At 43.8% G+C, this 71405-nt stretch overlaps 4 protein-coding genes across 6 annotated transcripts in view; 2 read left to right on the top strand and 2 right to left on the bottom strand.

Moving 5' to 3' along the window:
• ide (insulin-degrading enzyme) overlaps nucleotides 1-19620 on the bottom strand; it is a 27993-nt gene extending 8373 nt beyond the window's left edge. The window contains exons 1-16 of one of the 3 annotated variants that reach the window (XM_062519001.1): nucleotides 19494-19620; nucleotides 18060-18244; nucleotides 15951-16158; nucleotides 13916-14085; nucleotides 12897-13019; nucleotides 10587-10699; nucleotides 10284-10446; nucleotides 9910-10002; nucleotides 9600-9691; nucleotides 9209-9289; nucleotides 8383-8486; nucleotides 6021-6123; nucleotides 5036-5158; nucleotides 4513-4595; nucleotides 3563-3707; nucleotides 216-326 (exon numbers count right to left, since the gene is read on the bottom strand). In XM_062519001.1, coding sequence (XP_062374985.1) covers nucleotides 216-326; nucleotides 3563-3707; nucleotides 4513-4595; nucleotides 5036-5158; nucleotides 6021-6123; nucleotides 8383-8486; nucleotides 9209-9289; nucleotides 9600-9691; nucleotides 9910-10002; nucleotides 10284-10446; nucleotides 10587-10699; nucleotides 12897-13019; nucleotides 13916-14085; nucleotides 15951-16158; nucleotides 18060-18244; nucleotides 19494-19579 — 1983 coding nt within the window. In that variant the 5' untranslated portion in view covers nucleotides 19580-19620. Of the gene's footprint in view, nucleotides 1-215; nucleotides 327-2694; nucleotides 2840-3562; nucleotides 3708-4512; nucleotides 4596-5035; nucleotides 5159-6020; nucleotides 6124-8382; nucleotides 8487-9208; nucleotides 9290-9599; nucleotides 9692-9909; nucleotides 10003-10283; nucleotides 10447-10586; nucleotides 10700-12896; nucleotides 13020-13915; nucleotides 14086-15950; nucleotides 16159-18059; nucleotides 18245-19493 lie in introns of all 3 variants that reach the window. The other 2 variants (XM_062519003.1, XM_062519004.1) reach the window with 2 other exon arrangements.
• A 12177-nt stretch (nucleotides 19621-31797) lies between these two features.
• Nucleotides 31798-44835, top strand: LOC134063518 (kynurenine 3-monooxygenase). The gene is made up of 15 exons (XM_062519043.1): nucleotides 31798-31997; nucleotides 32305-32374; nucleotides 32483-32580; nucleotides 33230-33319; nucleotides 35291-35339; nucleotides 35808-35895; nucleotides 36552-36717; nucleotides 37020-37091; nucleotides 38683-38804; nucleotides 39713-39860; nucleotides 40459-40516; nucleotides 40673-40755; nucleotides 42149-42250; nucleotides 42424-42483; nucleotides 44148-44835. The coding sequence occupies exons 1-15, from the start codon at nucleotides 31926-31928 to the stop codon at nucleotides 44286-44288; spliced, it is 1419 nt and encodes a 472-aa protein (XP_062375027.1). The 5' UTR covers nucleotides 31798-31925; the 3' UTR covers nucleotides 44289-44835.
• Nucleotides 44836-46083: 1248 nt separating this feature from the next.
• opn3 (opsin 3) lies at nucleotides 46084-55468 on the bottom strand. The gene is made up of 4 exons (XM_062519042.1): nucleotides 55003-55468; nucleotides 52063-52382; nucleotides 47578-47829; nucleotides 46084-46933 (listed from the first exon to the last, which is right to left on the bottom strand). The coding sequence occupies exons 1-4, from the start codon at nucleotides 55319-55321 to the stop codon at nucleotides 46667-46669; spliced, it is 1158 nt and encodes a 385-aa protein (XP_062375026.1). The 5' UTR covers nucleotides 55322-55468; the 3' UTR covers nucleotides 46084-46666.
• An 11834-nt stretch (nucleotides 55469-67302) lies between these two features.
• Nucleotides 67303-69190, top strand: LOC134063451 (uncharacterized). Its single transcript, XM_062518932.1, has 4 exons — nucleotides 67303-67687; nucleotides 68093-68191; nucleotides 68763-68831; nucleotides 69028-69190. The coding sequence occupies exons 1-4, from the start codon at nucleotides 67342-67344 to the stop codon at nucleotides 69126-69128; spliced, it is 615 nt and encodes a 204-aa protein (XP_062374916.1). The 5' UTR covers nucleotides 67303-67341; the 3' UTR covers nucleotides 69129-69190.
• The last annotated feature ends 2215 nt before the right edge of the window (nucleotides 69191-71405 follow it).

Below are 71405 nucleotides of genomic sequence, written 5' to 3'. Positions count from 1 at the left end.
ACACCAAGTGCAACAGAAATCAATAGAGAAAGATGAGAAACTATTGTCTGAGCACAGCATGAATACAGCTGGGGAATGGATTGGACAGAACAATGAAGGAAACAACTGTTGAGTATTGATTGTAAAACTGAAGAGGGTTCTTGTTGCTAAGCTACTGGACAAAAAAAGCCTTCTGAGGAGGTTTCCGTGGCAGCGTAGGGTAGGGCGTCACTCACCGCTTCCTTGATGATGTCAAAGCGCTTCTCGTCAATTTCGAAGGTGGCCATTTTCTCCACAATCTTCTTCAGCAGGATGTGCTGCTTGTCGTTGTAGCCCTTCACAGAGAGCTGGGCGAAAGGACAAGGAGAGACAGGGGTGAGACTGGTCCGTACAGGAAGGTTATCGGTGTGTGTGTGTGTGTGTGTGTGTGTGTGTGTGTGTGTGTGTGTGTGTGTGTGTTGTTGTGGTGAATAAAGTGGTTAGGGACACTTTCCAAGTGATTTCAGACAAATGGGTAAATGAGTACTCACAGTCACACCAAGCACACACAAACACATTTGCAAAACAGAGTCCACTCAAGCACATCTGGACATTCTGGGTGTATTAAAAAACGAACCCACTCATCGTCAGAAAGGGTCTTGAGTTGGCGCCGAGCTGTTGCATCTAGCAGAGTAAAGAGATGTGACGTGCCGACTACAGCTGTCCTGAATCTGCTCCGACAGACACGCCAACAAGCTAAGAACGAGAGAGTCTAGAACCGGTCTAGGTCGGGGTCTGGTTCCGTTGGGAAGTAGTGTGGACCTCATTCGCCTCCTAACCTCACCTCCTCCGCCCCCTTCACTCTACCAGGACTTTGTCCTGTCATCTATGTCCTACCTGTGGATGGACTGCCTCATCCATCGCCAGAGAGGGAGTGAGCGTGAATGTGAATGTGTGAGAGAGTGAGAGTGTGTGTGTGCGTGAGAGTGTGAGTGTGTGTGTAGTTTGAGGAGATAACAGTAAAGGTTATCTGAAGGCCTGTTCCTTTCCACCATGTCAAACAGCTTGTCTCCATGAATCAGCAAAGCCCTGGGCTGTGCTACACTCAACTGCACTCCACCCCGCCCCCCCACACACAGACACACACACAGCCTCCTTTTCAACTCACACACCCACACAGTGCCCTCTTCCAATGAGGATCAGTACTGCAACCAAACTCCCCACTCAATCACACAGTCAACAAAGTACACTTCAGAAATGCAATTATGCCAAAATGCAAAAAAAAAAGTTGATAGCCGAGTAATTACTGCCGACAGGCTAGCAGGAACACTGATTGTTAGATATATCTTTCTCTCTCACTCACTCACTCACACACACAGGAAAAGTAATTTATGGAAGGCAGAGGGGTCACTTTGCACGCAAATCTACCAGCTCACATCAGAGCTGGAGAGTTGAAAAGAAGCACACGCAGGAGTGTTGCCAGCGGTGCCAAGCGAGGAGAGCCTGCTCCACCATAGATGCCACGTTGCCCTCCCATCTCACCATCCTCGCCCCACGGAGCGTTCTCACAGCCCTGTGAGGCACGGCAGAACCCCTCTCACACACACACACACGCACGGCGCCTCTGAACGAGGCTCGTGGGGGACACGCATGCTTCGACGAAAGCCCCCGCCGATTAGGGCTGCTCCTGCTCCTGCTCCTGTAGCTGCTGCTGCAGCGGCTCAGGTTGACGGGCCCCTGTTGGTGGCAGCGCTGGCATTTCTGCTGACTCACGGGGACAATAGCTGGATTCAAAGGCGTAAATATGACAGACTGGGGGAGTGCGGGGGCCACGGCGAGATCCTCCCGCTCGCCGGCTGACATTGACTAGACGTGGCAGACAAAATAGTGTCGCACCAAATTAAGCACTACTCTCCAGGCAGACAGGAGGGGAAAGGGAAAAAATAGGCACACACTCACACACTCGCTCCCTCACTCACTCTCTCGCACACACACACACACACACACACAGACACACTCAATACAACTTCCCGTCCTCTTTGTCCCCTGCTGGGAGCGCCCCTTTGTGCCTACTCTGGCTCTCTGAGATCCTGTCAGGTTGCGGTTAATATATATATATAAAAAGCATAAAAGTCCCCATCACAGCAGTCATATGCAGACATCCGTGACAACTACTGATCCCGCAGTTTTTCCATACAGATTTGCGAAAGGAATTTGATGAAAAGTATGTATAAAAAGCTTAAAATGCAGAGCAGTAATCCACACAGAGTAAAGCAGTTAGAGGATACACACATCATGCAATTAGGCCCCCAGACATACAGTCACAGTCTCTCACACACACACACACACACACACACACCACAACACACCACACCACACCACACCACACCACACCACACCACACCACACCACACACACACGTGTGAAATGCACAGATGGGCAAGCCTCCACTGCCAGCATTGTGCTTCTTTTTTGGCAGATTAAGGGGGAGGAGAGGGGGACAATGACAACAAAACCCAACTCACATCAAACGAACACAGACAGAGAGCTGGACAAACAGAGGAAGACCCAAAGCCAAGAGAAAGTGTGCTCCAATAAGCCAGAACAAGAAAAACCCAAAAATCACAAGCCAATCCGGTGCACTCGCAAGCTTCAAACTCCACCCCCTTTGGACACTGGGACCCGCCCCTGGCGAGAGAGCGGGATGTGGCCGGTCCGTCGGCCCTCTGTACTTACGAGGATGGCGTTCATGCCTGAGGCTATGCCATAGACAAGCCCGGCCAGCCGGGCTGCATATGTATACTCTTTTAAATCGTCCTTCAACAGTCTGAGAAACAGGTAGGTCATGTTGCAGTGCACGGGGTCTGTGTAAAGGTAACGACTAACAGGGGAAAGAAACATAAACAAACAATAAAACAAAACCAAAAACAACAAACAAACAAACAAACAAACAAACAAAACAAAAAAATAGGACAACATTGGTTGGGGTGTAAAAGCAAAAGGGGCGGGACAAACAGAAAAGGAGAGTGGGACGTGACGGAGGAGAACAGAAGCGAGCGAGCGATCAGAAGAGTATGGATATGCAGCCCGTCGACCAGCTTTTCTGCCCGCCAATCAACAAACAATAATAATAAAAAATAAAAAAGAATCGAGTGGATTGGTGGATGTCGCTTCTGCTACAACACCTATGCGTAGCAACGCCTTTAACTGGTCCATTTCCACACGCCTTTTGTGGAGCTCGTCCACTAAGGAGTATTTCCCCTTGGGGATCAATAAAGTATCTATCTATCTATCTATCTATAATATACTGTATATATCTATATGCCTTCAGCTCTTCCACTGACACAGCCTGCCCAGAGGGTCGTGTCTGACCATCAACAGATAGGTGATAAAACTGGACCACTGGCAGGGACTGACAGGCCCTCTGCTCAGGTGATGAGAGGGGGAGAGAGGTGGAAGAGTGAGAGAATGGAGGGAGATTCTAGGCTCTTGGCATTCCTACAGGGGGAGTGGCCTGAGAGGTGGGAGGGTGCTATTGGAGCACATAGGCTGGAGATTGGCTAGAGGGGTTAAGAGTGACGGGCGGCCGTTGTTGGATACTTACATACATCCCATAGATGGTATTTTGCAGGTCATAGTTCAAGCCAGCGAGCTCGGCTGCATATGCATACTCGTTGAGGGAGTCCTTCAGGAGCTCCAGGTACAAATAGGCCATGTTACAATGCAAGGGGTCCACATATGCAAACGGGCTGTGGGAAAGAACAGTAGCTGTGAACCCGCAAACACACACACACACACACACACACGAAAACAAACGAATACACACACAGAGGATTTCAAACGGGAACAGGGGCGCTGCTGACGTGTGTGCAACGCAATTGGAGACACGAGGAGAAAGTCGATTAATGCAGAGAAGGGAGGGGGACAAACGGATAAAGTTTTGGTGTAAACAAGATAGCTGAACAAAAACAAGACAGTTTCACAAACAATTTCAACAGATTCACACACAATTGACTATTTTGATTATTTGTTGTTTGTCTTGGCTTCAGTCATGCTCATGCATCTATTGGGCGTGCTGCTGCTACAGCCCCAAAACGATAACAAACCCGGCACAAAGGACTAACCGAGATCCAACAGAGAAAGGCTCCGTAGAGTGGAGATTAGGCAACAGATTGAGCATGCTCAGTTAAGCAGAAAAGCAGGAGCCCAACAAGGCAGAAAAACCCTCATCACATTAAGCCATTAGTAAACAAGGTGCCTTCCATGCAGACAAAAAAGAAACATTTTGAGCCAAGGTAAACAATTGCGACACATTTACTGTGTCGCCACTGAGAAAGGGTGAGCAGGAATTTTAAGCACTTTTGGAATCACAGTCCCAAGATTTAAGCTTTGAATGCAGCATTTTTAATACATTTACCATTCCTCTACAAACTCTGTGTTAGACACTGGATGACAGTTGACTGGGTTGGGTCTAACATGACTGACATGAGGTAAAAGAAGGGGCTGTTTCGTCTCCTAAGAGACCAGAATACTTAAAGCTGCTTGGTGACCTACCTGAAGAACTCAAAGTTCAGACAGGCCTTGGGCAGGAAGAACTTATCGTCCTGCTTGAACCATACTTTACTCATCGCCGTGTCCTAGTGGAGGGAGAGAAAGAGAGAACAAATCATGATTCACACACACACACACAGGTGAGGAGACAGCTGTAAAACAACAGGTGTGATCACTTTTTTTTTTTGTTGCCATTCTGCATCAACATGGCTCGCTTACTTCACACAATACATTCCCTTTCATTCTGGCATCCCTTTCAATTCTTTACCAGAACTACAAAGTCCCTGGGCTTTGGAGAACGAGCTTGTCAGCAAACCGCTTCAACGGCACCGCAACGAGCAAAAATGCTTGAGACACCACATGGCCGTTCGTTTTTTTTATCAATACGCCAACTAAAAGCAGGCGCACTTCAAGAGAAGAACGGCGCTTAGCTGCCTCGAAGATTTGGGTCACGGATCTGACGGAGCCGTCATCAAACGGCCGGCGCGGAGGAAGAGGAGGAAGAGGAGGCGAGGCGGCGGTGTACCTTTATTAATGTGGGCGTGGAGGGCGCGTCTTTCTCCAGGGGGTAGATCTCAAAGTTGGTGGGGATGAACTCGTTCTTCATGGGGAGCTTGAACTTGCCGTTGAAGTCGGCGCCCAGCCATTTCTTTAAGGACACGGCAGGAGGGATAGAGAGAGAGAAAGAGAAAGAAGGAAAAGAAAGAAAAACAGAAAGGGAAAAAAAGGGAAAGAAAGAGAGAGAGGGAGGATCAGAGACTGCACATAAGGTCACCTAGCTCTCTCTTCTCTTGTATGACTCATCCACACACACACACACACACACACACACACACACACACACACACACACACACACACACACACACACACACACACACACACACACACACACACACACACACACACACACACACACACACACACACACACACACACACACACACACACACACACACACACACACACACACACACACACACACACACACACACACACACACACACACACACACACACACACACACACACACACACCCCATCAAATAAACTCAGGAGGGGAGTTAGTCACCTCAGGGGCGTCAGCATAGCCCCTGCTCCCCTCTCTCACTGCTTACTTCACCCGCCTCAAAGTCACCTTGGCTTAGGAGACGATGAGGGAGTGATCACGTTGCATTTCCTCTCACACAAAATTGAAATGGGGAGAGAATGAGATGCACTCTCTTTAAAGAATGGCTGGCTTTGTGCCTAGATAAAAAAAAAAGGCATAACCATAGAAAATTGCTTGGCACGTGAAACACGGTAGCCGTGTGTGGCCGTGTCAAGAAGAAGCACAGGTATATCCCCCCTCTCTCACGTGGTCAAGCTGTTTCGTTCAGCCAACATTAAGCTCAAGTAACACTAATGAAGGTTTGGACTTGGCAGTAATCACCGCACAGTCGTATTTGGAAGGGGAAAAAAAATGGTTCAGGACCAAGAAGCTAATTAAGGTTTCGCTCCGAGCATCTCTTACCTTAATGACCTCTTCAGAGATGGCCTCCTGCTTGTACTGGGTACCGTACCATGTCTCAGTCTTATCGGTCTGTCCTTCAAATGACTTTGAGACCACCGCAACTCTGCAGGGAGGAAAAGGATGACGTGATTACTGACTCGGCCCATATTTTGAGGTCTCACACACACACACACACACACACACACGCACACCCATACTCACACACACACACATCTAATTGCAGTGCTTTAACTGGTTCTGTCGTGCCTTCCCCTGCCTGGGACCCGGTGCATTATGGGAGTTGCTCTGAGGTTCCGGGGCTGGTGGTGGGGAGGGGCACAGGCCGATCGATGCGCTATGATTAGAGGCAAACCTTGGCCATCGTGCTCCCGTGATCGATGGACAACTCCCAGAACAACTCGGCTTGCTATTCTGGGCGCACGCCATCAGTGACCATGAAGGAGTCAATGTCACGGGGCAAATTAAGCCCACAAGGCCATAGAGGAAACCCGACAGCGTGTCTGAGCTGCTACAGACAAAGGCATACGTCTGATATCCAGGAAGAAGATCTCTAAAGTACACATCTATGCTTCATGGCACGTTGTTTCAATAGAAATGTCTGTTGAATGAATGCAAATGCAAAGGGCAATCATTTCAAATGCTAGATAAAAAAAAACTAAACTGATACTGGAACATACAGAGGTACATTTCTTTGTCGGCCGCTAACGTTTTTAGATATAGCCCGAGTCAACAAATAAATTCAAAAGAGCTGTGTGCAAAGTCCATCACATCCTTATAATGAGCCATATGATTTGCACATCCAACTCCATCCTGTTGCACTACAGATCTACTGCATTGGAACAAAAAGGAGCAGGAACAGGTGACAGCTATTAAGTCATTGTGTCAAGGAACACTCTACCCCAGCAGATGACATTTTACTGTGTTATTTTCATGGCCACTGTATGCAGGCCAAGGCAATAAAGCCGATCCAATTTCACTGCAAAGGGCTGCTAAAGCCATCGGAGTGTCCCAACTCCCCCTCGCGTTTTGGATTGGCTCTGCTGGGCTTCCGATGGGGATTATGTGCCGAGCGGAGCTGCCTTTGTATCTGCCGTCAGACGCTGCTGGGGCCCGGCGAGCGCCCGCAGAGACCCTGCTGTGGTTCTCCGACGCTGACCCGGCCTCGTTTCTCCAGCGAGGACCGCACAGAGCCAGACGATGCCGTAAAACTGGCCAATAGAGAGAGTCGCTCCTTCTCCCCGTTTCTACTTGTTTTTACTGTCCTGCACCTGCATAAAGCTGCACGCTGGTATATCATTTCAATCACATGACTTATGAGCGATTAAGTCCAGTCCTGGATTATTTTCATGGGCACGCACAAGCAAATACACACACACACACACACACACACACCCATCTCCTAGAAAAGCATCTGCACATCTGTGCAATGAGGCTGAAGGCCAAGTCTGCGGTACAGGCGTGAGCTCACAGCCAGTCCTCACTGGACCAGGCAGCTTTTTCATGAGCCTGGACCCCACCACACAATGTTGGCAGCCAGGACAACAGTCAGGCAAGAAGCCTGCTAGGATAGCAAGACTGCTTCTTTTTTTTTTTGGAAAAGCACACTATTATAACAAAATGGCAAGAAGCCTGTTAGGATGTTGGTAGATTCCACTACATTTTGTGGACGATATGAAAAGCTGGCGAGGGCAATGAACCAAACAACATGATAGTGAAAAAAATACAAAGCATCAAATAAAAATAAGTACACATCTCCTTTGATGTTGCAAAGGAAATTGATCCTGCCCACCCCTCCCCTTTATCATTCCTGAAAGGCTGAAGTGAATAAAGTATGTTCAAAAAAAAGAAGGAAAAAAAAATCAAATATAGTTGGCTCTCTCTAAAACAATTCGTACTGGGCCACTGGGTTTCCAATTCCCAACTCAGGCCTATTTCAAGACACCAACTAACAACATCGTGCAAAATGGCCCAGAATAAAAAGGACACCTTGTGTGTACAAGACAGACTTCTCCAAGAGAGAGAGGACAACCTCGAGTTTTGGGGTCAGTGCAAAGCTGATCTAATCTGAGTTTTCCGGCCGACAACGATGGAGAGAAAAGGGTCAAAAAAAAGCATTTTAAAATCTCAGGCCTGACACCTAGAGCCCATGCAGCTGAGAAATATGCCTCTAAATGTTACACAAGGAAAGAGGGCAGTTGAAAGGGGGAAAAAACCCTTCTACAGAGATCAAGTACATCAGATGTGTGCAAAAAAAACAGGTCTAGGTACATTCAGCAGAAAAAAACTCTACTATCTTGAAAAAATGTATTGACTGATCATACTATTCTCATCTGTGATGGATGACCTACAGTTCTGCACTCACCTGACATTCTCTGGCAGGAGTTTATCCAACACCATCTGGATCAGGTCAGGCCTGAAGTCCTCCAGCAGGTACTCCGCCGCCAGGATCTCCTCCAGTGGGTAGTACTGCAGACGAGAGAGAAAGAAAGAAAGAAAGAAAGAAAGAAAGAAAGAAAGAAAGACTCAGTATCAGCACCTCATCATGCCCTCTACACTGACGTGGTGGCAGTATTTACAGCCAAGGTTCATCAAGTCGGCATGATCTAACACTATAATTAAAATGGTAAAAGCAGAAAGTATAAGCACACGTAAGAACAGCATGAATCCTGAATCATTTTCCATATGTAATCAACTCAACATTTATGCTACTACAAAATGCAACATACTTCAAGTCCTTTGTTGAGAGCTCACCTTGTTATTCTAATCAATGGGAGGTCACTACTATAAATCTACTCAAATCCAGAAACATCCATCCAACACAACAACAATGCTTTTGCACCATATGGCATCAAGCAATTAGGGTCACTAGGGTGGACCAGACGTGAAGTACCATTGCCACACTAATGAGGCACTTCAGTGTCCAGCCTCCGAGTGTCCATGTCACTAGCCACTCCGTTGCCATGATAGCCTCACGTCTCGTGTGGTGAAAGTCTCATCTCAAGAGGGAGCACGACCCGTCACACGCCCCCACACCACTCCCAACCCCCCCCCCCCCCCCACCTCGCTCCCGCAAAGCTTCAATTACAGAGGCCGGATGACATCAACGATCGGATGATCTGAGCCTTGCTTGTAACCATGGCTACAACCTTTCCGGGTCGCCTCGGAGACCGTGACGGTTGTGTACTTACGTGCAACAAGCCGGCCACTTTAGATGTGTAGCCACGAGGACGCTCCTTGTCCTTGAATCGAAAGGCAACATTGTTTAGATCCTGCAGGGAGGAGAAGGAGAAAAAAACATGAGCAAAGAGGACAAAGTATAAAAAGCCAAAAAAAAAAAATGCTTCCTTACAACTCTGAGACTCTAGATCACCTGACTACAGACACTATTGGCCTGTTTCCCATACATGCATTAAGCCTACCCGTAGTCCAAGACTAAAACCATTTATCTCACTGGACGTTTCCACTGCAGTTCTCCCTCTAGTCTAGGTTTAAACCATGGTCGGGAAACCGACCCCATAAATTCCTAGCGGCAACAGGAGGCTGCAGCAGTATGATCCAGATGCAGACTGCACCACTCACCTTACATTCCTGGAACACCCACTCCTGGGGTCCCTCAGTGCGAAGCTTCTGAATGTACTGGAACATGTGGAAGATGATGTCCTCTACATGTACTGCAACAAGGCACAGGAACACACCAAGATCAATGGCGGTGTGATCAAACCATTTTTGCCCACAAGCAGCCAGAAATGAACGGTTCTGCTAACTCTGGCACATTTACATTTTATATGTAAACAAAGAAGGTCAATTGATGTGCATTGTCCCTTTTAAATAAACAAATGAATAAGTAAAAAGTTAAAAAAATAAACAAAGATCTGGGGGGAACACTCACAAAGTCCTTCTTCTGTAAGGTCCACATTTATAATGAAAAACATGAAGCCTTTCGCGCCTTCCTTCTGGCCTCCAACTAACGTGTTGACCCAGCCTGCAGGCACAGAAGACATTAGGAACAGTGCTCATCGTTACGCAAAATCCAGTTTCTAAGACAGACTCATAATATGGCTTGAAGCAAGAGCAGGAGCTCTTTGAATCAGAACTAAACAGTTGTGTTATTAAGAGTGAAAAAGCCCCTTGTTCTGAATCAATCTCAATTCACCATTTCTATGCTAATCCATCAAACAACCTGGTTGAGTAAATTGTACATATTATATCTGAATGCACAAACACTTTCATTTACACGCACACGTTTGAACAACCATTACTCACCTTTAGCCTTGAGCTCAGACAGCAAGCTGCCAGGACCTTCATGGCCGATGAGGTGACCGAGATAGTGGCCAGGGTTGGACTTGTAATACTTTTGCAAGTCGGGGATGGGGAAAGTGACGTAGAGGTTCCTAATATCCTTTATGGGGACAACTTTATAAAATTGCTGGAGAGAGAGAGACACACACACACAGAGGAAAAGGAGTTGTCACTTTCATTACTGCTGCACTGTTAACACAACCTAAAAGAATGTGTGTGTGTGTGTGTGTGTGTGTGTGTGTGTGTGTGTTGTGGCAGTGGGCTCACCCTAAGGTGCTCCTGTTGGAAAGGGTGCTCAGGGAACTCTGGGATAGGCACAGACTTATTCTCCACCTCTGCAAACAGCTTGACTACCATGGTTGTGAGCTCGTCCAGAGATTCTACAGGGCAAAAAGGAAAAGGCCTTAAGAACACAGCAGGAAATGAGTCATTTTCTGTTTCTGACATGATAAACACCAGCAGTGCTGAAAATAATCCTTCCTAATGCTAATACTCCTGAGTTTTGTGTGCAATACATAATGTAATTTGTCCTTTGCCATAAGCCCTTTCCTACACTGTTAATAGGAATTAAAAGTGGCAACAAACTTTTTCTGATCCTTAAGGCCCAGCTAGTGAACTTGTGAACGAGTGAGCTGTTGCCTATGACGTTATATAACTCACTCGACACTCGACTAACAACTGACCTTACAATTGGTTAAATGCAACCAATCAGCCTCCTCCCCATCGTTTCTCCACTATCCGCTCTCTAGGTCTCTCTTGAAATGAAGATTTGATCTCAGTAGGTCTTCTCTGATTAAATAAAGAATTATTCCAGCTGCTGAGGCCCAGAGGCATACCAACCACACAATGAGACAAAAGCCCTTTTCAATATTAGATTTTCAAGCAATTAACTCATAATTTGATACAATTTTGATTTGAACCAAAATTGTGTGTTAAAGGTGGGGTAGGAGATGTTTGGAGCATGCTCTCTGGAGCAGATGTAACATATTGTTTGAAATACTCTTCACACACCCATTACAACCAATTAATTAAACGTTTTGACACAAAAATGAAAAGTTTTAGTGGCCTCTAGAACGAACAATGCAGGAAAAACACTATCCAATCATACTGAACAGACTACGATGATTGGATTCTGATGCATCTATCAAACTGAAATCTGCTCCTCCCTCCTGCTTGTGAACAAGCATCTTCAGGGAAAGTCTGAAGAAAGGGGTTGGGACTTTTGACCTGTGTATTTTCAAAATGCAGCTTTGCTGGAATCGTTTTCCAGGAACATCCACCCTACCTTTAAAGTCCCTATTACTGCACATTTTTCTTAGCCTGGGTATACCCATGCAGCCTTGCGTGCGATTTCATTCACACTGCTAGACAATTGAACAATTTTCGCCTCAGCTAGGGAATCAACAGGAGAAGTGGATGATGACGTCTAAGCCACACACCAAAGCCTGCATTTTGGTTAAGAACCAAACCAGCTTTTGTTCACATCTACACACCCATCACTACTGAAAAATGTAAGGTTAATTTATCAAATTATATTTTGAAGTATTAAAACGCTCTAGTGCTTGTCATCTGGTACAGTATAGGCTAATTGATACAACTGGCTAGCCTATAACCTATCAGATGCATCTGATAAGACATCCGTAGCACCCTCTGGGCATTCGTAAACCATGTCTCAAATACAAGAAAATTAATGTTTGGTTCCAGACCACATCTAAACATCTAATCTAATCAAAATGCCCTCCTCCGCTTTTGGTGCTACCCTGACCTCTGGCTGCAGTGTAGCTGCAATACATGCAACATATTGTGTACTGAAATATTCACAAGAATCCATAGAAATTTAATCTTCATGTTGTTTTATCCCATCTTAGTTGTGCAGATGTATAGTCTATCTTATACTGTACACAACCATTGAACCAAAAAAGTGAATGCAAAAATGGAGACCTTTGTGGAATTATTCCATATGTTGTGTAGTCATTCTATTTCAGAACATCCAATACAAATAGTCTACAAGAAACCTGTTGCCTTTCATTTGAGACCAAGATTATGCTTCTACACAAAGAGGTCCATGTGCAGTAAGCATTTGACTGCCAGTATGCATTTTGGATAGCCAAAGGTCCTATGGCGAGTTTCCATAGGGCATTTTAAAAATGTATGAGCATACCTTGGCAAATAATGGTCTACAGTACTCATATTTCATGCGATATTGATTTACTTTTGCACCCAGCTTCACAAGACCTGATGCTAAGGCTCAGTTGTGTTTCTAGGTCACTTGAAATTACTTGGAGGGCTGATATGTGGTCAGTTCAGAGATGCTTGCAATCCGCCAGGAAGAAAAAAACCTACATTCTAGTCTATGTAGCCCTATTGTGTCTTAGCTTTCCAAAGAGGTCAGGTATTTGATTATAGGTAAAAGTATACTGTAGGAGCAATGCCCTCAACATAGATTACGCGAAATGTTGGGCAGCTCACCTCTGCCTAGCACACACACAAATTGCTCGCCTCAGCCAAACCTGAGCACACATACAGCCACAGACGGTGCTCACCTGAGCCTAACACACACACAAGCACACAGCTCACCTCTGCCTAGCACACACAGCCCCATGAGGTTGGAGGAGTAGTAGGTGGAGTGGAATTTCAGCAGCTCTTCGCGGACATCGATTCCATCTTTAGAGGGTCTTGTCTCCAGGGTCAGCTTATTCCCTAAAAATAATTTGAAAAGTGTTAGCCCGCTACTGTCAGGTCACATATTACCTCGCAGGCCTTCAAGGATAAAATAAACATGTCTAATTGGTTTATCGTCGTTCTTCAGGGCCACAAACTCAGAATGCTTTTTTCTCAACTGTATAATAATCTAATGTACAGTATATACTTCTCTGATTAGAAGAGTAAGAAAGGTACAGTATTGGTAAAGGTCTGAAAGCCCACTCAACCATTGCTGAACAACACTTGACCTGCGGACGTCTGACATCTGTATGGTTTTCTGTTCAAGCTTTGTAAGCTTCACATGACTCGATTCTGCCCCCCAGTGGCTATTCGGCTCCAAGATAAAGCAGATCCAGTTGAGACACATTGACTACACCCAAATTCAATTATTGGCATTAAAAGGCTTGAGAATGACGTCAATGCAAATATATTGGGGGAGATTTACATCTGGATGAGATTCAAATACTCACTGGTTAACCTCATGCAAAAAAACAAACCCTAAACGATCACCTTGAGAAGCCTGAAAAAGCAGCAGCTATTATATCATATTATATTATATTATATTTATTTAATTAAAATGTAGCTTTAAAAAGCACTACTCACAAATGTGCATGAGGTTCTGCACAAATATCTCTCAATTTAACATGGCCAATGTATTACTATTTTTGGAAGTAAATATTGGGTCTTCTTGCCTTTAATAAGACAGGATAGTGAAGATGGCCAGAAATTGAGAGATATAATGGAGTGGGATCAGGAATGACCTGGGTCTTAGTAAGTACTCAGACCCACACACGGTATTGACGCTGTAGCCACTGGTGCCACAGTGTCCTCAGGCTATGTGTTACTCTTACTAGCAGATCCGAAGTTGCCCTCCGGCAATGTGTTGCTCTTACCGGTTCCGAACTTGCTGAAGGGGTGACTGGGGTTCCCTGTGGCTTTCTCCAGCTGGAAAAGCCTCCAGGCATCGTTCATCAGGTTCTTCTCATGCTCGGAGTCCACGGCGTTCACCTCCCGGTCCTTGCAGCTCTCGTCGAACAGAGGGCACAGGAAGAACTGTGCAAACCTGCACAGACAGACACACACACACCAAGGCACACGCACACATAAACACATACCACGTCAACTTAATCAAGAAACTGATGGAGGGAGGGGGGTAGACAAACATACAAACACACACACAGCAGCTGACCAAATTTGAGAGCCAGACACAACACAGACAAACATGGCAGAATTGAGACAACACAGAAACAAGCACATAAAAGAAGACCATGCATTAGCATCTACAATGGAACGTTGAGGATGCCTTGCACTACTCACTACTCACTACTGCTAACCTTGACAGAGAACAAACACTGTTATACAAAGAACACTAAAGCTCCATTTCTGTTTCATGTTTATGTTTTATGTTTTTGATGTAAGAAAAAAGCTCTGCACTCTGTTTTCCTTTTGTGAAGTTCCTTTTGTGAGTTAGTCATGCTCTGCAAGATACAAACTGTAACGTCTGCATTCAGAAAGCTATTTGCATATTTCAACTGCCATGTAAATTATAAAGTATAGAAATTAAACAACATGGTGGGAATCACAAACAAAACCTGCATTTCAGTTTAATCAATCACCTAAACCTCATTTTGTACGGAAATCAGGCTAGCTATATATACACACACACACAGGTTATCTGGGTATAAAAAGAAAACAATACACATTTATTTGTTCATTTGATTACTTTTGAGTGAAATTTACAATGTTTACTGTCTATAATCAGGAATGCTGATTCAGACTACTTCAGAAAGCGAGTGCCAGGGAACCAGTCTGACATAATCCAGTCATGTGAGTCCTATTGTTTGTGTGTGTGTGTGTGTGTGTGTGTGTGTGTGTGTGTGTGTGTGTCCTGAGATTAGTCAAATAAATGCCCACCAAATGTTTTGCAGCCTACACTGTCCCTGCAAAAACTTTATTACAGGCAACAGGTGCATCTATTTCATTATACTTCATATTGCCGCACTGTAGATATTCTGAAAACTACAGCCTACATTTCATTTGCATTCCTGTACCGTTAGGGGGGTTGGGTTTGTATGTCCCTGTAAAGAAACCCTTCCTCTTGTTACTGACAGCTGGTCACCAACTACCCACTACATAATGCAGTGGCATCAGAGACCCAACCTACCCAACCTGATACTAATCATATTCAGGGGCTTTTCATGGAATAAATGTATCTGCAGCAGAAAAACACCAGAATTAGCACCGAACATTACAACATTACTACTACTACTACTATTCTGTAAAACAAATCTTTTAGAGAATATGTTCAGAAGTTAACTTCCAAACTTAGATGTGATAAGTATCCTGGACAGAGGAAGACTACTCTGCCCTGATAATGGGCCTGTCAAACAATATTCTTTGAGGTCGTACATGTGACCTCAAGGTCATCTACAGGGGCGACACCTGAGCGACACCTGAAAATGAAATCCAACCCCAAACCTAAGAGCCCAGCATGCCTTCCAGATGGCCATGCACATTATGCCTCACACCTTGGGGTGTATACAGCCACAATGGAATGAACCAACCAGGTAAAAAACCTGCCGCATGACAGGTGTTTCTCTGGCTCAGCATAGCTGAGCTAGTGGTTCAGATGACGGGTCACATGGGTGTTCCTACTGCTGTGCTCATTCATAAACCACACACCAGTCTAGAGTGTGGGCCTGAGGTCAGAATCTACACTATGAACCTAACAAGTTGAGTGACATGTTGAAACCTTCAGGAATCAATCACTAAAGCAAGCCCTCATACTGAAGTTTATCACACTCAATTAAACCGTTAAAATGTCATCAAAACGAATATGTAATGTGATGACAAAAAAACTGAAAACACACAACCCAAAAAGTTTCAAAAACAAGTCACGGTGGGTCGGAGAGTGGCCACTGCACTCACCTGTCTAGCGCTCCCTCCAGGTGTTCATGAGACACATCAAAATAGTAGTTGGTGTGTTCTCCGCTGGTGAAGGCGTTGGAGCTGCCTGCGTGCTCGCTGAGGAACTGGCTGTACTCGTTCTCTTTGGGGTACTTCTTGGTGCCCAGGAACAGCATGTGCTCACAGAAGTGAGCCAGGCCAGAGATGTTGGAGGGGTCCGACAGGGAACCTGATTGAAACAGACACATAAGTGCATTGTGGGTAAATACCATATGAAGAGTCGTACTCGGATTCGAACATACACACAAACCTGTAAACTCTTACGTTCAGCTTCAACGACGAATTGCTGATTTTGATTGGAGATAATTTATACTTACATTAGTTATATTCAGTTATACTTGTCAAAGATTTTTTAAAAAAAATGCTTTTTAGAAAAACATTCCGATTTTCCCGCCCACTCTTGTTGTAAGTGACCTAGTTCCAATATGTGGGGCAGCTGACGTAGGTGACATGACTTTATGAGCTACACAGCAACTGATCACGGTGTAAACTCCACAGGAAGCAATAACTTTATGACAGACGAGGCCTAAGCAATATCATTGAATTTCCCCTTGGGGATCAATAAAGTATCTATCTATCTATCTATCTATCTATCTATCTAGCAACCTGTCACCATTACACTAGTGCATAAACAAAGACTGGTTTCCTCTAAGAGGCTTAGCTCTAACCTAAGATAACATATAATAATTGGGTCACACTTCCATAGCTCTCCCAACTGTGTCACACCCACACCAGCACAGTCCTGCTGCTCCCAGTGAGTAAAACACATTCAGACTGAATGGGTCACTGACAGCATCCCTTTTAAAAAGCCCTGCATATACAGTATCCCTTAGAGTGCTTTACGTACAATTTGTAAAAAATGACTAAAATGTAATACTTGCAATGTCATTGGTTTATCTGCATAGTGCATGTTGGGTTTCTATTCTGGCTACAAGTACAACCACTTAAATATGTCATGTCTCCATCTAAAAGAAACCTTTCGAAGGGAATATGTGAATTATTTAGAAGTGAAGAGGTTGAGTAACTAATAGGACAGGAGTCTTCTCTGAGTGTGTGGTGTGTATGTGTCTTAAACTATTTAAAGCACAGTGTTCAAAAGAACTTACATGACAACTCTGTTTTTCTGTTTTCCAACAATGCAATACTACTGCTAACATTCCACAGAAGACAGCAAAGTGCTGATTCGTGTAGGGTTCAAATAGGAAGACTGGATGGTAAACAACAGTTGGGCTCAATTCTGGCATGGTTAAGTGTCTTACGTAATAAACACACTACCGCTGATGTAAGAGGAACAACTAGCATTAAATGTTTTTATTTGTCAATAGAGCTGCATAACTTCAGGAAAATATCTAATTGTGATTTGTCTGACAGATACTGTGATTGGATGTTGTTGTTTTTTTTAAGTAAAGCTCCAGTTCCCCCAGTATCCCAAATTTCACTCTAAGTTCAGCACTGGTGCCTAGAGCATGGGCCAGCAACCTTTTCTCTTTAAAGGGCTATTTTGGCTTTTTTTTTTTTTTACCAGAAATAAGAGTAAAAGTAACTGTCTGGGGCCGTAAAATATCGGAACTATTTTTACTCGCCATTCTCTGTATTGTACCATAATATTTCCACTAACTGTTAATGTGTTGGGACAACTTGAAGCTTCACGATTATATGAAATTGTTAAAAAATATCTTTTTGCTTCAATTTTTACAGAAAGCCAGAGAGCCACTAGAGATAGAGATAAAGGGCCGCAGTTGCCTACCCCTGGCCTAGTGCAGGAGAAAGATGGCACCCTGTAACAGAGCTGCAAGCAGCACAATTAATTACAGCCTTTGATATTAGCTAAATGCATTGGCTCAAATCGGGATTTCCAATAACATGTTTTAACTGTGCGGCACTACTCCACAATGGCCCTGTAGTGGAGAATCGTGGCCACTAGGTATGTATTAAGGTTTTCTTTTTTTGTTTTGTTTGATAATTCTATTATGAAGAAATCCCAACATTTACTCCAGCATTAATTAAGCATGGATCTGTCTATCTATCTATCTATCGCATGAAAAGGGAGGCTAGATAGGGTTTACCCACCTATGTGGACATCGAGTGCTGCAGAGGACTTGTCTGTGGTGGGGTCACTGATGAGCACAGCTTTCAGGCCATTGGTAAACTCAAGGCCCCTGTAGACCCGCTTGTCCTCCGGCGATTTGATGATGTCGCTTGCAACCCTCTTCACGGCCGGGTCTGTCATGCTGAGGGCCTGGGACGACAAAGAGCTGCAGTGAAAAAGAAGGAAAGGGAGTCAACTAGAGACCCCCCACACACAGGATCCAAGCTGCATATTTTATCCGATCACATGATTAAGTCAAGCACAATTTATGACAATGGTAACCATGCCCTCAAATTGTTCTCAAGCTGGATAGAATGAGAGCTGGACGCGATATTTTGCCGCGACTGGAGCCATCACAGATGAGATGAGAACATTTTAGATTATTTAGGTTAGGAATAATAAGATCATGATGACCAAACAAAACCCTGGCGTTTGACAACAGTAATAATCTATACAAACCGTACGCATTTACATGTGCAAATAAAAGGTAAAAAGTTGGCAAAAGAACGCTGCTGCGTGCTTAGCATAATCACCGATGAGGGAAACACCTGTCTGCCCACGTCTACTTATCTGGCGATACCAACCGGCTTAATGTTAACTTTTCGCATTCTTCCTGTTCGCATGGGCCTACGAATATCTAGCGGAGAGTCCAAATGTTTGTAACATGATGAACATAATGTTACTCAATGACAAATTGAAGGTCAACGTATTGTTTTAAACAAGTTGCCGATAATGTTTCTACTATGTTAAAATGGTTTGAAATACGGTATCGATACGGTTTCTGAAAACGCCTTCGTTGTATGTAACGTTAGCTTATCTTACACAGGGAACGTGGCATTGGAGTTGATTTATCTGATAGCCAACCAGTTAAAACGTTGTTGTGGCCAAGTAGCAGCGAGTTATACTATCAGTCACATTAACATTATCAACAGTGCAATGCCTTCAACAACAGCACGACCTGTTTGAAGAGCTACAGCTAACCTTAGGTAGCACGCCAGAGCTAACCTTAGGTAACACTGTACGTCAATACCCCCACATCTACGCTCGCCAGCTAGCTTCAGATTTACCCAAGTCCCGTTAGCTGCGCTGAACATGCTAGCAAGGTAGCAGAGCTTATGGACGTAAATGCAGTAACAACCTTTAAATAAAATGTACAAACAATAGGCTGTACAGAAGTTGCATCCATAGACTGCAATGCTACGAATATGTTTTGTAAACCTAGCTGGCTTTTCTATGGACACACTGTCCTGGTTTTTCCATTTGCTAATGTTAACGTCACGTTAGCTATCTAGGCCTGCTACTGTTGGGTAACGTTACCTTTCAAATAAACCCATGTTCAAAACAGTTTGATTATGACCAAACACTTAATACATAAATAGCGTTGTCGTGGATGCCTAAACCACTTTCTTGCTTACCTAAAACCGTGGGTGAAATGTCGACAGGAGCTTAAAATGCGTGTGATTCTCGTCAACTGGGCCGGCCGGCTAACACATTGCAGCATTCTACGGACCTCGATAACAAAAAGCGAATGCGTCTGACATCGCCATGACGAGGCAGGCATGACCAATCATGCTGCGTTGCATTGTCCTCGTAACTCGGAGAAAGCGAGATTCGAGAAAGTAACATGTGCAATGGAACGACCATAAAAGTCGGGATTTCAGATCGGAAACTCGAAATATGTCACAGCAAGGCCGGATTTGAAATGCCCTGTCTGGTGCAGCCTAGAGCCTTAAGGGCCGATCACATTGAGTGCGTTTACATGGACATTAATATTCCGAATATGGACCTTATTCTGAATATTGACAATATTCAGAATAAGGTGTTTACATGAGTTATTAAAAGAATACTCCGTTCATATTCCCGTTTACATGACACGCAGCATACTCTGATTAATGAAAGTTCTAACGTGCCTTCCCTGAATGTTTCCATAGTAACTTTATCACTAGCTATATGCTGCCACATAGCCTACAGTAGGCCTAGAAGTAGTTCACGGAGTTCCGTACAGCGTTCTATTTCGAAAACAACGCTAATACGTACACCACAGTGTTCCGTACAGTTAACCTTTTTGAAAGCGGGTATAATGAACTATGTCCAGGTCAGTAAAAACGTGAGTCTCATTGGAAACCTTGCGTTGTTTTCTTTGTATCATTTGTCATTCCAGGGTTTTTTGAGCAGCAGAACGACCGCTAGAGCTAAATAAGTATGTCAACATACACTTCCTACCGAAGATTTGTCAAAATGGCACCGGGGAAGGTTTTACCTGTGTTCTCAATTGACGTGGGGGAAGAGTTTAATCAAATATAGCGAACACATATTGATAAACTTGTCTGTGTAACAGATCGAAAGTTAGAAGTATACATGTTGAAAAACGTTTATCAGTTTGTATTAAGTTTGATCGTGTAACATTAACGGATAATTTCAAGCTATTTTCATAGCGTAATTAATGACCTTCCTGAAAATATCCAGGGAGCATTTGAGGTTAAAGTAGCGGCTAGCTTGGTGGGCTACATGTTGCTAACACGCTAACATGTCCTGGTTTACATCGACCAGGTGTGGTTGATAATTACCTGATAATTACCTAAACCCATTTAGAAAGACTATCATAAAGCGTCCTGTGTGTATGATTTCGAAAATGTGTGAGCATGTGTCAATCGAGTTGAAGTAAATTACGTGCGAAGTTGTGTTGTGTGATTGACGAGTGGACAAGCGGTTGACTGATTAGCAGTGATCAGTTTGTTGTTTTCGAGTGGACACCTCTTGCTGCCCTTGTGCTAGCTAGCCAGTACAACTTCATAAAAATAAATTACCAGAGTTTGAAACGACATCTCAGCCTTCCTGTCAGTGTCTCCTAACCTCCTGTCGGTGCTACACCCAATCAATCAGAGTCAATCGCGACAGTCTGCATAATATTTGCAGCAAACGTTACAGGGGCAAACACTGTTTCAATGCCTCGTTATAACCACAGACAGTAAAGGATGACTGTTAAGCTATACGCCTTAACAATGCTGAAGAGAAAGTCATCATTCTCAATAACCTGCTATGACTGAGTTTTGTTTTCAAAATGTTTGCATGCATGTCTGGTTTGCATGCATGTTTGGATGCATGTCTGAGGAAATGTTTAGGAGACAGACATGCACGTGTGTTTTGGGAATAGTGCAGGTAATTTCTGCATATGTTATCAAAGTATTTATTAGTAATACCGTGGAAGTTAGTTGAAATGCAAATAGTTGGTTAGCATGTTGATTTATGGTGTGTGCCCCTACATTTTCAGGGCCACTGTGCTCCTTGTGAAAAAAGTTAGTCTAGAGCCCTGCAAGGGGCAGAGGTACGTGTATGCGCAGCAGGTGACATCCAGGAAACACACCATCATTCACTGCTGCAGGAACGCTGCTGGGGAAACACATCTCACGGTACCCCTCTCCACCACCACCACCTCATCTGCCACCACTGCCACCCTCCCTGCTTCCATCACCACAGCCGCCCCGCTGCCTCCACCACCACAGCCGCCCCGCTGCCTCCACCACCACTGCCCCCGCTGCTGCCAACACCCCATCTCGATGCACCGGCCAGAGGGCTGAGGCAGTCTGCAGAGAACAACAGCAGCAGGATCAGGCAGTCCAATGTGTGGTCAGGCTGCAGCAGGTCGCTGCTTAGCAGGCTGAAAAGACTGCTGCACGGGCAGCAAGAGAGGCTGCCAAAAGGCGCCCTAGCTAGAGGTGGTAGGAGAGAGAGGCCTAGGCAAGCGGTCGCAAGGGAGGCCCTGGCCCACTGTGCCCTGTGCGGGTATATGGCTACGCCTGGGTCCTGCCAGGTCCTCCTGTGGCCACAGTGTGACAGTTGCACCCTCTGGTACTACGCAGAGTGTGTAAGCATCTGTATGGTACTGTGTGGCATGCCATACATAGGTAGTTTGTACTCAATTTTGTTGTACATGTTCTAGTCTTACAAGGACATTAAAATGTTATATGCTACATTGGCTTTATTACTCTGCTCAAGCACCTGCCCGGTTGCCTTCAGGCATCGATTTTCTATGTTCCCACCCACCCACCCTCCCTTCCTAACCAACACCAGGTTGGACCTTGTCTAGTTGTCCGGGGGGTAGGTTGTTATCTTATTTGTATTAATTAATTTGATATTCATTCATGACCTATGTCTTTTGTAAATCCTTTGAAGGATTAGAATATTTCTTAACTTCAGTCATGTCTACCTGAGTATTTCTGGCTGAAATTATATTATCTGATTGGTTCTTTCAAATCAGACTTCCATGCATTTTTTTTAGAGCTTTATTAAATTTGTATACTATTTATTGCATGCATTTACTCGCAAAACACAACAGGTTGTCAGCCTAATATATGGATATCATTTTAACTATGGTAGTCTTATAATTAATATACTCATTGTCAAATCGTACCAAGTGCAGGCAGGCGCTTTTGGTAATAACGTTGCGTGCAGAGACAAGGAAGTACTCAGACGCGGTTTTGTTTTTATCGGGGGTTGTTTGTTGATTTCTAAGCAAGATAACTAACAAACGTAAGGCTGGATTTAGGTGAAATTTTCAGTAATGACCCAATGAAGAAACAATTATATTTTGGGAGCGATCCGGATCACCGTTTGGATCCAGGAGGCGCTTGGTGGAGGTATGCGTTCACGGAGTGCTTTTGTTTTTTTAGTTCACCACAAGTTATGTTCCTGGTCTTACATGGCTTTCTTGAAATTGCATTACTCACTACACGTGATGTACCTTTAGCTAGCTCTCCAAGATCATGCACTTTGCAATATTGTCTTTGATATAGCATTCATATTTAAAACCGCTCAATGAATGTCCATGTTGTGATGCGTATCATAGCCTACACTTTGAACCACTTTGAGTTGTCCGAGCCGCGTCCACATCTACTGAGGGTTCATAAACGAGTCACAGTTTCTGTTATAAGCACTAGATACACCTTGAAATGTAAATGAAATATTTAACTGCTGCACTAAGAATGAGTTGATGAGTTCCCATTTTTCATTTCAAAAGTAACCGAGTTCAAAGTTGACAATTAGCCTACAGGACGTAAACGTATCAGCCTAGGCTACTTGCCAGTATAGCTAGCTACATGTTGCCTAAATTTAACATGATCCAGAGCTGCCAACTCTCACGCTTTCGGCGTGTGACACACGATTTTGCCTGTTTACACACGCACTCACGCCATACATCCATTTTCTCACGCAAAACAAAATCTGATCTTGGGCTGAGACTCGTTCGTTCCTTTTAAAACTCCCCAACGGTATATTGCGCTAAGAAACGCCACTGTAGCCTAGACCATATTCGTTGCATAGACATCCAAGTTTGCGACAGAAGGAGGAGACACCCGTGGGAGAAAATCGCAATCTGGTCAGAGACTAGGTATGTTGTGTCACAAATCATAGGCCTATCGTTAATTAAGAACTCACTCTCTTAAACTTAACATCTTGAAATAAATCAGTTTGTGTGGGTGAACTTGATTCCCTAGCCTACATGTTAACTTAGACTAACGTTTGTTGCACTGTTTTGTTTGCTGGAACGTGTGGATAAATAACTTCTGGAGAGAGCTAAATAGTGCTCACTAAAATTATAAAGGAACATTGCAAGACACTCATCTTATATGATCCCTGAAAGATTTTCTTCGACTTGTTACTATTTTGAACATGTAATTTATCTAATGACACAGAAAGCAAAATTAATTGCATCCATCCTTGTCATGCAACTTTTCACTCGCGTAAAACCGTGAGATAGAAAGCCACCTCACGTATTTCTTAAAGCGACAGGCACTCAATTACACACTCCATAATGCACACTCAATTAGACCTAGGCCTACACACCATTTAAACATAGGCCTATGAGTAAGTAATAGTCTTGATATCAGTACACAAATGACTAAACATTTTTAGCTACTAATAATTATGCAGATTGTAAAATACTCGCCATGATCAACAAAATATGTACAGTTATGAATTCCAAAATATATGATATAAAAACATATGACTATCATTTTCTGTGTGTGGAGGGTCGAGCAGAATCTTAGATGGCCACTGGTGTGAATGATCACACAATATTCAATATTAGGTTACTGATGATTTTAAAAGCATCGAAAAAGTATCGAAATCACAATTCTTGACTTAGTATCGGGATCGAAACAATAATTTTGGTATCGTGACGAGTGCGGGACAAACTTTTGGTCACCCCCGACAGAATCTCACTCCAAGGTTTTTTGAAAAGTTGGCAGCTCTGTGATCATAGTCACATAATTAAGAAACAAAACGCTTCATTGACTATGCAATCTTAATCAAATCAAATCTAGCAGCATTGAACAATGTAAAAGTCACGTCTGCGAAGTACGATGTTTGTTTAATTTAAGTCCAAAAGCAATGTACGGAACTCTGTTACGATTCCACGACCGTTGTGTACGGAACACTGTTACTGTCAACATACAAAATATCGGGCTCTAATCTCAATAAATCGCTCATAGGATTGGTCACAGTTTTCAAAGGAACCCCAATGAGGGCTTGTTTTGTTGATAAGATCCTCCTCTTTTGAATGATGTATACCAGAAGGGTATTGGTTATCATATCACTCAATCCTTCTGTGATAAATGTAACAAAACGTCGAACCCGAGGGGGCAGAGTGTACGGAACACCGTGGACATGTTCTATGTCGCTATTATGCCGTCTAACGTATTTCTTCCTCGCTTCAAAGTGTAGCCTACCTTCTTCTTCATTCTCAACATCTTTTCTGAGGCTCCGCTTATAAATAACTTTGAAAAGTTTGCCGCCAGAAGTTCTTTTTCGTTTCTTTTACTGTCGCGACAGAAAAATACCATGGGCCGTCAAACAGTTTGTTGTTATTTGCCATAATGCTGTGTTTAATTGTCGCGAAATACCGTGCATATTCCAATAGAACGTCATTATTCCGAATAAGGTGTTTACATGTCTAGAATGTACCTAAATAACCAGAATATGATCGGAATACTCCACCTATTTCATTCGGCGCGCTGTAAATGAATGGTCTTTTGCGCGGAGCCCAGCAGTAACCATAGAAATAGGAGCGGCAACAGCAACACAAATCGTAGAACGTTATCTCAACCAAGAGCAACCTAGCGGTGATAGCAGCGCATGCCGTCTGTAATGTGATCGGCCCTTGACGCTCGTTTGTCCTATAGGACCCTGTCTCACCTTCACTCTGCATGTTGACACAATTTAGGCTACAAAAAGGCCCCGTCTCTTCAGAAGGCTTAAAGGATTTGAAGTGAGATAGGACATTCTATCCAGAGTCTCAGTCACTGATAGAGTAGCCTGTCATTGCTCTCAACATCACATCTTGGAACAGCCTCCTATCAAACAAATGCAAGAGAAAGCTGGCTAGGCCAGTGAGGCAAGCCATTAAGAAAAACAGCCATATTGTGTGGCGGAATAACATCGGGAGCACTTAGACTCTGCGCAATAATATCCTCACTCCAAAGTGAAACTGAAAGTGAAAGAGTGAGGATATTACTGCGCCACACAGTTATCCCTCTTATCTGCTTACAAATGCATCACATTTTATTTTGTCTCACCATACTTGGTCGTCTGACAACTCGTGTAACTGTATTTTAATAGGGAAAACATGGAGGTGTTTGGTCACTTCTAACTTCATCTCTGTTTGGATCCTTATGAATGCATTGAGCCGCGCGCCAGAGCCAGTGAGTGCACGCATTGAAACGTGAGAGGTATGTATCAACTCGTCTTAGTTAAGGGAATAACGTAGTTTAATATGAAAAAAAACGGTGAAGTGTTCCTTTAAAATGCAGCAGTGATGCCATTTTAGTGGTTTCTGGTGTGTGTCTGTGTGTGTGTGTGTGTGTGTGTGCTTCTAGAAATGCAGTACCAGCAAGCTTTTGCTCAGCACCACCATCTACAGGCCAATTGGTGTACAATCACTAAATGTCACATAAATTAATCAATTATATGCCCCCCCCCCCCCCCCCCCCCCCCATAGTTTGCATTCAGAGGGTATCATAATGATACTATATTTCAGGGCGCAGATGGTCCCTTGAGACCAATAAAGCCCTAGTCCCTACAGTTTTCAAAATATTCACAGACAATTTTGAAGAGAATAACCAATTCATTAAGTGGCATTGTTTGAGAGCATAGTTCTCTACCTACGAGACATGGCAAACACATTACACAAACATACCACAAACAGTAAACAGACCTGCCTGTTACTGTACGTCGCCTAATACTGAATCAGAGATGTACTGAAAAATTCACAACTGAACTTGTCCAGTGGTACAAACTAGTCTGAACTGCACAAAACCGCATGAAATGCGATTTTTACAATGCTGATTCGCACCACATACGAAGGTGGTTTCAATATCACTTACTATCGGATATGACTCAATCTGAACAGTCAAACCACTTGAATAGGATTTCAACGTATCCCTTTCGTCATTTGCACTGCGACAAACAATTGCAAAGTAATTCTGAGTGACGGAAGTGATTAATTGATTGATTCAAGCGCGTGCGCCAGGCCATGAGAACAGTCAGTCAGAAAGATCAGATTCTGATCGGATATGCAAGACATCGGATTTCGACTGCCAGTGTGAACTAAGCCTAACTGCAGCAATAACACACAAGCCTACCTAATTGTCGTGAATTAATGTGTCAACCATAATAGACAATGTGCTAGGTGGCGCTATAGAGTCCCTAAGCCACACCCTAGGCCAGAGCTCTATCCCTGGCTAGCTGTAGCAATAACACACATGCCCACCAATTGTGGCTCATTTTCGTAAATGTATCAACCACAACAGACAATGCGCTAGGTGGCGATATAGAGTCCCTAAGCCACACCCTAGGCCAGAGCTCTGTTTCTGACTAGCGGCAGCAATAACACACAAGCTCACCAAATTTGATTCATTTTCGTGAATGTATATGTCAACCACAACAGGTAACACATTAGGTGGCGCTAGAGAGTCCCTAAGCCACACCCTCGGCCAGAGCTCTGTCTCTGAATAGCTATAGCAAAACACATGCCCACCAAATTTGGTTCATTTTCGTGAATGTATGTATCAACCACAACAGACAATGCGCTAGGTGGCGCTATAGAGTCCCTAAGCCACACCCGAGGCCGGAGTTCTGTCTTTGACTAGCGGCAGCAATAACACACAAGCCCACCAAATTTGGTTGATTTTGTGAATGTATGTGTCAACCACAACAGACAACACGCTAGGTGGCGTTATAGAGTCCCTAAGCCACACCCTAGGCTAGAGCTCTGTCTCTGACTAGCGATAGCAATAACACATGTGCCCACCAAATTTGGTTCATTTTCGTGAATTTATGTGTCAACCATAACAGACAACGTGCTAGAGGGCGCTATAGAGTCCCGAAGCTACACTCTCGGCCAGAGCTCTGTCTCTGACTAGCTGCTAGGTGGCGCTATGGAGTCCCTAAGCCACACCCTAGGCTAAAGCTCTGTCTCTGATTAGCGATAGCAATAGCACACAAGTCCACCAAATTTGGTTCATTTTCGTGAATGTTTGTGTCAACCACAACAGATAACGTGCTGCTAGGTGGCGCTATAGAGTCCCTAAGCCACACCCTAGGCCAAAGCTCTGTCTCTGATTAGCGATAGCAGTAACACACAAGTCCACCAAATTTGTAGCCTGGCACGCCCTCCCAGTGACGCAACGCCTTCAGGCTTTTGCTGCTGGTCTGGCCAACTGCTCATTGAGAACGATTTCTGAGTTCCCGAAATCTGCGGAACTGCCCCCTTTGGTCGAGAACCAATCAACTTTGAGCAGCTCCAACGGCTCTGGGTAGAGGCGTGTTCAAGGCAGAGGAAAGAGTGTTGTTATTGGTTTAAACTCGGCAAACCGCTTTCTGACATCTACCAGTAGCAAATCGAGGCACTTAAAGGAGGCGGGTCAACCAGCGCTTGCAAGAAACCGTGTTAGTACAGGCTGTTGGTCAGACTAAAGTCTCGCAGAGCCTTTGAAAGTCGATGGTAATCAGGCTACCAAATTTGGTTCATTTTCGTGAATGTTTGTGTCAACCACAACAGATAACGTGCTGCTAGGTGGCGCTATAGAGTCCCGAAGCCACACCTTAGGCCAGAGCTCTGTCTCTGACTAGCAAAAGCAATTCCACATATAGCTGTCAGGTTACATCCAATTTAGAACCTTTTTTCTGCCTATAACACCAACTTCCTGTTTGTTAATAAGACGCCATAATTCTAAATTTCACCATTTCAATATACTTGGAAAATTAAAAAATCTGGTCGCAAGTCCTCTTGAGAAACCGCTCAAGATCATTTTAAAGCTTATATGACATGATTTCGATAAACCGTCTAGGAGAGTGTTTCAAAATATGTGATGTGCAAAAATCATAATCATAACTCAAATTCTTCTTCAAAGATTCACTATTAAGTTTAAATGTAAAATTGAATTTAATAAAACACACATATCCACCAAATCTGGGCCATTTCCGTGAATGTATGTGTCTACCACAACAGACAACACGTTAGGTGGCGCTATAGAGTCCCTGAGCCACATCCTTGGCCAGAGCTCTGTCACTTAGTAGTGTTACCAATTCCGCACATAGCTGCCAAATTTCAAAAGTTTCAGAGCATGCCAAGTTGGTGAAAAAAAGGCAAAACGTGGCCCGGAAGAAATTTAATCTGAGCAAAAACAATGAGGCCTTGCACCTATGGTGCAGCCGCTTCAGCGGCTGAAATGTGAGTCATGGCCTGTTTTACTGTAGGTAAAGAACATTGTTAAAATTCACTTATTATTCTGCAGTTCCATTGTGTGATCAGTGTGTTAGGCTGTATGTTGCAGCTGAATTGTTTTTCATTTAGTTGCTTAAATACTTAATTGCATTGTTAAATTAATACTTATTTGTAAGCATTCATTTTGAGTAAAATACACATTATTAAGCTGTTTTTATTCAATGAAAATGTCAATTTCGGTTGGTTATTACATAATGCACCAATTGTTACATTTGGCAACAAAAAAAAACGCAACACCCGCATTATGTAGTAACAACCGCAATATGTAATAACTTATTACATAATGCAGCAAAATGTATTACATATTGCGTTCAAGAAGTTTATTACATAATGCGGCAGATTATTACAGAATGCGGCAATTATGACATAATGGCGTGCACATTTATTACATTATTACATAATGCGGTGTTATTACATAATGCGGTGCTACAAGGCGGGCCAGAGTTGACTATTAGTCGTAGTGTTATCCAGTGCAGGGATATTTTCAAATAAATGCTTGGTGCTATCCCTCGGCTTTTGTAGATTTGGGTCTGGATTTCCATGGCTAATTCATCTATTTATCTTTCTATCTATCTATCTATCTATCTATCTATCTATCTATCTATCTATCTATCTATCTCTCTATAAAATACAGGAACATCTGTCTATCTGTTAGTCTGTTTCTCACTGTATCTCCTGAACCATTGGTCTGACTAAAATTGAAATCAAATTAAAAACACACATTGGCTTTAAAAAAAAGATGTTAAGAAAATATTTATTATTATTTTTACAACACAAACTCACATCAAATAATTTGTACATTTAGGTCTAACATTGCAACATACGGTATTACTCATGATCTTTGGAAGGTTTACCTTTTATATTTTCGCCTCATTGACTCCCCTACTGTTCTCAGACACACACCCATACACACTCATGCACACACCCTATCAAATTGTGCCTCCTACATCCACACACTTTACCAAAAGGCATGGGTGAGTGAGTCACTTTGCGTGCTACATTTGAAACATTTATCTGAAGAGTTACTGTCAATTCTATATTTTATCTCTGCTAGTATATCATTACTTTGAATTTAATTAATCATAGGTTTTCATCTAGTGACCTTATTTGTAAGTCACAAACATTTTCCCCCTTCTCCCTACATATTTTGTGTCTAAGTCTACATTCCATTTATTTGACATATTTTCTAATAATTCATTGCTTTCAGCTAACAATTTCATAGCTATAATCTCCTCTTTTTATCCCCTTTCCCCCCTATTTCTGCAGCTATTCTGAGGTCCATATTCATTGTCCTTTATCCAGTTTTTTAATTGCAAGTGCCTTAACTTCTCTGTATCTTTCAGTCCATATTTATCCTCTAGTTTCTTGTATGAGCACATTGATCCTTGGTTTATGATATCTGCTATTGTTTAGATTCCTTAGATCTTCCATGTTCCCCAACTAAGTTTTGTGCATTGAATCATTAAGGATTATTTCACATCTGTATACTGTATGTCTCGAAATTTCAATTTCATGTCCTATTTGCTTTTGTATTTTATTCCAGGCATTTAGGGGGAATTCACTCCAGGGGGGAATTCTCCCATAATATGTAAGGGTGTGTAAGGGTACTAAAAGGGAAACAATGCAGGATTGGCGATTTCATCGACGGTTTCGCTTTCGCTTTTCGTTTTCGCTCGTTTTATGCTTGCATATTTTCTCTGCAGAGCTTCCCCTACAGCTTTAGCGTGTATATTTTACAAAACTCCTCAATCGGTCAGTCTGCCGTGCCTTTTCATGAGAATTCACACACTTCCTGGAGTAGACCATGGGTGCGTGCCTGAGGGCTCCTGTGGTTAGCCTAGAAGGCTACCTTTATCCAGTTTTTTAATTGCAAGTGCCTAAACTTTTCCGTATCTTTTAGTCCATATTTGCTCTAGTTTCTTGTATGAGCATATTGATCCTTATATATTGTTTTGGATTCCTAAGATCTTCCATGTAGGTTTTGTGCTTTGAATCATTAAAGATTATTCCATATCTGTATGTCTTGACATTTCAATCATGTATTGATTACCTGTGCATTTAACACAGGTGATCTCATCAATTAGCTGCTCTGGCTGAAGAGTAGTGCTAATTGCTAATCAGCTGGTGTAAGTGAATGGTTGGCACAGATATGTGATAGGAATTTTACTTTCCGAGTTTTCCACCTCTGTTAGATAGTGTGCATGGTAACAGGTGATAATTTTGCATATATCAATGAATATTCAATAAGGCCCTGCCTAAACACATTTTGAGGGGACAATGCTTAGGCTATAGACAGACATATGAAACAGTGATGTCTGCATGTTTTTGGCAAGATCTTCATTAGTTGGGTCGCTTGAAAGCATCTCCAGCACTCCAGGAGCAGAGGCAGAGCAGAGCATTGTTAACAAGTAGTGAGGCCCTTTGTTGAATATTTACTGATTTTATGCAAATATCACAATCTAACATGCTTACCATCTAACATGGCACACCGGTATGCAAAGACTATTTGCATCAATGTAGACATTATCAGTATTTGAAATATAGGCATAGTTGATGAGATGAGTTGCATTTTATCATCTCATCAACTATGCAAAACGTCCCAAGCAGAAATGGATTGATAGAATCAATTGAGTAAAGTTTAGTGACTTAATCATTGAAGCCCTGGATTGCAGCCATCTGCGTTTCACTTTCACGTCAAGCATGGTTATTTCTTCATATTTCACCAATAAGTAGTAATCCAATTAAGCATTTCAACCACATTATTTCACAAGTGGGTCGGCTATGTAAACTATTGACCTTGATCAAAACCGTAAACGTCTGATGGACTGTGACCTCTAGGCAACATGCATGCGCATTCTTGCAACATTTTCACGTGTGCTGAACGTAACCCGCTGTGAAAGATAGGGAACTGGCAGTGAACAGGGGACTTTTGTAAAACTTCTGCTTGCTCCTCCCTCAAACAAACGTGTGATATTTGACAAAATCCTTGTGTAAGAAGGTCTTTCAGCAAGTTTGCTAGGGTGGTTTGGTTGGTTCCTTCGAGAAGGGCAATTTGTCTCCTACAGGAATGGATGGGGAAACGACACGGACCGATACAGACGGCAAGAAGAAATGTGTCGCGTTAGTTGGCGGTGGTTTGGTAAGACGCTAAAGCGAAACTGGTAGTCATGGAAATGTAATTTCATGACATAAGTATAGTTGTTATTTTTCTGTCAGAAGGTTTATAGCTTTATGATTGAGCCGGAGAGAGTAATGACAGCGCGTGATTGGCAATAAGTAAAGGTGTCAAAAGACTATTTCAGTCCGATTTGATGAGCAAACACGACACCATGAAGGCATTTCTGTGTTTATTTAGGATATTTATATATTTAAAAAAAAAAAAAAAAAAGAAAGTCTGAAATGTAATTTCTTAATTTGATTTTGGCTTGTTGATATCATCCTTTCAGGTTGGTGCTTTGAATGCCTGTTTCCTTGCAAAGAGAGGTTTTCAGGTGCTGCTGTTTGAATCCAGAGAAGGTAATGGCCCAAAAGTCCAAATCAGGTGAACCAGCTCTTTAAAAAACACAGTGACCCTAAATCTGAGCTTGATTCTTCCTTTGCTGTGGCTCATCACCTGGTTTTCAGACATCAGAAATGCCAAAGAGGTGCGTGGCAGAAGTATAAACCTGGCCCTCTCTCATCGAGGACGCCAGGCCCTGAGCCATGTTGGCATGGAGGAGAAGGTGAGTGTTTGTTCCCTTTTTAATCCCTTTCAGCGTGACTCTATTTTCAGACCTGCAAGACATCAACTTGTTATTTTTGCTCTACATGACTACAGACCTATGCATTTTTAAAGCATCTTTCTTCCTCTCCAGGGAGTAACATATGGAAGAACTCACTTTTAGCAAGATGTTTTGGTGTGTGCGTGTCTGTGTCTGTGTCTGTGTCTGTGTCTGTGTCTGTGTTTGAGTGTGGCGGGGGGTAAACAGTGATAAGCCAATTGTGGATCCACATTTGACGCACAGAGCCGTGTTACCCATGGCTCGCTAGGCACTGAATCAGAGGGGTGGTTTCACACTTGCATGACTCTTCAGCATGACAGATTTTGGCTTTCATGGCCAGCTCCACAAACAGGCTGCATGGCCAGGGTAGCCGCAGAGAGGAATGTGAGGATCTCTGAGTGCCAGATGAGGAGGAAAATCTCAGGCAGAGCTAAAATGAAATGTTTGCAAATCATATCTTCTGAATTGTGTACTGGGGGATTATGCAGAGCGTTTTTGCTACACCTTCATAACATTTGCCAGTAGATGTCACTGTTCTCATTCCTCAAATGTTTGTACATGAAAATTGGTATAACAGAATTCATTTTTTCTTTCTTTCATTGGAATACAGATTGTGTCCAAAGGCATCCCTATGCATGCTCGCATGATCCATTCCTTGAGTGGGAAGAGGACTCCAATTCCCTATGGAAAGAAAGGCCAGGTGAGGATACCTCCCTGCTTCAGACTCAGAAACACAGAAAGTTACATCAGGTGCATCCACAAATAGGAAACCTTCGCACACATGCATAATGTGTCCGTGCAAACATTGTCTGAGGCTCGCCTTCTCCCTAGACCAACAGGACCTCAACTATGAGTGTCTATTAATGATTGCCTGCATTTGTATTACTATCTCCTCTCGTAAACAGTGGTCAAAATGTGGTAGGCGATTGAGTACTAATTCTTGTTTTGAAGGTTTTCAGTAAATAAGTGTTTTAAAGAGCTCACTCGAGTCATCCAATGAAAGGCTCAGCTGACCCTTACGAAAGACCCTGTCTGCCTTGAACCTTGGACTTAGTTTTTTTTTTCATTGTCTGCCACGTAAAAAAAGGCTGAGATTTGAGTTTTAAGGCTGCAGACCTACTGAAAGGAGTGTCTGGTTTTGTAGTGAGCATTTCATGTTGCACATTGTGATGGGATTTTGTTAAGGCGACTGTTTTCATATGCTGTTTTCATATATTTGATATGGACAGCAGTGTAAAGTTAATTTCAAAGGAAATTATTATGCTGCATATCAGTTATCAGTAATCTTTTCTGTTAAGTCAGGAGAATCACAGCATTCTGTCAGACTTCAGGACCATAATGACAGTAAATGAGAACAAATCATCTAGAAAGATAGTCTAAAGAATGGATGAGAGAAGGAGATAGGATTTGTGTGTGTGTGTGTGTGTGTGTGTGTGTGTGTGTGTGTGTGTGTGTGTGTGTGTGTGTGTGTGTGTGTGTATGCGCGTGCACAGTAAAGAGAGTAGAGCACCAAAGGACAGAGGGGGCTCCCACATTTAGCCAATATAGCCTCACTGCAAACTGCGTCCAACACCATGTTACATGCAAGGATGATACTTTTTGGTTCCTCTCATTCTCCACCACGTAGCAGATCTAACTTTACTTAATCCACTTAATCGGCAACACATCTTGCACGCACAGGAGAGTGATAAAGAGAGTAGCAGATTCCAGCTGGCTTATAATTGTGTATCTCCTTTTTATTTATGAAACTTTTAAAAGGAAATCATGAAGGCAACAAAGACGAGGCTACAGGAGGTTGCAACTTGCGAGTTTATCCGGTTCCCATTATGGACCATTTTAAAACTCAGATTTGTTAGAGGGCTTTTTAAAATACGCTGCAATCAATGAGATTTGGAACATGGACAAGAATATAAAGACTTGTCTACTACTTAGCCTTTGTAGAATGGAATTGGTGAGTCTTCGATGACTGTTTTGCAAGCACTTACATGAAGCAGACCGAAACGCATTCCATTTAGATATCTAGGTGGCTACCAGGCTCATATTAACTTGTATTTGCAATCAGAAATGTGAAGCAACATGCCATTACGTACTTCCATTTCCAACGAAATGAAGGCTTCTTATAACAGCTTAATATTGTGCATATTATTGTTGATACTGTGCTAGTATCAACAGTCACAGTCATGGTCTGTAAATGATAGGCCCTGTATTTTACTTCAGGTGTTTGAGCTATCATTTAAATATTTTAGCAATTTAAGATTCATCACAGTCAGTAGCACTGTGTGTGTGTGCATTTTTGAGACAGAGAGAGAAAGAGATGCTAGAATAGTATTATGTACCATAATGGCTTCTGATGGCGGAAAAGCTCATTCTGGCCACATGTTTAATCACCAGATTAAAAGCATAACTTGATGGGCCTCTAGCTCAGCTTGTGGCCTGACATGACCCAAACAGCAGCGCTTTAATATGGGATTCCATAGAGGGCATTTCTAAGGCTGTCTGACCAAACCGCTCTGAAGTCCAAGCCATCGCTGGACAGTCCACTCATAGAATTACACCTCACATGGGCCCTTCTCCTTTCAGCCCCCGCGAGGACCAAGCAATCAGGATGATGTGAAGTGCTGTCATTGGGGGGTTGGGTGATCGTTAACGCTGTGCTTTATTTTCTCTCTAGTACATCCTCTCTGTTGATAGAGCCAACCTCAACAAGGAACTGTTAACAGGTACTGGGATACACACCCTTTTAAAACCCATTAGCAACCTAAGTATAACACACAGAGCTACAGACATGGGCTGTGCTATTAACAGATATATTACACTCTTGTTCCATTATGTGATAATTAATTTATTGTACTCAGATGAGTACTTGAGGAGACTTAGGTGAGCATTGAGCATGCCTTACTATTGACATTTAGCCTTAGCAGGCAATAAACACTGTACATCCTTACATATTATTGCATTTTAATAATGGAGTGCATTTTAATGATGTAACATATTTAATAAATATTTCAAATATCCTCATATGAAATATGTAACTGTTCAGATATTTCCAGAAAGCTTTCTACTGTTTTGACACAACTATAACGTTTATGTAACGCTCATGTGAGGCACAATGCACAGGAGTTGTTATATCAGGGTTGTGGTATAAGAGCACTACATGACCTCAAAACTGTTTTGTCTCATAATGACAGCGGCCGAGGCTTTTCCCAACACCACTCTGAACTTTGGCCGTAAACTGCAGGACTGGAGCATAGACACCGGGGCGATGACTTTTGTTGGGTAAACAGGAATTACGCATGTACACACTCACCGACATAGAACATGGGCACGTGTAGATAGATAATCACATTTTCATAATATGTAGGCTTGACACCAGATGCTTCACTGCGAGGTCTGGGCCCTGTCTTATGCAGTAGCCTACAGTATGTAAAAGAGGTCCGAGTGTTTTCTCTGAGGACTGATCTGTTGCAAAAGTAATACATTTGTCTCCCTTTTCCGTGTGCATGTCCTATAGATTAAGTTTAGCTAATGTATTAGCTAAACGAGCTATGTAGTCGTTAACCTTGCATGTCTAGAATGTAACAAATTTTACAATTACATTTACTTCATTTATTGTACACATTAGAGAAAGGCATTTACAACCTGTAGGACCGAAGGCTTATGTAATTACTAGAGAGTTAATTGATTTTTTCGGGGCAATTATCATCATTCAGACATCTTTTATGTCCCAGTATCAGTATCCCTATCTGGATCAGTCTGGCTCCATCTGTCTATAAAAGCCTGGGAAGCCTCCGGTCACAGGTTTATGTCATCGATTCAATATCCTGGGACCACAAACGCCTATAAAAGTTAATGTATGTTCTCACAAAGTCTGCAATATGTCTTGTCCAAGTGTTATGTTAAAGGTAATTTATTTCCGTTTTTTTGTGCCGCAGACCAGATGGCACCAAGGAACAGTACCAGGCTGATCTGATTGTGGGCTGTGATGGAGCTTTCTCTGCCATCCGCAAGCAGTTTCTGCGCCAGAGCCGCTTCAACTTCAGCCAGACCTACATCCCCCATGGCTACATGGAGCTCACAATACCTCCCAAAGATGGAGAAGTGAGGACCAGTTTGTTGTTATATTTGAATTTCTAAGTAGGCGATTTGATTTCATTGTGCATCAGAATCACAGATGGCTTGCAAATTTATTTGTACTTGGATATAAAGTGTGTGTGTGTGTGTGTGTGTGTGTGTGTGTGTGTGTGTGTGTGTGTGTGTGTGTGTGTGTGTGTGTGTGTGTGTGTGTCCAGAATAGGCATACCATACTGACATGCACAGCTCAGTGTACCAATCCTTTTCAGAGTACTCCCCTTAATGCAAACTCACACTCTTCCTCCTGTCATTCATCTCATCCCTTCTAGTTCGCTATGGAGACCAACTTCCTCCACATCTGGCCGAGGAACACCTTCATGATGATTGCCCTTCCAAATTTAGTAAGTGACCAGTTTTTCTTTAATGAGTGGACACAAGGCCACGTATTGTGGAGTATTAACTCAAAGACTTACAATAGAGTAGATCAATGGAATCTCCCAGCCACCGAGATGTGATCTCATGCAAGATCATATGCCCTTTTACAAATGAGATCTGAAACACAGAGAGACTGCGTTTAGGGAAATTGAGGACGGCATTGCGCAATAAGAGCATGTGAATAAAAGTTCCTCTGCGTATTTAGCATACAAGACCACATGACTGAGCTCTCCAACTTTACGATCTAAATATCTCCTGTGGTGTCCTATGGTGTGCTGTCTTTAGTTTAAGACAACCATCTGTGCATCTTCATTCTAATGAACTGCCCCCCTCTTCCCCGTAGGGGATTCGTGATGGTCTCTAAATGAGTTTCCATCACCCATGGAGCCCTCATCAGCATAGTTTCATTTCCCCACTCCCCACCTCGGTTTCTTCACGCGGTCAAAACGTTATTTCTGTGCTAAAGAAATTAAAATCAAACCAAAAGAAGGATTTCAAGTGTGCGAACATTTTTCCATTTTTTATGATTTACTCTTGTTCTGCACCTTGACCTGGGATGTGCACAAACTTTTTTACTATAACTACCACTCCCCACCTCTCCCACTACCACCTGCAGTTTCATCTCAGTGTTTTGGCCTTTCTGATTTTATCTTTTCTATTACAGTGTTGTGACATTCAGTCTTGTCTCTGTCTCTGTCACACTTCTCTGTCCTCTCTCCGTCTTTCTCTGTCCCTCTTCCTGATTCCCCACACGCTGGTAGATCTGGTAGTTTGTCTCTCTATCAGTCAGTGTTTAAGTCGTTTTTGAAAAGTTTACACACCTCCTCAATTACACGCTCTCTCTCTCTCTCTCTCTATCACTCTATCACTCACACACACACACACACACTCTCTCTCTCTCTCTCTCTCTCTCTCTCTCTTTCTCACACACACACACACACAAGCACACACAAGCACACAATCTTTAGGTTGGAGTGCTCTCTTTCAAGACTGCATTAGAGCTGTCACTCACTGTGATGCCCTTGGGTACATTAGCACTGTGAGAAATTGCTCAGCTCAAGGCTTGTCGACGTGGCAACGGCACTTTAAACGTGCCCACAGGGGCCAGACTGTGCCTTTTCCCGTCTCTCAGAGACTCTAATGTGGGATGGGTCGGTGTCTTGTGGAGAGGGGGGTGGGGGGTGCGATGACATTTTTAATCCGTCATGAGAATAGTATACTACCCATCATGCACTTGTGGTGTTCAAGGATGAGAGAGTAGATTGAGTGATACAAGGCAGAAATTTCCCACAGCTCTTACAAGCACAACAGTTTATCTTAAATTGTATTTATTGCATTGTCTCCTGTCTCATTAAAGTCCACAAGCATATCGACAGTGCATGCAGACTTTAACTAATAAAAAAGGACATTAAATAACGAAATGAAAAGGCAAGGATCAGCGGAGCACGGCGATGTTTAGATCGCTTATTTTCATTTAGAAAGGTGTAGCAATTGTGGAGCTATACCAATTCATAAAAGGAGATGCACTTCTTTTATAACTTTGTGTTTCCTCTGAAGGACAAGACTTTCACCTGCACGCTCTTCATGCCTTTCGACGAGTTTGAGAAGATCACCACACCTGACCAGGCCTTGGAGTTCTTCCACACATACTTCCCCGACTCCATCCCCCTCATTGGAGTGTAAGTGACATCCCTTTCCCCCTTCCACCCCCCCTTTCCCCCTGCCTCCCAGCGTTCTCCCTCTCTCTCTCTCTATCTCTCCCTCTCCCTCTCTCTCTCTCTCCTCATCCTCATCCTCATCCTCATGCCTGTGTACGCCCGCATCCGCCTCAGCTGTGTTGTAGGGGGTGAAATTACAGAAGCGGCGCGCAGCAAAGCCAGAGCAGACGAGGTTTTAATCTAAAGCAACACGATGCAATTGAGCCGTGTCACCGTGAGCCGCTTTGAGTCGGCGCTGTCAAGGTCTGGAACTCATCTATTCTGCCAGGAAGGTGAATGAAGAGGAGGCTGGTAGTATAGCTGAATGTGTAGGGTTTTCTTTTGAATTGAGAGACACCTTTGAAATCTGCATGGAAGGAGGTTGTCCTTGTGCTATAAGGTTGTCTTTTGCTCACTGCCTCACCTTGTTTGAGGTGAAGATTCATGCCTGTGTGTTGCTGTATGAAAACAGGAAAGAAAATGTTTGTTATTCCGTACGCTCGTGTTATCATGATGTTGCCATGTATGCTTTAATTCTCTGTCTGAATATGCTCAATATGTAATTGCATAAAATTGACTCATGAGAATCATTTATGATGTGTTACATAACCAGATGAATTATCAAACATCTGTTACAGCTTCATTACAGTGTGAAAGACCCAGCTATCCAGCAGGATATTATGCTTCTATAGTGGGATTAAGGCACAGATAACAGTTAGCTCAATGGCTTAAAAAAACAAAGTGGGCAAATCTAATAGAAGTCAACCTGCTAGAGCAAGGTCAACTTTAGTAGTGTATCGTGTGATCTTGTCGCCAGCCTATGTCTACCTCATTATGTCTAATCTATGGCTGTGTGCTCTATCCTGTTTGTTTGTGATTGTCCCCCTTAGTGAAGCAATTAAGAGAGATTTCTTCCGTCTGCCAGCCCAGGCCATGGTGTCCATCAAGTGCTCCCCGTACCACCTGGGCAACAACTGTGTCCTTATGGGCGACGCCGCCCATGCCGTGGTCCCTTTCTATGGGCAGGGAATGAATGCAGTAAGTGGCAGGAGGGCAATAAGGGCATGAGAAGAGATGGGAGGAGGAGCAGGGAGGCAAAACAATGCAACAGAGAGCAGAACGGTGCTATGAAGGATTAAACCATATTTTATTCATTTAAAGCCATTTATCCAATACACTTGCTCTTGTGCAAAACATGCTCTTGTGCACTTCAAATTAGACTCAGAGGGATGGGCTTGTGTGCTTGATACAGCAAAGAACAGGGACAAGGGCTCAGCCAATCATGGCCATTGTCACACAGCAATTTAAAGAGAATGAGTGAGGATGGTAAATATATACTGTGAAACAGGCTATCAAAGCAATGCTATTAGCATCATTTGCTTGCATTAGTTACCTACATTAGATTGAATTGAATGTGGATTGAGTTGGTGGCACAGAGCAGTGAGTTATAAATATACCCACTGTCACCCACTGTGAGATGTGCCTCAATGGCAGCTATTGCATTTAAAGAGTATTAAGTATAAACTGTATAATGACACTGTGGATAAAGAGTACATAACATGCTGTTTAGAATTTAATGGAAGAGATATGATTAGAAATAGAATGTAAATGAAAGGTAATTTGCAACCCCTCACAGGGCTTTGAGGACTGCCTTGTTTTTGATGAAATAATGGAGCAGTTTAATGATGACTTTGGTAAGCATTACAATGCACTTCACATGGATGATAAAAAACTGCATTTCATAAACTATAGTGTACAGACACTGTTCTGCGCTATGTTCAGCTTTAGTCTCAGTGAAATTGCACTTACGGTCAAAGGAAATAACTTTGTTTTGATTTTGCTATTGCAAGACACTGTGCTGCCAGAGTATACCCGTGTCCGAGTACCCGATGACCACGCCATCGCAGACCTCGCTATGTACAACTATGTTGAGGTAACGGTCATCATTTGAAAGTGTTTCTTTCCTTTATAGCTGTGGTCACTTTATTAACAGTAGTTAATCACTAGCGTTCCAGTCCAGACTCATATCATGAGATCTAAAACTTCATTAAGTAAGGCTCCCCCATGGAGACTTTGAATGTGTGCTCTTAATTAAAGAGCAACTGACCCCAGCCCTGACTGTCATTAGTCTGCATAACATCATGCCTGGACACACATGGCACTACAAAAACTACTGGCATTAAAGTGATTGGCGCTGCGCTATTAAGTTCAGAACCTGTTATCATAATTATGTCCCAGCAATTGCTATAGCAACATTGACCGAATGTCCACCATGTCTGTGAGATCAGAGCCTGTCTGGATGCCACTCTAAGCAAGCAAGCACTACTTATGAGAAAGAGAAGTTTACAGTAAACAGGTTCTGGCCTCACGCTGATGAAACATGGGGGCAACATTAATGGGCAACAGCTGAGGGACGCCGCCCAGCCCCATGTGTGTCACTAGTAACGCCTATCTGCTCCTGCCAAAAGTCCATTACCAGCAATGCGCCGCTCATTGTCTCACTTGGCTGGCTTCTGATGGCAGTGTTGTCGGCCGAAATGGCCTGGCTTGTCATTAGCCACGCTGTCTCCTCCTCGCTGCCCGCTCTCCCAGGGAAGCCAACAGGGCACCACGAAAAGCAGCTAATAGGCGGCGGATTCCTCTCATTGTGTCTATGCTGTGGGGCCCGCTGCAGTTTTAGTGCAAGCTCTCATCGCAGCCTGTGTGTGTGTGTGTGTGTTTGTGTGTGTGTGTGTGTGTGTTTGTGTGGGTGTGTGTGTTTCTGGTGGTGCTGCCAGCTACAAGCAGCGAGGGTTCACTGTGACGGCCCCATCAGAGCCCCGTTAGGCTGTTGCCACTCATCCTCCTTCTATTCAGCTATTAAATCACCCACACACAATGCCAGTAATTGCTCAAGTGACAGCATCCTTATCCAAAGCTCTCGCACACGCACACACACACACATACACGCACACGTTCACACACGATCACACGCACACACACTCTCACAGGCAGACACATGAGCCATGCTTGCCGAATTGCTCTGGTGAGACTTCATTAGAGCATTTGATTACCATGGCTAAATATAGCTCGCTTTTTAGCACATGTGTGGGCTCGTGCGCACACACACATACACATACACACACACACACACATACACACACTCAAACACACATCTATAACCCCCACTCCACCCCCTAACACACACGCACGCGCGCGCACACACACACACCATATACTTTTGCATGCATACTTCTGACATGATGGACATGTTCGAAATGGAGACTGATTATTGTAAATGGCATTTTAATTGTTGCCATTCTTTTCAATTTGTGATTGTGTTTCAGATGCGCGCACATGTGAACTCTAAATGGTTTCGATTCCGCAAGCACGTTGACGACCTCCTCCACTTCATTATGCCAAAGACAATCATCCCTCTCTACACAATGGTATGGCAGTGTTGGTATTCATTGTTTTTGTTTAAGTTATGAGTTCTATTTTGCTCGATACTGTATAATCCTTTGGGGATTTTAAAAGAAGTGTGAAAGATCTTTGTCCTTCAGGTAAATGTCAAAATGGACTGTTGACCCCCCAACCCCCACCTTCATATTTCTGTTGGCAGGTCACATTTACTAGAACCAGGTACCATGACGCAGTAAAACGATGGCATTGGCAAGACCAGGTGAGACAAAAAATGTTGTGTGTGAGTGTATTGTTTTCGCTGATGCCCACAATGTCCCATTCCCACTGCAATTCTGCCACAGTGCAAATCCAGCAAAGTGCAGAATGGTGTTGCCAGCTTGCCATCCTCCATAGCTGTAAGTGCAGAAGACTGTCCTATTTTCTGGTCAATAAACTCAAGAAGCACTAAATGACCAGCACTGAAATGGAAAAAACAAAATGATTTATTCCTCCTGTTCAAATACAGCTCAGTGTCAGGCAAAGCCAGGGCCAGAAGCTAGAAGTGAAAGACTTAGTCAAAAATCCACTGTTGTTGTTGTTGCAGTTGTTGTTGATGTTGTTTCATGTCAGGTCAAAGCATATCACATTGTTTTACGGCTATGTTTTTCCTGGATCGGCCCCAATTTGGCTCTGTCAGCGTTGGCTTTGAGAGGTTGACGTGATGTGTGGGAGTGATGAAGATGGCTTTGGATGTCACTCTGAGCGCCGGTACCAAGAACAGGGCCGCTGGGGTGATGCTCTGGAACCCCTTTCATGAGCGTGGCAGATTCTAAATAAAAGTCCCAGAAATATCCCCTTGTGTTGCGCTTGGTCGAGAAATACTGTGCCAATGTGTTTATATGCACTTCAGTATGCCAGTTATGATCGGGATTTTAAAGGTATTCTGTTTTTGAACAGATGTTATTGATTTCAGAACCCCAGATAAGCCCTTATCCAGGTTTTGAGTATCCCAGTTATGCTAGGTAGAGTACTCCTGGATACTGTTCCATGTGTACACCTTATCCTGATTTCTCATGCAGGCGTGTGATAGCATTAGAAACCGGGATAAGGTATGCTAACAGAACTCTATTGTTGGTAACTGAGATTTTAGCATTCATCATGTATACCGGGAACCAGGTTTCTTTGTGTTCATGTAAACACCATATCCTGAATTTGATAAACCAGGATAAGCCTTAATAACTAGGGCACTTAAATGCATGTGAACATAGTCTGTAATGAGATGCACTCTGATGCTAACCAAGTGGGTAAAAAAACAAACAAACTAAAACACAAATTTTCATTGGTATTATTATTTTTTTCTGAAGGAAGAACCCCTGTTAGGGCAAGTGTGTGGATAATGGGAAAGAGTAAATGGAGCATTTCAGTCTGGGCAGGAAAAAAAAAGTGTCAGATAGACTTGCTGCTGTGTCACACAGTGTTGTGACACAAGCCTTGTGGGGTGTGAAATGTGGGTGCACCACCCAGCACCAGTTTTCAAAGCTGCTGAGAGAAATGCTCCCACTGCGCTAAGGACTGGCAAAGGCAAGTGCCTCAGGCCCTGTCACATTTATGTCTTTCCCTTCCACATAGTTTTGTGTGTTCACGTGAGAGCTAGGGGAATCCCAATTCTCTTTTGGAGTGAGGGGTAGGGCTAAGGAGAAGGGGTATGTAGCCCTTAAAACCATGATATTTTGATATCTTGAAACCATGATTACTTGAAATTGAGGTGTAAGAGAAATGTCCCAGCATGCACCAGTCACACCCGAAAAAGCAGTGCAAGCACACTGAGAGACTCATTAATGTAAAATGTTGGCTTTAATAAGGATTTTAAAATTAAAACGATCATTATTTTATGTTTCATTTCTGTCTTTTGTGAGCTGAGCTTATTGTTCTCTGCCTCTCTAGGTGATCTCCAGAGGGCTGTTGATCTGTGGCCTGATTTCAGTGGCTGGGGGGACCTACTTGGTCATCAAGCATCCTCCCAAGAGCACCAGTATCCCCCTGGACCAACTCTGGAGCCGTGTGGCTGCTCTCAAGTGGTTCTAAGAAGCCGGAAACAGTGAGCAGGGGGGATCTAAAAAAAAGGTGACCTCACAATCCCCCTGATGGATCCAAAGTGACCTACATTTGCTGTGGGGATTAAAAGAGGATGGTTGATGTGATGTTGATTAGATTAGCGCCTCGAGGGGGCAGCCCTTCGTTGTTTGTGTTGTCGGACTGGTCTCTGCGTAATTCTATCGGAGATAATTAAACATCACAGTTCATTTATGGAGGCATTATTCACACAGGCCCGCTAGGTCAGTGAGCGATGCTCATGGACCAGCCCCCATGGGTCATCGTGATTACGCAGCTGCCCATTATGACACGCACAGCAAGCCTTCGTCTAAAGCTCATCCAATCACCTATATCTTGGGTGTAGAGACAGTCTAGCACCACAGTTAACTATTTAGTTGGTTATGTTTATGAACATTGTTTGACACTAATAGAATAAGGACAAAAAATATACAGATCGGGGATGCGGAATCTTTATAATGTGCTTGAAACTACTAAAGTGCAATTACTGTTTTGAAATAAATTCATAATTTTTTGAGAATCCTGTCGTGATTTGTGTGTGTCTATGGCTTTTTCTCCTTACACTCATAAAACATAGGCAACTCCTGCAGACTAAAATAAAGAAGTAAACAATTTGAATTTCAGTCATTTAAGCTTTGTGTTAGTCATCATCATGTGAAATCTCTATACAAGGCTGATTTTCTATGCTGGAAAAACAAACACCAACAGAACAGTCTGACATTGATTTATACAAACAGTTTCAAAAGTGATCCACTTCATCCATCTTAGAAATCAGCTGTGGGCAATATGGAAAATGCCATTTAAACAATAACCTACCAACAAAACTGGAGGCGATGTACAAGACCTCATGTTCTATACCAAAGATTCAAATTTATTATATACAAAGATACATTATTTATTTATTTGTTTATTTAAAAGGGACAATGCACATCAATTGACATTCTTTGTTTACACTCAACATGTAAATGTGCCAGAGTTAGCAAAAAAAACTCATTTCCATCTGTAGGCTAGTCCCTTGGCAGGTTAACACATCATCACATTGCATTAATAAAAAGAATACAGGAAAGATAGAGAGCAAATTAGAAGAGAAGAAAGAAAGATAGAATAGAAAGGCAGTGCCTAGAATGAGCTAAACCAGCTATTAATGTGGGCTGGGCACCAAAAAAGGTGTTTGACACTAAAATAAACAATATCAATCAATCAATCAATCAATCGATTAATGAGTGCAGTTTTGATTGTTTTTAACCCATCTCTTCAGTGTGGTTTTAAATGATAGATAGCTGGTGCTGTCTCTAATTTCAATTGGAAGGCAATTCCAATCATTTGAGGCCCATACTGAAGACTGTTAAACTTAAACTGGCTAAACTATGTCTACACCGTACTACACAGTCTCCCCTGGTGGCTGCCCTAGTTGCCCTGCCACTGCTGTTCTTCTGTTGTACAAATTCACCCAGTGGAGGAGGTGCAAGCCCATGTAATATTTTGAAAATGAGACAGGCATCTAGGTAATGTAAAAAACTGTGCAAATTAAATAAATCGTATTTAGTAATGATATGACTGTTGTTGATAACTGATAACTGGTTTTTGATCGAGTGTTTTTAAAGTTTGCTTATGAAGGGTTTCTGTTGGTTTATGAGTAACAGCATAATGTAACTGAAAAAGACTTTTGCATTTGTCAAGCTTGGTTAGCTGGAGACATTGTTGGCTGGTGTTTGTGAAACATTTTTGTGATCCAAACTGATAAAATAAAAGACATCAAAATCATGAGAAGATTAAAAATATGATATCTTTATTAGATCTATACACAATAAAGAGTGCTGAAGAACCTTATGAGGATGTGCAAAATTCATCTCCCTCAGTCATACTTTGTCCATACTGGATCCATCACAACATATAGAATATGTTTATTCCCTCGCCACAAAAGTACTGCATAAAATAATCCACTCAATATATAATCTCAATAGTCAATCCGTGATTCAGTATCCCATTAATAGCCTTTCCCTCATGTAATATGATTTCACATAACAAACACAGTAATCCCCTCGGGTGCCAGAGAGTAGGGATGAGGAACTCGGTGTAACATTTGATATTTATACTGTACACACAACAAAGGTGGCCCTTCAGAGTAAAAAAGGTTTTAGCGGTGCTACATGTTTAGTAGAATGATATGTCATAAATACCTGAATATGAACATGGCCTACTGTATAACATGCTGTTTCCAGCTGAGTACGGGGGAGGTCCATGTTACTGTGCTGTCTCCGTGAGTGGAGGAGCATCTCTGTGCTGAGTGGGTTTTTTTTGTTGTGCTTGTCTCGGGTGAAACGTTTCCACGCCTTGCCGCCGTGGCCAGGTCACAGCGGACGCACCTGGATGACGTTGACCTCCGTGGTGCTGTCGCACTTGGACTGGACGTCGAACGGCTGCGCGTCGTTACTGGCGATGATGAAGACGATGGAGGACGAGCTGAAGGTCACCCGCTTTTTGGGCCGGTCCGGGCGGCCGTGGGAGATGACGATGGGGCGGATGGGCCGCTCCTCGCTGGCCAGAGGGCGCTCCTTGATGCTGTGCTGGAGCCGGACCAGGCGAGAGCAAAGCAGCTGGCACAAGCACCGGCGGAACTGGAGGAGGAAAAACACAAAGGCCAGAAACAAAGTATAAAATCGTCTGAGAATATGAAATTGAACAAATAAACAAAGCAGTACAGAGACATACTGTAGCATTAATTGGCCCAGTGTCACCAATTTTCAAAGTCGCACATTTTATTCCAATGAAAAAGGCAGAGTCATGCACAACAAATTGTTCTTCACAAGTCTTTCTGTGGAGGTGACACTGATGTCAGCACAGATATTAAGCTTCACTAATATAGCGTCAACTCAATTTACTCTGATGACACGAAAAAAAGCAAAATGCAAATTCTGCCTGCCCACGCGACATTTCCATAAATTAGTCATATATTATATTACATTATATTATATTATATTATAAATTGGACAAAACTTTGCATATATTGTGGAGCACACACATGTTTTGTTTTTCATGGTCTGTTTTCTAGATGTAGTCAAAGGAAAAATATCCGCACACTGTCTAACCTGACGAAGACCTGAGTGGTTGAAACGTTGTACTTTGCCATTAAACCGGGAGCAAGTAAGTGTGCAGATTTTTTCCCTTTTTCCCTGACTACGTTTGTGTCTATATCCAGGAGCACCTGTCGAAATGATATACAGTAGATGTGCATACATTCCTACACTGCTGTTTTCCATACCTTTCTACTCATGAAGATGTATATGACTGGGTTGTACGCTGTGCTGGACTTGGCGAAGAAGGACGGGATGATGGCGAGGGTGGGCGAGACCACGCTCTTCTTGCCGAAGGCCTCCATCATGGAGACCACGGCGTACGGCGTCCAGCACACCAGGAAGCAGGAGATCATGAGCAGGAACATAACGGCCACCTTCTTCTCGTAGCGCAGGATCTTGATGATCTGCACTGTCTGCAGGTCCTGAATGGAGCGCAGCTGCAGAGACCACAACAGAGCTATTAAACCACTGATCTTGGACTGTGTGGTGTGAATTTTGGATGATATTCTTCATGATTATGAATGTTACACTCAGTATTGTAGTACTCCAGTCCAGACTCAAGACATTTTCTTGGACTTGCTGGTATTTGGACTTGGACTTGTCTTGGTCTCGGACATTGGTCTCGCCAAATATTCTAGTTGGTCTTGACCCAGTCCAGAGAGCTTAAAAATATTTTTTTTTATTCTAAATGATCCCATTCAAAAACAGAGTCATTGATTAAGTGACCATGTTCAGAAGAAGAAATGTTTATTTTATTCAAAATCCATCTATTATGGATGGGAATTTACATTGGCCACCTATTAGCAAATTGAATGCCTTCCAAAACTCATCTTTCAAGTGAAAATAAAGGGGCACACATTTATACATCCAAGTTCGGGAAACATGAGAGCAGGAGGCAGAATCACATACAAGACTATGTACAGTATGTGGTGGTGTGTCTGCTCACATGCCCATGCAATTTATAATATGTTTAAAAAAACAAACATGAGTTATAACCTAGGATATGCAAGCACATATCCTAAAGCGAGACACTTTACCAGACATAATCATAACACAAGGGAATTACAGTACATGGGGATTGAAGTGGTGAACATTCCACGCAGGGGTGGTGGTAGCAACAGATATCAACTGTTGCTACAAAAAGAGGCATATTGGATACACTATTTGGGGACACATTCCCATTACTAGGCACGAATGAAGAACTCATCCTTAACTGTTTCTTGTAAAAGTGCAAGTTTCACTGTGATGTTTGGAATGTTGTTTTTTTCTGTAAAGTGTATATTATGATTCTGTGGGCTGCACACAGCGATGATGAACTGTAGTTTGCTTGAATTGTAATTGGGACTACCTCAGCTAGGGAACACTAAACAGCTATATAATTATAGTATTTCTTTTTTTTAAGATTATTTTTTTGGGCTTTATATGCCTTTAATTGGACAGGACAGTAGAGAGAATGACAGGAAGCGAGTGGGAGAAAGAGCTGGGGTGGGATCCGGAAAGGACCACACGGCGGGAATCAAACCCGGGTCGCCGGCGTGCGGTGCAAGTGCCCCAGCCAGCCGTGCCACGGCTGGGGCCATAGTATTTCTAACATCACAGACAAATTGTACATAGATAAGTAAATAGTGTAGAGAATGAATGTTTTTTTGATCTCTCTCTCTCTCTCTCTCTCTTGATCTCAACATTTGGACTCGTCTTGGATTCAAACCTCTTTTGACACGGCCTTGACTTAGTCGACTAGTCCTGATCTTGGGCTTATCCTAGACTCGATAAAGGTGGTCTTGACTACAACTCTGGTCACAGCTCAAATACCTTACTTGAAATGTCTTGACATCATCTTTTTAGATGTGACAAATAAAGTATGTTGGCATAACTCAGGTGAACCAGGTAAGCCAGATACTTCAGATACTTGACCTCTGGGCTGGAACTGTGATAGATGCGAGACGGCTTGAAAAGATAAGCTAACTGCACAGGTCACTACTGACTCTACGGAACATTATAATAATCATAACCATTAAACATATAAAACATTTGACATGATCTGTGACAGGGAAGAATATCAGTCACACACGAATTCAGGAGTACTCCCTGAAAATGGATCAGGCCAAGATCACAAGCTTTGTCCATGGCAATATGCTCTGTCAAATCAGAAATCATCAGCAGCTGCAGTATGCAATTTACTGTAATGGCCAGCATACAGTATTTCAGAGAACCAGATCACCAAAGAGGTTGAGTGGTGTGCTGTGCTGTGCTGTGCTGGTGGCTGGTGCGGTTGGGGCGTTAATGGAGTCTAACATACTGCTTAAAGCTAGCATGACTCACACTCCAATGTTCTTTGATCAGAACACACAGCAGAGCCTCTAAAGCACCCTCGGGCTCAAGGAAAATCCACTGAGGTAATTTTATATAACCTCGCGTAACTCACACAGTGGACACACACATAGTTCCTATGACATGCCAAACGTAGCCGAGTAATATTATATACACTTGTGGGTATACGGCACACACATAAATACCTTCTCTATATCTCAACGGTACAGTCTCCAGTGAGAGTCTTACCCCAGGCTCTTATTTTGGGCTAGAGAATCACACCTGACACAACTAATCAGTCATTTCAAGTTCAAGGTCAATCAGTGAAGTGCACATGTGTCCCTGCAAGGCAGAGGCCAAAAACACTCAGACTAGCCGGTTGGTAAAGAATAAGTCGCTGAAAGCAAACTGTTATTTAGGATGCATAACTATATCGATATGGATAAGAACAAGTATGACCCTGCCAAATATACATAACGTCTACATTTCTTTATCTCTTATGAAGGACATTAGGAGCTAATGAAGATTTAGAATAAGGCCATGTTGCAATCATGTAGGCTACATTCTATGGCTACATCATGATGAATTATCCCAATGTGAGTATTAAGGCCCAATAAGGGTTGCAGTGTCCAATCAAACCTGAAACGTCCCACGTCCTTTGAAACCACAACAGTGATCACCATGTCATTGTTCACAGATCCAGTGCTCAGTGATGTTATATCATCATGTGCCATTTATCCAGCCCAGCCTTTCATTCATTCCCACCATCCATTCATCTTTCTATCTTCAATGAGTCCATCCCTTCAGTCGGCTTGCCCCTTGCCATTTTGGTCTATTAGTCGCTCCTTCTCATTTTAGATAAAGCTCAACGAGACGTCCGCTCATTTGCCGTCCAAGTCCGCGGCTCAAACAACATCTATATTCAGTGACACTGAACACTTGATGAAACAATCGGCAAAGAGAACCACTCAGTCGACTCCTGACTCACCAGGCCATGCCCCATTTCCTGCTGTCGCCTCTGGAAACACGCCGTGTTTTGGCAGCTCGGGCACACAGTTTGTGTGCACACAATGAGAGGGCCGGCCTCTCGGTCGCTGCGATTACCAGCCGGCGTCGGCCGGGTGGAAGTGGACGGACGGATGACTCAGGGCGGCCAGCTGCGGGCCTGAATGCCGTCCTTTTCGGGATTCGGGGAAGTCGGCGGCCGAGCCCACCGCGCCGCGGCTGTTGCTGAGTGGATGCAATGGCAGCTTACTTTCCTGGACGTCGTAAATACTTTACGAAGCTTAGGCTGGCTTAGTGCAGCCACCATATGAGACATCTGGCAAGTCAGCTCACATGCAAATATGCACACTACAAACAGACACACATACACACACACACACACACACACACATACACACACTCTCTCTCTCACACACACACAGCCAGACACACAGGCATACGTGCACATGAACCTCTCTCCCCACTTGTGTGCCACTAACTATAGCCCACTGTTGAGTGAGTCCTGGATAGCCTCCAGCTGCCTTGTCTTGACTCCGGCGAGGCCCCTCCAGGCACTGGCTGCATAGCCGATAAGATCAGTGCCACACAGCTGTAAAGCTCCACGGAAAGTACAGGCTGTTGTTGGTGGATGCTGGCCTTGATTTACTCCCACCACCACCACCACCACACAACACATATTCGCAGAAGCACGACAAGGCCTCTCGATAAAAACCTGTCAATGTGCTGATGATTGCCGCCTCCCTCTCTTGTCTTGACCCAGTTACAAGTACGAAGTTGAGTAAGGAAGATCAGAAAGGGTACAGCGAGGAGGTATGGATGTTTAAGTGAGAGGGATGTTTTCTGGAGGTGTGTGAAAAATCAGCTTGATCGTAAAGAGATGCAGGCAACAAGAGCTGATAGACGGGATTTAGCCAAATAAAAATCTGTCGGCATACTGCTGCACACAAAGACACAGCTTCCCTTTCCACATCTCCTGGGGAAACAGGAGTTAACCTACTTTATCTCACTCTCAGCACATGAGAATACCATAAGTGTGGAATCTGCTTCTGAATACCTAAAATATGTCATTGTCAATATTATGAAAATGATGGGAGGTCAATGGCATATCAACTCAGGGCAAGAGTTTGGTTGCCCAGACCAGAAGAGGGCTCAAAGGTGAATGTGCTGGTTGCTACTATACAGTGCATACTCTTCTGTTCTCATGTGAAACAAATGTTTCTTTTCTGTTTACATTTCATGAGAGTATGGTTGAAACACTAACAAAGCCTCACACCTTCTTAAAATAGGCTGTAAGTAATGTAACATTTGTACAACTCATGCGTATTCAGTTTGTCAACCAAAAAAACAATCCTTACCATGCGCACGGTGTACAAGATGTTACCATAACAGTACGCCATGATTCCCACCGGAACAAAGAAGCACCCAAGCAGGAACAAGAGGATGAAGGAGGCGTCGTTTGGGTCCTTTGAAGCCCAATCCAGGGAGCAGCCGAGCTGGTGGATCTCCAGCGTGTAGCGGTTCCATCCCAGCAGCGGCGCCCCTGTCCAGGCGATGGAGTACAGCCAGATGTGTGTGATGGCCCGCCAGGCCCAGGGGAAGTCAACGACCTTGGCGTGCACCACCCGAATGTAGCGCTCGTAAGCCAGAGCCGCGAGTGTCATGATGGACACGATGCCTAGAGAATATGTACACACAGGGGAAGGAACAGGTCAGTGCATAGTTAAAGCAGAGCAGTGAACCTTAAACATAACATGTCAGAATGTGCCTATAAATACTCTAGTAGCTGTAATGGTTCTCTGAAAGCGAGTCATTTAGCATACTTAGCAAGCATAACAAAGACGACGCTGTTGTACAATATTAGGAATAGCTATGTTCTAACAAAGACATATTAGTAATGATGAAATACATACGGTATTTAGATAGTTAGTTATACTTATAGTTAGTTATGGATTTTCAAAGGAAACCATTTAAGGCCATTTTTGAGATGTGTACCTTTCACACCAATATGAATGTGCAGCTTGGAATTGTATGTTGCGCAATGGGTAGTTTGGCTTGTGTTATGCATCTCCCACGTTATCAGTCCTGCACACTTGTATTTACACATACAGTAGATTCTGCGAAGCCCTCACACTCCCTACTCCTTCCTCAACTTCCCAGCATCTGATCTCATCAGTGAAGCCTCCAGGCCCCAACTCAGCGGTGCTGTCACTAAATCAATCACTGAACTGGAACCCACAGTTAACTCATTCCAAACTTTCTCTCAGCTCTGGGTGGTCTACCACTAAGCACCTGTGCCCATATCCGCCGTAGCATCTTGAGACTCGATATGCAGAGCCGAGTGGTATTGACAGCATGAACCAATTACCCAAGAACATGCAGACCCCACTGACAGGAGTGCACGGTGACGGGAATGAGCGGGAAAGAGCGTGCTGTGTATACGGTAGCCTACTTCAGAATAGACAGCCGCTCAGGTGCTAAACACAGGCGGATTTCCATGTTTCCTATCTCATCTCTAGCGAATGACTTAAAAAGCCAATATGGTCTGCAGTTTAATCTGATTATTTTTGCATAGTATGTGAAAGATTTCATACAATATTTAGATTTTATTTTATTTGATTGTACCTCTCTAACATGGGAAATGCAGTCCTCTAAACTGTGTCAACAATACGCAGTGAGAGTGAGTTCAGAAAATGCACTTCCATGTTCCATCCATTAGACAGACGTCATTAATATGCCAACAGACAGACTGTACCACTGACCCACTTCTGCTTTCCATGTTAGTTGCCACACTCGGTCAGGTGTATACGATGTAGAGGCAACAACAAGCATGGTCATTTTGTGCAATCTGGCTATTCATAGGATAGGAGATAGCCTAATTGACAGCGTGCCCTGTAGCTTCACCGACGTGTAACCTTGTGAGGGTATATGGCACATGCTGCGCTGAAGCACTAAACAGAAGCATCCATCTTACCCAGGTGGCAAGACAAGCTGCATCGCGCCTCAACAAATGCGTTTGTGCGTGCCCAGGTGTGTGTGTGTGTGTGTGTGTGTGTGTGTGTGTGTGTGTGTGTGTGTGTGTGTGTGTGTGTGTGTGTGTGTGTGTGTGTGTGTGTGTGTGTGTGTGCGCGCGCGCGCGCGTGTGTGTTTGTGTGTCAGAGAGAGCGATAGAGAGAGAGGGTGCGCCACTACATACATAGCATTTAAAGATTCAGACATTTTAAACACCTTTTCCGTCAACACATGCCTCATGCTACATCATTGCCGTAAATAAACCTACTGAATTTTGCATCTCAACACATAAAGAACATCGTAACAACACACGATATGGATCTGAAAGACTATTTGCCTGTAAAGGTCATAGGGGAGAAAGTACGTGTGCTCTTCCATTCCTGTTAACGAACCAATAAGTAATAATTCGGGGGTAAAAATCGGACGTGCTTCTTGAGATGTTCAAAGTGGTTACAATTTACAATGGCCTAGTAAGATTTAATTGCCTTTTCGATCTGAGAAGTTGTGTAGCCAAAGTAGTCCTATTCGGGCGTGCATGCATGCATGGATGGTCTCAGCGCAGCAAAGGTTACACGTCCCTCGTACGATGCAGTAGTAGAGTACAGTTCGCAACTGGACATGTTAATTTGAGATCACTTACAAGAAAAAGATAATTCACCGAGCCTCTTTAGTCAGTGACATCCAACACTAACTCTAATGCATGACGGAATACGATAGAGCGCTCCCCAGTCCGGCGGATCTAGTTACGCACCAGTTTACAAGTGAGCAGCACTTAATTAAAGGTCTTGATTCGCAAAGGTATGCGCAAGCCACCCTCAACCCTGTTGTTAATAAACCTGCTATGCCATTATTTCATCAATATTTTTTTCACACGCGAAGCAGTGCAGCTGAAGATTTATTATATAGATTTATTACATGTTCGACATCGATGTAACAACAACATCAACTCAACATTTAAGATATTACAAATCTTCTCAACTCAACATTTAAGTTATTAAAAATCTGTCATTCTTTTTTAAAATGTGTACACATCTAAGCTGTCTAGGCGTCAAACACTCCAGCCGAGCCGACGCAAGTGAAAGGGCAACTGATAACCCACGCGTGTGGTATGGCTAAAGTTACATGAACTTTCAACACGTCGTACTTCCAGATAAACATTTTCTCGAGGAAAAGTGATGTGAGACTCTCTGCTAAACACAGAAGACTTCCTGCCATGATTATAGAAAAGGCTACTTAGGAGCTAGTTGGGAAATTTGACAAGCGTAAAATGATAGAAAACAACTAACCGAATAGACTGTTGCTGAAACCGTCCCAAACACACGTCGCTGAATTCCATATCCATCTTCGTTTGATGCACGAAATAAATGTAAAGTTAATCCCAATGACGCACATCAGCAGATCACTAATACTGATGTTGACCAGTAACAAATTCGTGGGTGTCCTGAGTCTCTTGAATTTGTAGTAAAGGACAATAACAAGAACATTGTTGCAAACGCCCAGTGCGCAAATAGTCCCAATGGTAAATGCGAGAAGTTTGTAAGTACTAACTGCGAAAAGATAATTTTCCGTATTCGTCAAAGTCCTCGTTTGGTTGGCAGAATTCATTGCGTGGAGAAGTTAGCTTCCAACATTGCGCGATGCAAGAAAACCAAAAGCATTGGCATCGTGATCCGTGTCGTTTCCAAATTCTGCCGCTGGTGTAATCCGATTAGTACATTAGTGGAGGAGTAGAAATCAGGGCAATTTGAGGTAGCTGAGAGATTTTAGTTCAGTGTGTCACTGGCATTTAATTCTCATGCCGTCGTCATGCGTCACGTGGAGAGCATGAACGTCTCCATACAGGAGTGGGGAAAAGTGGAGTACATGGCCATGTGATTTCTTAAGCCTGCTGCAGATGTTTGCTATAACCAGAGACGGGTGAAAAGGCGTTTTAAGGATCTTTGCTTTAACGGTACATCCCTGTTTTGTGTGTGTGTATGTATGTATGTATGTATGTATGTATGTATGTATGTGTGTGTGTGGAGGGGGTCCAATAATTCAGACAGTAAAGATTGATGAGACAGGTTGTGTGTGTGTGTGTGTGTGTGTGTGTGAGAGAGAGAGAGAGAGAGAGAGAGAGAGAGAGATGTGAATGGGACCGGGAGAAATGACCGGTGGTCAGAAAATTCAGCATGGGCCCCCATGGGCTCGTACACACGAAAGTGGATGCCATGGCTGGCGCCACATGTCACTCGCGCGCATTCTTGTTAAGTGCATCTTGTGGCACTGATTAAATAGCTCGATTGCGCGTGCACACACACAAACACACACACACACACACACACACAGACACACACACACACACACACACACACACACACACACACACACACACACACAGACACACACACACACACACACACACACACACACACACACACACACACACACACACACACACACACACAGACACACACACACACACACACACACACACACACACACACAGACACACACACACACACACACACACACACACACACACACACACACACACACACACACACACACACACACACACACACACGGAGAAGGAGGTCTCGAAAAGTAGGTTAGTAGACTGTAAAAAAAAAAAGCGCAACGCATTTTGGTGATAAGTGCACACTAATTCCTACAGGCACTTTTAGCACCTGAAGGTGAACTGCAGCTTCACAGCATAATGACAACTATTACAGACAAGCTGGACTGTGTTTATTCCATTCAACTCAGTGGAAAATGTATTGCACTGTGCTGCTGAGATTGATGTCAGTGCACGTCATAGGTATGCAAAGAAGGAACTGAACTAATATTTTGGAGTAGAGCTGTTGTAATGGTGTTTGGACTGTATGGAAAGTTTCCTGCCTTGGTTGATTACGATATCCCACCGTTGCATGGATTTGCTTGGATTAAATACAAAGATATTCTTATCCATTCCCTGTCCATAAAGGAATAAAAAGCAGAGTAACGCAGAGCAAAGCCTGTTCTTGGCACACATCATCTCAGCTCCAGCCTTGTGAATAGGCTACGCTGCAACAAATCACGAGGCAGGGGAGGGCGAGTGCACATTATTCACTTCACAAGGGGTTTTAGCGAGGTGTGCCAGCACTGGCTCTGCACGCCAAAGATAATGCCCCTCTCAGGAATCCGCTGACAACACCTGCAAGTGTTTCTGACGGCAGCTAGTTTGAATTCAAGCTAATACAATCACAGAGCCATTTCACGCAGGGGAGATTTATGAAAAGTACTCTCGTAGACTGGAAAAAAGAAACACGTTTTCTAACGACAGAAGTTGAGACAGTTGGGCATGATTTAAGGTTTCAATTTAAGGCTGCTTTGTTAGCACAGTTGCACATGAAAACAACAAGGGAGTGTGCCTAAAACACATAAACAAGGATGATAGTGTTTACTATTGGCCAGTTTTTTTTGGTCATGATTCATGTTTATGTTGTTAGATTCAGTTGGTCATTCTCCTGTCTCTTTACTCTTTGTCTTTTTAGAGACGCTGCCTTTGGATCCTCCTCCTCTGACTGATGGGTGCCCCTAGAGTCACTTATTATCAAACAAAGGGCTCGCTCCTGCTGTACAGTGGTGTGGGCTGGACCGAACTCCTGGAAGTAGGTCAGACTTTCATCCAGTGTTTTCTTCTCTCCCCTGTGCCCATCCCTCTCGAGCGTCCTCCCTTCCTCCCTCCCATCATCTTTCTCCCTCTCTCTCTCTCTCTGTCTCCTCTGAGGGTAGAAGAAGAAGAGAGGCATAGCACACATACAGAGCCTCACATCATGGAGAACTGAATGGATAACTCCTCTCTCTCCCTCTCTCTCTTTCTCCCTCTCTCTCCCTCGCTCTCCTTTTGCTGCCTCTCCTCAAACAAACAACACACACACACACACACACACACACACACACACACACACAAACACAGAACAGAAACAGAAACACACACTCTTCTTTGGCCTCTCTCTTCATGTCTCTCTCAGTCTCTGTTTGAGAGTTTTGAGAGAGACACTTCAATAGCCCAGCCCGGATATCCAAATATATTTAACACAAACCGTGAAGTAGTACATGTCACACCCACACACAACAGCTTTCACACACATATATACACGTTCCAAGTCTCAGCCTTAGAAAAATATAATCCCCTCTGAAACATTTAACTTTGTAGGGATTAAAATTTTGCCCCGTAAACAGAATCATATTGGAAATTGTTTCCCTCAAAATAAAGCTTTTTCAAGTGTATCATGTACACAACTAGGCCTACTCATTCCAAAGCAGTGCCATCCTTGTTCTGCTGTAACATTTTGTGCAAATTGCTTTGATTATATCACATGATATTGTTTTCAAACAAGCACGTTAGTTTAAATGAAGTTCAATCAAATTAATGAATTGATCACGTTCCTCTGCAGTGGTTTCTCATCCATCGTAATTCCACCCTGGCAATCACATTTGCATTTCATTCATTGATCAGACACTGTTATCTGAAACCACTCACACATTCTCATCAGCAGGAGTGCTCCCAGGAAGATGAATCCGTGACCTTGGCTGTGTTAGCAGCACCTTGTTCTCCAAGTAGGGCCAGGCTAACACCAGACCCATTGAGATTGAAAGTGGGTCCGGAAATTGGTGTCCCCTTGGTGTCCAGGGGGCATAACTTGCAGTGAAATTCAAACTTAAACTGGCCCATTAAACTCTTCTCTTCCAAGAGTCCTATTCTAATCTATTTGGAAATACAGCAAATGCATCTTTCTTGTAAACAATTTTCTGAAAATGTATTATGCCCACCCCATGCCAGATTGACGGTAGTGATTTGTTCCTGGGTTTGCGGTGATTTTGGAAATGCTGTGAATCAAAGTATCACCAAGTGAATCCTCAGAGCCAATTTGCACATTCGTCTGGGTTCATCCAGGTTACTTACAGTTGAGAGCTACAGCATAATGAAAAACTAGCAGTGTGAGCCCAAGACGTAGGCTGTACTAAATGGTCTTCAAATCTCACGTACATGATATCTAGGGTTTCTAGCAAGCTTATAAAGAGTCAATGTGCACTGCTTTTGGAGGATGTGGGGAGCATGTTGAAATGGTGACCTTACTCTTAGGTGCAAGGTGAGTGGCCCTCTATAGCAGTGGACAGTAACGATTGTTCGCTGTCATGGCATGGAGACAATATGAAGAATGTGGAAATAGATTGGACCAGACCCCCCCCCCACACACACACACACACTATTACCATCCTCACGTGCATGTTTTGAATGTGGTTAATGCACCATCACGCTTCTCTGAACAGCAAGCAGGTCGATGTCTGACGCCGTGTCAGTTCGGCGCAGCCTCAATCCTGCACATAACAAGGTGAATTAGACTCTTCTGCTCTTCTACTCCCAAGAGAGCCGTCTTCGCTGAAAGGTCACGTTTGGCTTTTCTAGCAGGCACAGCGAAAAATAATGAGTCAGTTCTCTTTATTAGGGCACACCACCCTCAGTAAATCATGACAGCAGGAAATTAACAAAGTCCTCTCTCTCTGTCACTCTTTCTCTATTTGTACCTGTTAATCCCTCATTGTGTGTGTATGCGTGTGTGTGTGTGTGTGTGTGTGTGTGTGTGTGTGTGTGTGTGTGTGTGTATGTGTGTGTGTGTGTGTGTGTGTGTGTGTGTGTGTGAATGCGTGCGTGCATGCGTGTTGTACATTTGTGTTTGTACATAAAGGGGTAAATAACCATTCTGTGATTTTAAGTCTGAATCCTCTACACAAGTACCGGTACTGAAAAGTAAACACACAATCCTGTCTTCTTGCCATGTTTGGCCCTTACTTAATTGCCAAGTATAATCTCCACCTTGGCAGAATGTGTCATGAATCAAATATATTCAAACACATTGGGGCTGTAATGACTAATGGTTTATTGCTATCATGACTAATTTCCTCTCACTCCCAGCTGTTTAAAAGAGCCCCTGTTGGTCCTGGTGGCTGGTGAGAATTATTCCTCAGTAGCTCTCTTTAAATAGCTTCAATAAGTTCATAACCCTGTGATTCACCCACTTCCTGAGTTGATGAATGTGACTTGGTTCAAAGGAGCGTAACCGGAGGTTACATTCTAAACTAAAGATGTCAGTTAGTTTAAATAGATGTTTATTAAAGTATCTTAATTAATTGTCTTAATTAACTCACTTTGAGTAGCCTGAGGAAACCTTTAGGGATCATAGTTCGTTAAACTCCTTGGAGTAATAAGTTGGCCACAAAGAAAGTTGAAGAAGACAAAGAAAAAAACGCACACATCACTAAAATCGTTCTCCACTTTCCAAACCTTACCGTGTGTCCTCCGAAAACAGGGTCAATCAGAGCATCTGTGCAGGCAGAGAGGTTGTGTTGATTTGCTGTGGCTCCAATTTGTTTAATTACTCCCAATTAATGTCTGCTCGCAGCAACGAGATTTCCAGGCAGCCGTGGATGTGCCTGGTTGGCTTATCTGATTCAGTACATCCTTCCAAAAAAGAAACACACACACACACACACACACGCACGCACACACACACACACACACACCGAGAGAGAGAGTGCAAGAAAGATATAAATAGCACAGAGGGAAACTGTGTTCAGAGCCCGAGGACACAACTCCTCTTGCCTTTTCACAGGCATGGTCATCAGATGTAAATATGCAAATATGGTTTAATTACAAAGGCTGCTGAGAAACAGAACAGGTCGGCCGCGTTTAAAGGTGTAAATGGGATTCACCGGCGCTTAGACTAAATTGCAATGTTAACCTTTGTGATGTGTTTCAAATTGAAGAGAGAGGATGAATTATTAATGGAAGCAAGTCTTATCTTATTCCACCCATATATGGTATGGGTGTGGGTGGGTAGATATGTAGGAGAGAGAGAGAGAGGGAGAGAGAGAGATTGATAGAGTTTGAAAGTGCGAGAGAGGTGGTGAGTGAGAGGGGGATAGAGAGAGTGCCAGGGAAATGTGATTATGTGTTGTCAGTGTATTTGTAGGACGGAGAGTGATTGTGCCAGTGATTCAACTACACGTTAGATTAGCATAGCGTTAATTAAAGAAATGACAAGTGTGTAATCATTTGAGAGCTATCAGGAAAAGACAGCTTGCTTCTAAGGAGTCATCCTCAAGTGGCAGCCCTGCCGTTGCTGTCTTCTACCATTGTAGCAGGTGTGCGAAATGACTCTGTGTTCTGTTGAAGTGCTGTAAACCTACTCTGAAGGACAAATGTCTAGAATTCTACGTGCGTCACACTGTCCGAGTTAGCGCTGCCTCGCCAGCTGTCGTGAGATGGACTAGACTCTGTGTATAGTGTGATTAACCTCCTAGAGGTCATGGCTGTCTGCGAAGATTACCAGCCTACTGTAATTGTCTTCTGATCCTATCTGTTGTTGATATCATCTGTCATTTGGAATCTCTGAGCTCAAAACAGTGATTGTGCCAGAGGCACAGCATCTGTTGCTGCTGCCGGAGCTGGGAACTGCCTGAATATAATGAGCAAGCACTCTAATTCCATCACCATGCACAGAAACACAATTAGTCTTTATTTACAGTGACACCAAACCTCAGATGCATTTAGGTAATGAGCTGCTTGGCAAAATGTCTCCCTGCATATGGCAGTTGCTGTGTCTCTGAACGAGCTGAACGCGTAACCGACTGCACATTTATCTGTTTAGCGTAACATCCACTTTAATATCTACATCTGTTTACTTAGCATATCTCTGCAAATATCCAAACACAGAGAGTTTTAAAGTGTAAGCTTAAGTGTGGCTTCAGTATGTAGCCAAAGATGCGTGTGCAACATTTCAAGGTGAGGTCTGTTGACCTTACGTGTGGGGGCGGAACTTGAAGACAAGCGAAAGCTGTAGGCAAAAAACCTGAAAAGACAGCGGAGGAGAAACTGTGCCAGAAAAGCGCAGGCCTTTGTCGTCCAGGGACGTCCATTTCTCTCTCACTCCTGTTGTACCGGAGTGTTGACGCCGACTCTTAGCCCTTTCATACCTTTCTTCCTCCCTCTTCCTCTTTGACCGCTGTGGAGTCTTTCAGAGAAAGTCTGTAGTGCAGCAGGGCACTCAGGTGCATCAAAGGGCCCGATGCTAAAACACATCGGTATGAGTGCTCGTTTTTTCTGCTCTGGCGTTGACGGAGGGGGAAAAAAAAAATGAAGCTGGTGCATAACTGAATGCTTGCGTAATGGTCAGCCCCCTTTTTGCTCTCGACCCTGTTGCTGGAGCCAGACATGGAAAGCGTTTATCGCATTAGGGTCCATGGGAGACATCAGTCTCGGCTCTGCTCCATGTCCACTACCCCCCCCCCCTCCACACACACACACACACACACACACACACACACACACACACACACACACCTCTCCTGGGCACTAGCCCCTCTTAGCACCGCAGGCCCCCTCTGATGTCGTACTGCAGCGTCACTCACGGCCTCTATGGCAAGGGAAGTTGTCATTGCTTTATTTTACTCAACGTGCCATTCCGTTCTGCTCCATAATAGTCTATTTTTAAATATTTTCGGATTTACGCGGATACGACAGACAGCCTAGAGCGACAGGAAAAATACAGCGAGACCCGAAACTGCCAAGGTCAGGGCCAGAGATCAAATCGGCGTCCCCCGTGGGCACTCGGAGTCACATGTGATGGGGACACTGCCGGACACTGCCGGCCGACGCCACCGCTCCCCGTCACAGTTCGTCCTGTTCTGCTTGTCTCTATTCTACGGGGCAGTGGATCTTACTCGAGTGGCTGGCTTGTGGATTTGATTTGGCCCACTTGTGGCTTGGAGGCTGGTGGGAGGAGATGTTCACAGTTAAACTCTTTACTGTTGACATTTCTGCCCCGTCACTCCCAAACAACACCCCCCCCCTCCCCCGCCCCACTTCCATCTGTTTCTGAGGCTGGCGGGCCATCTGTAAGAGTTGTGTGCATGAAGCCTGGATGGTGTGTATGGGCACGTGGACACGTAGACACAGATGCACACACACACACACACACACACACACACACACACGCAGACACAGACAGACACACAGACACACAGACACACAGAACACACGCAGAACACACACACAAAACACATAACACACACAGACAGAAAACACACACACACACACACACCACTACTGCACATATGGGTAGAAGAGACATACAATCGCACAGTCCTCATTCACCATGCACAACCCCTCCCCACCACCACCCTTTCATGCTTCATTATTTCCACACACACACACACACACACACACACACACACACACACACACACACACACCCACACACACCATCTCTGGCTCTTCCCCCCTGATGTGCAGGAGACAGGATTAGGCCGTCTCCGCTGGATGGTTCCAGCGTGTTGCTCTGTTGCTGTGATTGCCTCCAACTCCTGTGGGCCAATGGCGTGCCGTTTACACCGATTCCCATGTCGCCCGCCCTCAGCGCTCTCCTTTGCACCCCAGCAGTGGCAAAGCCTTCCCTGTCACAGCCTGTTTCACGTCCCCAGATTGTTTTTCCACACTCGGCTGTGCTGTGCCTCGCAAGCGCTTTATTCCAGCAGGGAGGAGGAAATATATTAAAGAGTTGGGAACTGACAGGATGTTAGGTGGTGAGAGGGTTGTTGAACGTTTGATGGAAAATACTGCAAAACACAGTATTGGGTACATTATTACAGATGTTTTCAGGTGCCGTGTTTTTGGGAAGATATTTGGTTCAACTACATACTCTGTGCTTCTATTACATAGTTCATAAATCTAATTTATTAGTCAGTATGGAAGAATAAGAATAAGAAGTACTTTATTCATCCCAAAGGAAATGTGTCATTTGTACGTGACAAAGAAAGGGGAAGTGTACAGGAGGTGAATTTGAGGTGAATTTAAGTACAGTGCGTCTAACAACAACATGTGAATTCGGCCAGTGGCTTGATATTCATTAAAAACGCACTATAAGGAGTCTGTGAAGAAGAGAACACTCATTCTCCTGTGGCTCGGTAGCCCATCTGTCCACAAACACTTTGTGGGATTCTTTTCTATTTGTGTTCCCTCTCAGGCACTCTGCCTCTCAACAACACCGACCCCTGGGCACCGTACAAGAGCCTTTCAATGCCCTCCTCAGCTGTGACATCTGAAGCAGCGTCCGTTTTCAGCGTTGAATACAGAGCGAAGAAAGCGAGTATTATTTCTGGAATGAAAAGGGGGAGGAGGAGTGTTTGTCTGCCGCCGGATGGCTGAAGTTAGCAGCGGAGGCTGCACAGGAGACTTTGTGTCAGGGAAATTGAGCGTGGCTTGCCAGACAAGCGCAGGACGGCTTTGTGGATATTCCGGTCCCAAAAGGAACGTCCTGGTGCATAGGCTTGGGGGGGTGGCGGGCCAGCGAATTAAGATTCGCAACGAGCCAGAGCCGCACCGGCGGGATTTTAAAAGTCAGGTAAATGTCAGCGCAAATTGGCGAGAGGGACACAGCCAAGCCAGCACTGTCCCCTGGACGGCTTAGAATTAACGCGTCACCCCAATTTTGGGGATCAATCCAAAGTAGTACCTCCCAAGTTCTCTTCACTGTAACAGCAGTGGAACAGCAATCTTGAGCACTTGAGTGCAGTTGCACTTCAAAACGCAACACTTGACGCTTTTTTCCAGGCAACTGCTGTCTGTATGTTTACCGTCGGTGTCACTGAATATCTGTCGTGGAGAAAGCAACTTGAGAAATATTAATATTTTTTCTTTTCCGCGGCAAGCAGCGGCCACATGAAACCTGATGTGCTGCACCCTGCTACATGTTTGGTAGATGCTAATTTACACCTGTGCAATCAGAGAGAGATGCTGTAAATCAAAGTTAATTTGCACACACATTTGCATGCACATCAGGTATTCCTCACCAGGAGCCACCACTGGGGAATTCTGCTATAATTAAACACAGACTCCCATATGCTGGTGGTTTGACTGGTGTTTTGTGGCCACAGATGCGACCTCTGTTGCACCGGCCTTTTTACGATAAAGGAACCTTCACTTCTCTGACACCACGGCACACCGGACTCTTCTAATCGATGTTGCAATGTGAGACCGTGACACCCCAGAACACTGGAACCTCCCGCTGTGTATCAACCTTCACTACCCCGGTGAAATATATATGAGCCTCCAAACTGGCTCCTCCAATCAAGGGCTGGGAGGCCCGACCTGTGGACAGACAGGTGTGACCCGACGAGAGGTGATGCTGTCGGAGAGGAGGGGGTAAACGGTCCCGCCGGCCAGCTAATCGGCCGACGCTGAAAGGCTCGAGCGTCCAGCTGTCAGTCAAAAGGGGGTGCTGGAGGGAGGTATCAGGTGGACGTTGCCTCTGCGCTGAGAGTACTGAGCTCGCAATGCCACACGTGTACTGAGGGGACAATACTGGACTCTGGAGTGACCTTGAGGGAAGAGGCCTAGAAGAGGCTTCTACAGTGAGAGAGGAGGAGGAGGAGGAAGAGTAGAGGGGGGGAAGAGGAGGAGGAAGAGGAAGAGGGGGAAGTGGAAGAGGGGAGGAATCAGCCCGTATACATCTTGCTCACGGCTGTGCCACCCACTCATTCAGCCTCCATGTTAAAGACAAGTGGGCCAGTCGAGCAGCACAGAATGCATTATTGATCACGCACTTACCCGCATGAATATGCAAGAGACAGGCAAAAGATAGAGACACAAAGAGAGTTATGGGACAGAGAGAGAGAGAGATGGGTGCTCACATAAATATTTGCTCCCAAACACACAAAACTAACACGTGTCTTAGCTAAACATTTCCCCATTAAGAAATGTCAATCACTAGGGGCCTGAGGCTGATGCAAAGATGTGTGTTGTGAAGTGCTAAACAACAAAGCCACTGCTCTAATTCCTCAGCCAAAAATCCACAATTAAGCAAATGACTGATTCTAAAGGCTGTAATGATACTCAAGGGAGGCTTATTAAATGTTGCCCCATGCCACCGAGCTGTAGCCCGATTGAGCACCACTTTTGAATCATCCACCGCCACACATAATAGCAGGTTTTAATGAGAGTTTTTATTAGGGGCCAAGCAGCAAAGCTGCAAAGGCACCTATTGTGTTTCTTAGTGTTCTTATTATAATTCTGACATGGAAGTCAATGGCAGCCCATAGAAACGACTGGTGAAAAGTTTGAAAATGTGGCACACTGATTCGGGACAGTCTCATGATTCATGTCACCAAGTTTCATGTCAGCACCTCAAACTCTCTAGCGCCACCAACAGACCAAAGTTGGGCGTGCGTTGGTCCGATTTTCAAAACTCAGGTATCGTTGGAATCTTTGGACCTGCCCAAGTTCAACGCACCCTATGACGTCATTTTCCGCCATGATAGATTTTCCGCCATTTTGGATTTTAGCGAGAGTGAAACTAAAGCTTCACAGGTCACACATTTTGTCCGATCAACACTAATCGTGACATAGATCATCTTCCGACCATGTTTAATTCACGCGTTGCTTTTTGTCTTCAGAAGTATAATCGTTCGCCTGTAACCAATCATGTTATGTTGTCAAATATTGACGTTATGGGAAATACATAGCTTAAACGTTATGCTAGTTTTGCCCCCTGCCTGTTTCATTCGTACTAGCCAGGAGGAACCATCGAAAACAACACGTACCTTAGACTTTTGCCTAAATAACTCATTAACGGTTTTGTTCAGACCTGAAAATGCAACTGTATTTGACAGAGGACAGATGTAGGTCGCTAGTGACAAAACATGAGTTTTCAGTGTGGTACGATGTCTTTGTAAATTACATTTGTTTAAGAAATCCTGTTTCTCCTCCATTGGAATAGACATGTAGGGTGAACCAGAAATTTGGTGACCTTTGACCTCTAGGATAGCTGCAATTAGCAAAAACGCAAGTTGGCTTGTAACTTTTGACGTGCGAGACATGAAACTTGGTCTGATGGCTTATGGCCATATGTAATTGCTGCATTGAGCTAACAACGTTGAGTTGCCGTGGTTACTCCAGCCTACTGCTTGGCCCCCTCATTGCTGCTTGCAGCTATATTTTTTCTTATTTTCTCATTTCAAATTATGAAATGAGAAAATAAAGCACTTTAGGTCAACCCTGTTGCGTTACATTTTCTATACAGTGGGGAGAATAAGTATTTGAACCCATGCAAAAGTCTTGACTTTTGGCCTGGCCTGGCCTGGATCACTTGACTTGACCACTGTTTCAAGTTGAGTTCTAGAATGCTTTCGGGCATCATCATTTGGAATCTTCTCAACATATTCTAGAACATATTAAGTTGAGTTCTAGAATGTACCATCATTAGAATGTTGGTTAAAGTAGAATCCTGAGGTAAAACCCTGAATCAGTTGGACCTGGCTACACCAGAGATAATGTCACAATAACACTGAGAGAGAGCTTTCTGCTGGAGATTTCACAAATCATTCATTGATTCACCTATTTGATATTGGTAATCCTGCCAAGGACAAAGGAGGAGTGTATTTTTTCATATTGGCCGAAGATGGAAGTGAGTGGTGAAGCTAGAGGAGAGAATGGTTGCTTCTTGGGAGCCATGAGCGCCCTCTTGAACACCATCAGACACCGGCTAAGACCAAAGCGAAGACGACAGAGAACCAAGAACCACCGGATCTGTTGCAACTCTGCTATGGCCAAGAGAAAGTCGGCAAAAGAGAGAGAACCGACCTGGGCCTATTCTGGGCTTAACGCCAAGCCGAGCAAGCTAAACCGTATTGCTAAAGGCGCACCTGCTAACGCAGAACTCCAGGAAAGATTTAAGTCTTCCGTGCAGGCTTTTGAAGAGAAGCGCAAGCCACGCTGGGTGGTTCTCCAGCCTGCTGAACCAGCGGGTCAGGCAGAGGTAATAATGGAGAACACTGAGGCTGGAGAGGACCCTGCTAAACAACCAAGGGATATGGCAAGCATGAAGAACACTCAGCTTGGAGAGAATCCTCAGCATGGTGAATTGGATCTTCAGGCTGATGAACCAGCAAGTAAGAACACAAAAAGCATAACTTAGGCTATAACTTTAGCTAGTTTATATAATAGAATATAGAATAACATGGATCATTCCTGGCCACAGATACACTTTTAAACCTTTCCTAACAGTTTGGGTTGTGGCTAATGCCCAAATGTGGAGGGAGATGACCAGACAAGATGGTCCTGTCCTGGTCCTTGCAGTAAAACATTTTAGTTATTCCAATCACAATTAGTGGCTAGGCCTACTTGGTATTTGTTTTGAACCAAAGGCTCAATTTCAGAGATCTTTAAAGTGTACAAGTAGGGTCAATCTATGTAAAGAAAACAAAGTCACTGACATTGATGAGTGACTTGAATGACAAAATGAGTGAATATTGAATGTCACTTTTTTGACATGAGTGTTGCTGTAATTGTCACAGCTGGCCCTGGCTCCAGTTCCCCTGTCCCATCTGACTGGACTCTTGAACACCTCCTGGAGAATCTTAAGTCATCAGCAGACGATGACGAGGGAGACCAAGGTATGACCTTGCTTAAACTAGAAAATGATCCTTTTTGATCTATTGGCATCTATTGGCACAGTTGGCCTGCAGTATGTTGCACCTGCTAAACAAGTCTAGTGACCAAAGATCACCTTTCCTAATCTGTGAATAATGTCACTTCCCTTTATTTTGTACTTGGCACATGGACACTTTTTATGTGTAGAAAATATATAGACATAAGAGAATGTACCAGGCTCGGCATCAGGGGGGGGGCCATAGGGGTCCAGGCCCCCCCAAACAGGTCTCTGTGCCCCCCCAAACAGAGTGCTCTGTAGTAGATACTTTGCAGTATCCCCCCCCCCCCCCCCCGACAGGTGCCCCCCCCATCGATGCTCATAGCCCCCCCACTCGTTGCTCTCTGGCTCCGAGGCTGGAATGTACACTCATGATAATAGTCTATAATGAGGTGTGTGACATTCACCATAATCATTGATTCATCATAATCTGTCGGTACTAGGCCTTAGGCCCAAAGAGTTTGAGAACCTGTGGAATTCACCATAAACTGATGATTTATGCCGACACGTAACTGGTTTCAAACTCTTTCTAACAGGCTGGGGTCTGACACATGACCAGATGTATCGGGATGTGACTGGACAAGATAGAGTGGCCATCATGCACTGTAAGTAAAAGTTTTAGTACGATCATGGTGATAAGTTGATATGGTCAGTTTCCCGTATACAGTTTAAGATTAGCATACTAAATTATTATTTTAAAAGGAAATCTTCATCTCCATGTTCTTTGGTCCTCTGCCAAAATTACAAAATAGCAAAATGAGTTGATGCTGAATGTTGACTTGAGTATTGCTGTTTTCACAGCGGGCCCTTTCAGTTTCGTTGTCCCATCTACATGGGCCTTTGACCATGTGAGTGGGTGTGAGGAGCAGGACAGTCGTCCATACGCCATGGTCTTCTACTGACAGCCAAGCAGACGGCTACATCTACAGTACTACCACTCAACTGCTCAGCTGCCTTTTGACTAAACTACATGACATTACTGTACATTTCATATTACGTCCATTAAAGTACTTTAATGGATGAAATGGTCTTTTGTGTGTGTGTGTGTGTGTGCGTGTGTGTGTGTGTGTGTGAGAGAGAGTGGCTTTGTCAATTGTAGAAACATCATATTTTATATATTAGTTATATTACAGAGATGTTTTCCTATTTAAAAGTACATTTATATTTCCAGAATCCAGACAATCCCCCCACACATTACAATATGTCTCCTGGCATGCCTTCTATGGTACATAATGAAAAACATGCAAACATTTTCAAAAGATCTGCAATATTATCTTTGATATAACGACTTAAGAAACATAAGACATCATTAGACGACAAAGATCAAAACACCATGCAGTAGTTATATCAGTAAAAAAATCAATCTCTGAAATGACTAATCCTTGAGTCTGCAGTCCATATATGGAGTGATGGTAACGAAGAGAATACGCTGACATCACAGTCATAGCTTTAAGACTTTGTCAGAACTGTCAGTTTGTCGTTTAAATGCTATGTAGTGGGTTTGTGAAATCATACTTCTGGGGGGTACACACATAAAGATTTTGTAAATCTCAACCGATTTTTTAACTGTGAGAGAACCCACACCCAACCCAAAAATCTTTCTCGGCTGCCCTCGTAACACCCCACACACCCCACACCCCACAAAGGACAGGGATGGCCAACCTCCTCCCTGCTGTTTCCTATGGAGTTGTCCGAGCTGATGTCCGAGTCCCGTTGAGGCCGGACTGTCATTGGCTTATCTGCGTTCTAAAGGCAGCGCTTAGCGGCAGGTGAATTGCGGCATTGAGCTAACAACGTTGAGTTGCCGTGGTTACTCCGGCCTACTGCTTGGCCCCCTCATTGCTGCTTGCAGCTATATTTTTATTTGCCGTTTCTACCAATCTCCATCATTTCTCAGAGTGAAAGCAAGACTGTATGCTAGAGAATGAATTTCACACATTTCAGGATGAATCTTAGTGCCATGAATGATAAGAAGGTTCGGACTGACCTGACCTCACTCTGAAGGCCATACACAGATGCTCTGACCCAAATTAATGCCTTAGTATACAGTACATTAGTCGTAATGAGGGATATATCAAAGGACTCTTGCTGCCCGCTTTTTAAAGGCAAATTTGGGGATGGACAATTTGCAACAGGCTGAAATAAAGCTCTTCATGAACATTTCAGTATTGAGTTTTGGTGCAAAAAGGGGCATCACCTGTATTCTCATTTATAGCTTCCATCCAAAACTCAACCTTGCAGAGATGCAGACTGTCTGCATCTTTCGGTGTGGTTGGTTAGGCACTAAACACGTCTAGCATGCTGAAAATCTGTCTGCATGCAAACCCATAACTCGTAACATCTGGGGGATCCCAGACTCGGCATCCAAACACACCTCCGCTGTAGCAATCTAGGTGCCTGTCTACCTCCCACTCCCCTTCACTCTCTGTGCTATTTTTGGGCCCTGATTAAGGCTCATCCCTCCGGGTCAAGTCAGTGTCAAATCTGACACGCTCACAGACAGATCCGGGAAAGCTTGCTTCTTCCCACCTCCATTCTTGACTTTGATTCAACAAATATGTTCCGCGTCGGCATTGTCTGAATGAGTCGAGAGGAGCTCATCTGCTCGTCACGGGTCTATCGAGGCGAAACGAGGTGAGGGGGGGAAGCGTCGCCCGCCACACTCTCATGTTTAATGGATCCCGCCGATGTTCTCCTGTAGGAAAACATCTGAGTCAGAGCTGGGTTTTTTTGAAGCTCTCACGACCTCATTAGGCATGGGCGTGATAATGGAGGCTTCTTCTTCGGCTGTTGGCACACGGGACGGGAAGACGGAGGCGCTTTGATGTGAGAGACAGGCGAGACGGGAGTGAAGACCCGGCGTCAAAATGAGGCTGAGACATCCAAAACATGCAAACGAACACATGTGAGCAGCAAGGCACAAACAAGCCCGTAGATTAGACTCACACGCGCATACACACGCGCAGACGCAGACACACACACACACACACACACACACACACACACACACACACACACACACACACACACACACACACACACACACACACACACACACACACACACACACACTATACACGCTCCTTTCACCATGCAATCATTTGTATGTAAGATACAGATTTTCAAGATATGAATGAAGATATAAAGACATGCATTTTGGGCCACCAGCTCTCCATCTC

Source organism: Sardina pilchardus, chromosome 18, assembly GCF_963854185.1.
Source record: "Sardina pilchardus chromosome 18, fSarPil1.1, whole genome shotgun sequence".
In the NCBI taxonomy this organism is placed as follows: domain Eukaryota; kingdom Metazoa; phylum Chordata; class Actinopteri; order Clupeiformes; family Clupeidae; genus Sardina; species Sardina pilchardus.
The sequence above is the reverse complement of the archived record's forward strand: the minus strand, read 5'-3'. Positions and strand labels throughout refer to the sequence as shown.

What these genes read in the sequence shown, in the direction of transcription:
- LOC134063518 (XM_062519043.1), top strand. Translation starts at nt 31,926, where the DNA reads ATGGATGGGGAAACGACACGGACCGATACAGACGGCAAGAAGAAATGT. An exon ending in CCTATGGAAAGAAAGGCCAG is followed by an intron (nt 33,320 to 35,290) that starts GTGAGGATACCT and finishes TTTTCTCTCTAG; the next exon opens with TACATCCTCTCTGTTGATAG. An exon ending in TCATCCCTCTCTACACAATG is followed by an intron (nt 42,251 to 42,423) that starts GTATGGCAGTGT and finishes TTCTGTTGGCAG; the next exon opens with GTCACATTTACTAGAACCAG.
- opn3 (XM_062519042.1), bottom strand. Translation starts at nt 55,321, where the DNA reads ATGAATTCTGCCAACCAAACGAGGACTTTGACGAATACGGAAAATTAT. An exon ending in TCTTGTACACCGTGCGCATG is followed by an intron (nt 47,830 to 52,062) that starts GTAAGGATTGTT and finishes TGGTCTCTGCAG; the next exon opens with CTGCGCTCCATTCAGGACCT. An exon ending in ACATCTTCATGAGTAGAAAG is followed by an intron (nt 46,934 to 47,577) that starts GTATGGAAAACA and finishes TTCCTCCTCCAG; the next exon opens with TTCCGCCGGTGCTTGTGCCA.
- LOC134063451 (XM_062518932.1), top strand. Translation starts at nt 67,342, where the DNA reads ATGGCCAAGAGAAAGTCGGCAAAAGAGAGAGAACCGACCTGGGCCTAT. An exon ending in TCAGGCTGATGAACCAGCAA is followed by an intron (nt 67,688 to 68,092) that starts GTAAGAACACAA and finishes TAATTGTCACAG; the next exon opens with CTGGCCCTGGCTCCAGTTCC. An exon ending in CGATGACGAGGGAGACCAAG is followed by an intron (nt 68,192 to 68,762) that starts GTATGACCTTGC and finishes TCTTTCTAACAG; the next exon opens with GCTGGGGTCTGACACATGAC.